Genomic DNA, 71,481 nt, shown 5'->3' on the forward strand with positions numbered 1-71,481 from the left:
TCTCCTTCTGCACCAAATAGTAAGATCCAGGCAATAGAGATGAGCTTGATGGAGTGCAGAAACTGAGCATGTAACAGTCAGATTGTAGTGCAAACAGTGGTCCTTGCTCAGGCCTGTAAGCAGCTTCACTGAAAAGCAGGTTTTCATAGGGGCATGTGTCTTGCCCAGTGATTGCTCTGCAGTCCCAGGGAAATGGTCTTTGGTTTGAGCATTATCCTTCAGGAGAAGTTCTTCAGAGCCACCCAACCTTCCTTTTCCTCCTATATGTTATGGTGCCTGGGTCATGAGTCTGTTCCCATGAGCTGAAAGACAATGGAACGTTCAGAGCTTTAAAACCTTTGGAACAACTCATCTATATTTTTAGCAGAGCTGCTTTTGAAGGCGGTTGAGCAGGCACAGGTATTGCATCCAGGGATGAAGTCACTGGGGTTTCATGGCTTCCTAGATATGAAGCAACACTTTGGTGAGTTCAACAGTGGGAGGTTCACTAATCCCGGGGGACGTTTCTGGGAGAGGGAGGAGGGAGGAGAGGGTGTAACTGGTAAAATCTGCAGGCAGCCAAAACCTGGTGTTGTAATGTCTGAGTCCGTCTGAGTTTGGAAAGAGCCCCGCTGATATCACCCTGTGGAACTGTTAAGAGGCAAAATGCAAGAAAGGAAATGAAGTCCTTTCCAAACACTGCAAATGAGAGAAATTAACACCCACTCCTCCCACTCTATAACCGAGCTTGAAAACTTCTTTCAAAGCAAGTCAAACATCCAATAGAGCAATCCTTCATCTTTTCCCCTATCCCTACAACTTCTCTCTATCTTTCCTTACTTATATTTGTGACAAAGGCCGTACCACCATATCTCAGCTCTTCCCGAGTAATTAAAAATAGACTTTTTAATTGCAAGACCTTTCACATTCATTGTGCATCAAACCAGGACAACACATGTTTCTGTTGCTTAATGAAGAGCCTTTATGGAAATGAAGTCAGGCTAAACATTGATTGTTACTCTTCAGTGTGCATTGTTTTGCTGATGTGGTCCATCTTCTGTCACAGGATCCTAGGGAAGAGACGAACATGTTCAAAATAGGAACCAGTTAATCTGGAATAAATGTTCAATACTTCATGGCACTAGCAGTGTAAACAGTGACATCACCAAGTGAACATTTGAACCAAGTGATTATTGCCTTGATTTTTCTCAGCTAGAATGTGGAGAACGTGAGCATAAAATATTTTCCCCTTGGGACTTTTTGCTGCAGTAACCAAGGGCTAGTGTGCCTTGCTGAGAACAAGTGAAAACAATGCACCTTAGTTTGCTTTGGAGAGGTGCACATTCTCTTTTAACAGGTTGCTGGCTCTGCCTAGAATTCCTGCTCAGCTCCCCAGACTGTACTTGGGAATGTTGGCTGATCCTTCCATCCTCCCCCCTACAACATCTATGATGGGGAGGGATATTATTCTGAGTTTGACATGGTTCCTGTAACAGGGTGGCCTGCCCCTTTAAGAGCCAAGAGGCCTTGGGCCAGTCAGCCCTGTTCAATCAGCTGTGCCCTGCTACACCTGTGCAGGGTTGGATTTAAGAGGACAGAACTTGGAAGGCCAGTAGTGGAGGGCTGGTTGGAGAGCAAAGCAAAAGGCTGTGAAGACCTAGAGGTGAGCACAAGGGACACAGAGGCCAGTGGAAGACTCCAGGCAGGAAGGCCTGGGGATGAGGCTGAGGGGAGATGTGGAAAGGAGCCCAGGAAGGACAAAAGATGAGTGCAAAGGGTAAGTAGAGGAGTGCTTGAGTCGGAGGAGTGAAGACCGACTGCTGAGGAAGGAGTAGTGTTACCATCTGGCTGGTCATTGACCAGCCTGGCTGGGTTTTTTTGTGGATCTGCCAGTTGCCAGAAAAATAATTTAATCTGCCATTTTTTTTATGTGGATCTAAAGGTTTGTATTATAATCACAATACACTGGGATATCTAATGTTAAACGTTTCCATGTCCATCTAAAGATGCTATGATGTTGCTGTTAAAAATAAGAAATTGCTGGAATTGGCAAAATCAAATAGTAAATACTAATTCAAGAAATAGACTCAACGGATTTTATTTATGTATAATGTTCCAAAACATTCACATTCAAGCATGTAGTTTAAATGATAGAATTAATGCTGTTTGGGAAAAAATAATCGCCGTGAAGATGGACACAAACAAATGTTTGGAGAAACATGACCAAGATAAGAAAATGATGTTATCAATCGTATCAGTATGTGTTCTCTCTCTAGATATGATAAGTGGCTGTAGAAGGGGGGGCAGACTACCTGGTGGTTGAGCGTTGGGGTTGCTGCGGGCTTGCCTTGTGTGAAGGACATTTTTTGCATTTCAAAGGTGGTAGCCCTAGGAAGGAGGAGCTGGGCCCAATTTGAGGCTTGGGCAAAGACTCTGTTTTGTGTTTGGTATTGGATTTGTATAACCTGGAAGGGGTGGGTTTTTGTTAATGACTTAGTAGGAGGGCCAAGTTGCTGAGGGGAAACTGCAGGCTCACCCCATACCACTATAGGGTGCTCGGGAGGCAGCAACCCTGCTAGCCCTGACCTGGTCTCCTATTCTCATCCTTGTTAAATGGGGAATGTTCCATAACCTCACTAAGGCAATCTGGGAACCAATGACTACCAGAGAACAATTTGTATAGTGGGGGTACTGAGAGCCATTGAACCAAACTATAAACTCTGTATATGATGGAAACCACTTCAAGCCAGGGGGTGTGGCAGCACCCCTAGTTCCAGCACCTATCATGACTACAAAAAGAACAGGAGTCCTCGTGGCATCTTAGAGACTAAAAAATATATTAGAGCATAAGCTTTTGTGGGCTACAGCTCAACGAGAAACTGCTGAACTTGACTTAATATGCAAACTAGATACCATCAATTTAGGTTTGAATAGAGACTAGGAATGGCTGAGCCATTACCCACATTGAATCTATTTCCCCATGTTAAGTATCCTCACACCTCCTTGTCAAATGGTCTGAAATGGGCTTTCTTGATTATCACTACAAAAGTTTTTTTCTCTTAATTAATTAGCCTCTTAGAGTTGGTAGGGCAACTCCCACCTTTTCATGTTCTCTGTATGTGTATATATATCTCCTTCCTATATGTTCCATTCTATGCATCCGATGAAGTGGGCTGTAGCCCATGAAAGCTTATGCTCAAATAAATTTGTTAGTCTCTAAGGTGCCACAAGTACTCCTGTTCTTTTTGCGGATACAGAGTCACACAGCTGCTACTCTGAAACTTATGAGGACTACAAGCCACTTTCTTGGATGTTCCATGGCATGTTGTCCTCCAGGCTTCACAGACATCAGCAAGACAGACCACAGACCTTCACAGATAGTCTTCAGCCCTCCATAGATCCTGGGCTCACCTTGTCTGATGTAGACACATGGATGTAGATACCATCTGGAGGTGGGGGAGGAGAGTGGATGTGATGTTTATACTCCAACCTACTAGCAGCGCTGTGCTAGTTAGTATAATACTGTCCCTGAGAAGATAAAAAAGTAGCCCATTGAAATTAACTTTCTAAAATCCCTCATTACTTTTTTTAAACATCTACGGATGGTGGACAGTAAACTAGACAGAAGTCTGCACTGTGTTATGGCTGCAGAAAAGGCCACTAGGATTTTGCAGAGTAGTTCAGAGAAGGGAAGTGACAATCCCTGTCTATACAACTCTGGTACAGTCTCACAGAGAATATTATGTTCTGTAATGGAGAGAGATTAGATCTGAGTCTTGGCTAAATGATAACCAAGGTGGAAACCTGCAAATAACTGCAAGAGGGGGCTCGGGGGTTATTTAGGGTGGAGCATGAGGTGTGAGTATGAGTAATAGGATGACAATAATAAAAGAGAGGATTTAAAGTGAAGAAGAACAAGCTTTCTGCAAATAAGAGGTATGGGATTGTAAGATTATCTCCTAGTGGACGGGGGCCCAGTATCTGTTAAGATGTTCATAGCAATAATTAATAATTATAATTAATAACCAATAACCTAAAACTAGACTTGACAAAGTGCCAGGGCTGTATAATAGAGAGAACAAGTACAAACTAGAGCAATGGACCAGATGGGAGCTAATGGGTTTTTCTGATTCTAACTGAGGACTGGACCTGGGGGTTGGACTGGAGAAGCTGCGACATGCAAGTGAGTTCTAATTACCTCCCTGCTGTTATGAAATCTAGGCTGAGTCAGTTAAGTCCCTTGGGCTGGGAGATGAATTTGCCTCCCAGGCCTCTTGGCTGAGGCTGCTCAGTTGCAGGAGGTGAGTGTCTTATGGTGTCAGTTTTGACTGTATTTGATGGGAGCGGATCTCCAAGACCCTTGAGCTGGTTCATTACACAATCATACCATAGTTGCCACCCTCTCTCTTCCTCCACCCTTTGGTACCACTGTGATAGGGGCTGTGTAAAAATGCATGAGAGAGCATTAAGAATAAATAGATTTCCCACTAAAGAATGGCTGCAGAGCGTGTGAGCGGCAGCTCCTCCATGTGCCCAGGAGAGGCCTCCCTCTGGGGCAGGGCTCGAGTCCACTGAAGCCCAGGACTGAATTAGCACTTCTTGTGGAATGGTCCCCAGCTAACCTGGACTTGAGAGTGAGCTCTGTGAGCAGGAATGTGTCAATGATATGCCAGACTGTGGCAAGTGAAACCTGGCTCTCCTTGCTCCCTGTCCCTACAGGCTCCAGTCCTGTGGTGGCATCACACCAGCTAGCGGGGATTGCTCAGAGTAAAACAGGAACTGTCTGCTTTATGTTTGAGTCCCAAGTCCATTTGAGATCTCAGCCTGCAGCGAGTTAAACTGCTAGGCCATGAGGCAGGCAGGGGAGGACGTAAAAGACACAGCAGTGAGTGTGTGGGAAACAATTGGAATCTGTGGCCCAGGGGAACAGCTTGGCACCTGCTTTCTCCAACCAACCTTCATGTCTCATACTGTTGCTATGACTCATCACTACCTCTTAGAATTATAGAATATTAGGGTTAGAAGAGATCTCAGGAGGCCATCCAGTCCAACCTCCTGCTCAAAGCAGGACCAACACCAACTAAATCATCCCAGCCAGGGCTTTGTCAAGCTGGGCCTTAAAAACCTGTAAGGATGGAGATTCCACCACCTCCCTTGGTAACTCATTCCAGTGCTTCACCACCCTCCTAATGAAATAGTGTTTCCTAATATCCAACTTAGACTTCCCCCACTGCAACTTGAGACCATTGCTCCTTCTGTTCTGTCATCTGCCACCATTGAGAACAGCCTAGTTCCATCCTCTTTGGAACCACCCTTCACGTAGTTGAAGGCTGCTGTCAAATCCCCCTCTCTTCTCTGTTCTGCAGACTAAATAAGCCCAGTTCCCTCAGTCTCTCCGCTGATCATTTTCGTTGCCCTCTGCTGGACTCTCTCCAATTTGTCCACATCTTTTCTGTAGTGGGTGTCCCAAAACTGGACGCAGTACTCTAGATGTAGCCTCAGCAGGGTTGAATAGAGGGGAATAATCACTTCCCTCGATCTGCTGGCAATGCTTCTACTAATGCAGCCCAATATGCCATGAGCCTTCTTGGCAACAAGGGCACACTGCTGACTCATATCCAGCTTCTCGTCCACTGTAACCCCCAGGTCCTTTTCTGCAGAACTGCTGCTTAGCCAGTTGGTCCCCAGCCTGTAGTAATGCATGGGATTCTTCCGTCCTACGTGCAGTGATCATGTATGTTTAATTCCTGTCCTGTCTCTGTGAGGTTCTTTAAAAGAAGCCAGAGAACTTCACAACAGTCCCCATCCCCAGCACCAGAGTTAGGTTCTGAGTGAGAATCTCTACCTGAGCACTGATTGACAGCTACCCCAGCATCAGACATCCTGGGTATGTCCTGGCCCAGCCCACTAGTTCAATTGATGATTATCTCATTCTAATGGGAAGTCATAAGATCAGAGGGAAAATATGAATGAGAGGGTGACGGAGGATTGAGTGTGCCCTGAATGCAACTTGTCTGATCAGGGAGAGAGGGAACTGGTGATTCAGGATCTGAGGAGACCAGCACAGATTGAACAACTGCAGCTGTTTTGCAGGTCCCCAACCCAGACCCACTGAACTCCACTCATCATGGGCGATTGGCCACGGCACAAGGGAAACCCTGTGGCGATTGTAAGGATGAGGATGGGATTTTCAACTGTCTGTGTGGATCCCCTGTTTGCTCTCTGCCCCACAGAACCTTCATTCTAAATTCTGTTTGACACAGAAGGACAAAGATAGGCAAACGTAGGGGGAAAGGAGAGGAAGGACTGGGGAGAATGAGAGAGGTCCCCTTGTGACCCAGCTCAAGACAGCATGTTAACTATTTTTGGCTTTTTGTTACCTTTCCTCCCTCTTCATGTTTCTTTGGTGTCATAGCAGGAGGAAGCTTCAGGAAGGGGTTTTAATAAGGTGAGGGAAGTCTCTTGATGAACATGTCTGAAGAATGTTGCAAGTATTAGGGGGAGCATGGAAGAAGGCATGGAGAAACCTGTGGGATAAGTATGGAGGCTGGCATCATTGGTGAAACAGAGAGTGCATGGGGAATACAAATGGAGCCTAGGTCTAAGATGTAGGAGTTGCATGATACTGAGCCTTGAAATCAATGGGGAAGTGATAATACAGCAAGATGAGATCTGTGATGTCAGCCAGAGCAAGTTAATGGAGGACCTAATCTGCTCCTGCAAGTGTCTGCTGCTCCACTTCACCACTCGCATTCTGCTGACTTTGGCTTCCTCTGGTTACAAGCCCTCCTTAGCCTTTTTCACCATGGGGCAGTAGAAGCCTATGCCCAGCAGCTTTCTCTAGATATGTATAGCTTCTACTGCTGCTGTGAAGGGATCAGTTCACGGGACATCTTTGTCAAGAATCTCTGGAACTGAATGAACAGATGACACTTCAAGTGCAATTTTACATAGTGTGCACCTTTTTAGCTCACCAAAATCCTGGTCTGCAACATTCAGAGGCTTATTAGGCACTTGAGAGCCAGCCTGAGCATCCCGCTGCAGGATATGGACTTCCTGTTAATGTGCCCACGCTGGAAAATGGGGTCGTCCTCCATGTTCCTCCCCCATTTCTTTACCATCATTGCAGTTTACTCAATACTAAAGCAGCTTCCACTCCTGGTGTCTTTATATAATAACAAAATGACTGTTGAATGAATGGGGAGTCCCATGAGGCCAGGGCTGCTCTAGAGCGCAGATTTTCCCTAGAGAAGACTTGCCCTGGGAAGAATGCTGGAGGAAGAGAATCTCATGCTGCAGCTGTGAAGATGTCTGTAATTTGGTGAGTTTAGGTTCTTTCCACAGAGGCTGCTATTTCTGCACTATCTGATCTGGGTGCGATGACTCCTTGCGCTGTGAATCATCATGCATTGCATCCCTTGTTTTTTGTGGACAGTCCATTGTGCTTTGTGATGACATTTTGCTGAGCAGAGAGTGACCAATTGTGATGACTCTGTGGTGGTTAATACACTTCCACTTACTCTTAATAAAAAGCCTGTAAAATATGTGACCTATGAAATGGTACTTGTCATGGTAAAACATTCTCGGGGTTGTAGCAGTGACTGTAATACAGGGAGCCCATATATAGGCCAGCCAAGGGCCACACTGGCAGTTTGCCAGGTTGACTACTTCCCCTAAAATAGAGCTAGTTGCAGTCACCTTCATCTCTAATCTGGCAGGGAAGGTTGCATGATGCATCAGCTAATGGGACGTGGTTGATCACATCAACACTAAACGTGGCTGGCTGGGAAATAAAGACTGTACAGGCTTCATGTCTGTAGTAACCATGAAGACAGATGCAGGCTGCTCAGTAGAACTCCTCTCAGGAATCTATATTTTATTGTCTTCTAAAAGGCTCTTGGAGGTCCACAAGGCTCATAGGAAGCCCCTCTTCTGCCAGCCAGAGGGAAAAATCTTTGTCTAAAAATAAATCAAAGGCTGGTCACCCATGACCATGCAGTTGCTGCCTTCCTCACTAGTGTGGGCAGCACCCTATGCAAAAGTCATGTGTGATCATTTTGCCTTGCCCCTAGCTCTGGGACTGATGTTCTTAACCCACGCAGCATCTGATCTGACGGCTAAAACCTGAGAAGCTGCAGATTCCTGAGCCGAAGACACTGGGCCCTGGTACCAGATTAGCTTTTTTTATTTCCTTTCATTTAGCAGGATCCTGCAGAGCTGGGCAACTCCCAGTCCATCTGTCAAGAAGGGAACTATTTTGGGAATTTTTATGATGGAACAATATTTTTTTGGTAAACAAACGGAAAGCTGTTAAACAGAGACCTTCACCTCTCAGCTCTTGGTTCACCTCCCTCACTGCTGAGATGCCACAGTGACTGCACTGTCCAACTCGAAGAGCTCCATCCGCAGCTCTGGCAGGGGCAAAACAAATAGCAGGGGTTTTTCCTTCCTTTCATTAACTGCTCAACAAAAAATGTGGGGAAGAAAAAGAGGTGCTTTGCTTCATGTGATGGGAGCATTTACTTGAGGATGTTTACACCTCAGGTGCCTGAGGGCACATGGGTATATATCCAAAGATCAGGAGCTCTGTGGACTTGCCCACATTGTGCATCAGTGAGCACATCTGACCCCTTAATTCTAAACACTAGAGTTGATGCAGTTTGGGACATAGTACAGCTGATTTGTGTATCAGCCTTGGAATTAGTAGAGTTCTGCTTCTCTGCTACACTGTTTAATAAGCTCATCCTCCACTACATCCCTGCCCATTTATCTATTTTGTCCTCCTGTCTGACATGTTCTCTGAGCCTTTAACAGACTCGGAGAACTAGTAGGTAAGGTCAGAAAATCTAAGGGGAAAAGGAGTTGAGAGCTGGCAGTTTCTCAAAGAGACAGTATTAAAGGCACAACTGCAAACTATCTGCTGCAAAGGAAAGATGAAAAGAATATTAAAGATGGCTGCGCCAGGAGCTCTTTAATGATGTGAAAATCAAAAAGGAATCCTACAAAAAATGAAAACATTCATGAATTGCTTAGGAGTTCAAAAGAAGGACACAAGCATGTAGAGACAATCAGAAAGACTAAAGGATAAAATAAGTTGCATCTAGCAAGAACTAATAACTGATGACATCAAGACAGCTGAGGTATTTAATGCCTATTTTGCTTCAATCTTTCACTATAAAGGTCAATGGTGATTAGGTACTTAACACAATTAATATCAACAAGAGGGAAGTAACATAAGCCAAAATAGAGAAAGAACAGGTTAAAGAATATCTAGATAAATTAGAAGTATTCAAGTTGGCAGGGCTTTATGAAATTCATCCTACGGTACTTAAGGAACTAGCTGACGAAATCTCAGGACTGTTAGAATCTTTGAGAACGCATGGAGGATGGGGGAGGTCCTAGATGACTGGAGGAAGGCAAACATAGTGCATCTTTAAAAAGGGGAACAAAGAGGACCCAGGGAATTATAGACCTGTGAGCCTCACTTTGATACCTGGAAAGATACTGGAAAAAATTATTAAACAATCAATGTGTAAGCACCTGGAGGTTAATAGGGATATAAGGACTAGCCAGCATGAATTTTAAAAGACAAATCAGGCCAAACCAACCCAATTTCCTTCTTTGACAGGGTCATTGCCTAGTGGATACAGGAGAAGCAGTAGATGTGATATATCTTGATTATAGTAAGGCTTTTGGTATTGTCCTACATGACAATCTCATAATTAAATTAGGGGACTGTGGTCTAGATTAATTTACTGTAAGGTGGATGCACAACTAGTTGAAAGACTGTACACAAAGATTAGTTTTCAATGGTTTGTCAAACTGGGAGGAGGTATCTAGTGGGGGTTCCACAGGGATCAGTCCTGAGTCCAGTACTACTCAATATTTTCATTAATAACTTGGATGATGGAGTGGAGAGTGTGCTTAAAAAATTTGCAGATGACACCAAGTTGGGAGGGGTTGCAAGCCCTTTGGAGGACAGAATTAAAATTCCAAATGACTCTGACAAATTGGAGAATTGGTCCAAAATAAAAAGATGAAACTCAGTAAATGTAACTGCAAAGTACTTCACTTAAAAAGGAAAAATCAAATCCACAACTACAAAATGGGGAAAAGCTGGCTAGCAGGTAGTACTGTGGAAAAGGATCTGGGAGCTATGGTGTATCACAAATTGAATATGGGTCAACAATGTGATACAGTTTCAAAAAAGGCTAATATCATTCTGGAGTGTCATATAAGACACGGGAGATAATTGTTCAACTCTACTCGGCACGCACGAGTGAGGCCTCAGCTGGAGTACTGTGTCGAGTTCTGGGTTCCACACTTGAAGAAAGATGTGGACAAATTGGAGGAGTCCAGAGGAGGGCAACAGAAATGATAAAAGGTTTTAGAAAACCTGACCTATGAGGAAAGATTAAAAAACTTGGCATGTTTAGTCTTGAGAAAATAAGACTGATGGGGGAGCTGATAACAGTCTGCAAATCTGTTAAGGGGTGCTATAAAGAGGACAGTGATCAATTGTTCTCCATTTCCACAGAATGTAGGACAAGAAGTAATAGTCTTAATCTGCAGCAAGGGAGATATAGGTTAGGCATTAGGGAAAACTTTCTAACTACAAGGGTAGTTATACTCTGGAATAGGCTTCCTGAGGAGATTGTGGAATCCCATCACTGGAGGTTTTAAAGAACAGGTTGGACCAACACCTGTCAGTGATGGTCTAGGTTTCCTTGGTCCTGCCTCAGCGCAGAGGGCTGGACTTGGGTGACATCTGGAGGTCCCTTCCAGCCCTACATTTCTATGATTCAATGATACTATGTAGATTGTGAACTGTCTGTGGCAGGGATTGTCATCTTTGTTACTTATCTGTACAGCATTTATCACAATAAGCCCCTGATCCTTGACTGGGCTTATTAGTCACTACTGTAATACAAATAAAAAATGAGACAGCTGACTTGCCACCTGAAAGAAAGCCTTGCACCTTTGAAGTGTCCATTAGTAGGAAATTTTGGTGTAGTCAGGAGCTGGCAGGGTCAGGACAGGCAGCATATGTGGGCAATTGAGGAGTTAGAGGGTGCATTGAGGAAGATATAGGATTGGGTGTTTGCCTAAAAGACTGAAGCTAGCAATGAGAAGGGCAGAGTCTTGCAGCATTTCATGGTGGTGGGACCATAAAATAATTTGTCTTTGAAGGAACCTTTAGTGCAGGGGTCGGCAACCTTTCAGAAGTTGTGTGCCGAGTCTTCATTTATTCACTCGAATTTGAGGTTTCATGTGCCAGTAATACATTTTAACGTTTTTAGAAGGTCTCTTTCTATAAGTCTATAATATATAACTAAACTATTGTTGTATGTAAAGTAAATAAGGTTTTTAAAATGTTTAAGAAGCTTCATTTAAAGTTAAATTAAAATGCAGAGCCCCCTAAACCGGTGGCCAGGACCAGGGCACTGTGAGTGCCACTGAAAATCAGCTCGCGTGCTGCCTTCAGCACGTGTGCCATAGTTGCCTACTCCTGCTTTAGTGGGTCAAGTAGTCCATCTTCCTGTACTGAGCTAGGTTTAATTTAGTGGAGCATCCAGTCTCACTTTGGATACGTGTGTACTGGAATCTTTTTAACTGGAATTGGTTGCCAATTAAATTGAGTGAGCCAACACATTTGTACATGCTAGTCTGGATACTCCACAAACATCTGTTCTGGGGCACATATGTTTGAACTGTCCAGACTAGCTTGTACAGACGTGTTGGCTAACTCAGTTTAACTGACAGTCAGTTTACTGGCATTAATACACTCTAGTGTAGACAGCCCTTTCAATTCTCTCCAGTGATGGTGGTTCTCTTCCTTACCTACCACCTTGTTTCATTGTCAAACTCTTCTGATAATGGTTAAGTCTTCCCTACCGTTTAACTTATGCTTGCTTTTCTGCAGGGTCATCCCCTGCTCTCCTCATTGACTAGCAAGAATTGCTAGTGTGAACACACATTATGGGATCTTTCACCTGTCCCCTCTTGCTTCTGCCTTGGGATCTCTCCCTGACCTCATTAACTATTCTTGCATTGAAACTTTTGTTACTAAAGGCTCTTTTTAATGAAGCATGAAGCAAAATAGTTTTCTCCTCTCCCTGGGCAATAGCAGCCCCCCACTTTCCTTTGTCATCCTGTGGCTTCTCCTGTTTCTTTTGTTCCCTTCTGCAGCAGGTCAGCAGGATGGTTGAAGCCTTTGCCTGTTAGTTTGCACAATCCTCCTGTATGGAGCCCCTGGCATGTCTCCTTTGCCTGTTTTTTAATTTGATCCCCATTTCACTTTCAGGTCTTTAAAAATCTCCTGGGGCCGCTTCTTTATCCCTTTGTTACTTCTACTTACCCTTTGCATTGGGATGGTTTTCTGCCTTGCTGTGGTATTCTGCTCTTTGGCATGGAGGCAGGGGTGGCTCCAGGCACCCGCCCAGCAAGCAGGTGCTTGGGGCAGCCAAGGGGAAGGGGTAGCAAGTCAGGCTCTTGGCGGCGGGTCCCTCAGTCCCTCTCCGAGTGAAGGAACAGCCACCAAAGTGCTGCCGAAGAAGAAAGCAGTGCGGTGGAGCTGCCACCGATTGTGATAATGGCTTTTTTTTTGCTGCTTGGGGCAGCAAAAAACCCTGGAGCCAGCCCTGCCTGGAGAGTAGTATCTAGGCACCTCACATATATTATTGTAGTGAGGGAAGATGAAGAGGAAGGATGGCCCAATGGTTTAAGACACTAAAGTAGGATGTGGGAGACCTGGCTGCAAGTCCCAGCTCTGCCACAGATTTCCTGTGTGATGCTGGGCAAGTCACTTAGCCTTCCTGTGCCTGAGGAGTAATTATGCGGCTAATAGTACTACCCTACTTCACTGGTGGGTTGGGAGGATAAACACATTAAAGACTATGAGGTGCTCAGCTGCTATAATAACAGGGACCATATAAGACAGACCTATGCTCACACTGCTCCTGGGAGGTCTGATTACCCTATTTTACACTTGGGGAACTGAGGCACAGAAAGAGACTTGCCCAAGCTCACACAGCAAATCTTGTGATCCTAGATCTTCTTGTTCCAGTGCTACGCCCTTAAACAGATACCTGGGAAGTAACAGTCCATGTGACTCCCATTTCCTGTGATTGCAACACTTACTAACTGTTTAGGAACCTCTCTTCTGTTTCCTCTTCCTGCTTTGGGGTCTATAGCATCCACTCTCCCCTGCTGCTGACTTCCCTCTCTTCTTTTCTCCCTTGGTTTTAACCCAGAGATATTCAGCATGCATATCTCTCATGCCCATCTGTCCCTCTGAGCATGTGTTATATCCCTGATAACTAACCCAGCTCCATTCCCCTTTATCTCCCGCTCCTGACCTGCTCATGCCCTTCTGGAGTTTATTATCTCACAAGGTCTCTGTGATGCACCCAAATCAGTGTTGTTCATGCATGAAACCCTCAGTTCCTCCTGTCAACTCCTATTCATGCCATAAAGATAGCAACAGTTTTGTTTTACATTATGTGCTTCTGCAATTTTGTTCTTTCTCCTTTGTCCACCTCCATATCCCTCACTTCAATCTGGAATTTGACCCTTATGTGCCAGTTTGGAGCCTTGTATTCCAGACGTGCAATCACATTAAAAAAAACAAACCAAAATCTGGAGTGGGAGCTGGAGTCCCACAGCTATACCAAAAAGGACATGGCTAAGATGCTAAATGGTTGTAGAGGACATGAACACCCCACACCCCACCATTCCCCCCTGCAGTGGCTGTGCCTATGCTGTGTCAATACTGCCATTAATAATGACTTCCCTGATACTCGGCTCATATCTTTCTGGTTTCTGTCCTTTAACTGTGTCCCAGCTCTGTCTTCCTAGTTTAAAGCCCTCCTAACCTGGTACCTACAAAATTGGTTCTAAAATTTTCACAGGCCTTTCTCCCCCACGCACCCCCAAATGAATGTTAAGGCTCTGTGAACTCAAACCCACTGTCTCACACTTCCTGAAGGATCTTTCTTTAGTAAGTCACCTTCAAACTGCAACGCCTCTGAATAAATCACAAACAAAGGAAGGCTAAGACCAGGAAAATAGGTGCCTTGGTAAGAAGTGTCTGAGTTGAGTTCTCTGGCTGGCTGCAGGGGTTTGCTATGCTGTGTTAGGTTTCTGGTAAGGCCAAGTCTTGCTGATCTTTATGTACAAAATGTTTGTTTACTGGATGATGGTCTCATCTGGTTCTTATCCTCCACTTATCTCATGTGGGAGGGATCTGTGTGGATGAAACCTCAGCTCCCTGGCTGGTCTCTTCTATCCTTTCACCTAGGTGCTGAGTGCCTCACGTGGCTTACACACATATAATGAATTATGAGGGGTAAGTTACATTTGCCTTTGTCCTTTTAAAAATTCAGTCAAAGCATTAGTTATCCCTGAATCTCAAGTGGAGTCACTGGTAGGTCTGGGTAGAGGGATAGTGAATGGCTGGTGATTGTTGTTTTCTTTGATATTCAAGATGATTAAATAGGGAGGTTTAAAAACAGAGACATGCTCATTTTCTAGCTCAAGACCTAGCCCTAGTAGCCCTAGTGCTGGCATTGTGAACCCATCCTGCTGAGCCTTCTCAGCATCACAGGTCCTCAGACTCCATAAAGATCCCACAGTTGGAAGTGAGCTGGCCCTTTTGTTGCTGATGTATGAAGCAGAGTGGAATCCAGGATGGGTTTTCTGCAGCTAGAAGGGCTCCACAGGATAGAAAAGCCTTGCTGGGTCAGAGTTGAGGGGGATGTAGGGAGCACGTGTAGGTGGTAGCAAGGGCCCATTTTTACAGTGTCCCTTTCCTCATCTAAAACCCCCTGTTGCTATGGCTGGCATACCTGACCCCTTCACCTTGAGCTGTATAAATACACCCATTGGGTTGAAATAGAGTCTGGTACCTACTGCTGCTTCCCTTCCGCCTGTTTCTATGGCTACCCACATAACTGGGAATGATATCACTGTGGTCAGCAGCATATCCAATGGCTGCAGTGTCCTCAGGAAGCAGCTTTCAAGGGGGCTCTCCCGTGGAGGGAGGCATGAGGGAAAGCCCTAGGATGGTGGCATAGGAAACCAGTCCCCTCCACCAGGAGTCTTTGGGATCCTCTTTGTTGTTACTGTAGCTGATTGTGGGCTTGACTTTCTTCTTCCCAGCCTCAGCCCATGGGCATCTCCTTGTCCTGTGTTTAACATTGTAATCTGTTGTCTTGGAAATAATGGGTGTTATATCCCAAGTGTAGCCTATGACTTCACTGCAGGATAAGGCAAGAGAAGCAGATGGTTCTATCCATCTATAATATTGCATTTCCCTTGTCCTACTATCTCATTGGAGAACAAGGATCCACGATTCAGCACCAATATCTCTGGATGGTATCTTTCTAACGATTTAAGATAGATGTCTGTTGGGTTAGGCTATGGCTGATGTCACTACTTTGGTAGCTTATACATTGAAATCGATCAAAACTAGAAGAATCACAGATTACCAAATTACATGGCCCCATGCCCTCTCCCCTACACCAGCACCATTTCTTGTTGTCCTCATTGGTGTATTTGAGTGCTAAGGGGATGGGAAGGCTTTACTCCTCAATCCCTGTTGCCTGTGTCTCCTCCTCCTTGTAGTATCTCTTCAAAAACCCTCAGGCTTCTGCTGGGTTATTTTATTGTTTCACACGTTGAACCTGTGGCAACATGTTTCTCCTGATCCATGCAGCCACCATGTGGTCCCTGGCCTACAAATCTCCTAGACTGGAACCCTGCTAGTTGGGGCCAGTTTGGCTGCAGTCATGCCATGTACAGCCTAGGCCGTCAGGGAACCAGATGGAATCTGCCGCTTCCTGCAGATGATCTTTCCCTAGAATTTGTGTTCAGAAGAACTGGTGGTGGAGCGGGTTTGGTAAGCACACAGGGACTAGTAGGCTCTTGGGTGAGTAAAGAGCTGAGGTGCTTGGTAGAACAAAGGATAGAGGGGGACCAGAAGTGGCTTGGGGGGATTGGACCTTCCAAATTTAAAGATGGATCTGATTTGCCTACAGATTTCAGTTTTAGGTTTCTACAGGCTGTTCTGCTCTATGCTAGTCTATTCTGTTCCGTTTAGGTTTGTATACTGTACCCATTGCTGGGACATCTGAATACCTTAACTAGCCAGAAAACTACATTTAAAAATGAGTTTTGAAATTTGCTTTTCTTGGGGGATTGCCACTTTGTAGCTCATTTAGGCTGAGCTCCCTGCATACAGCAGGGACGCCTTACCTCACATCCCTCCATTCCCCCCACAAGCTCCCTGTGGGCTACCCTCCTATGCCCTGCCAGAGTTTCTGTGTACCTTCTATTCGCCCCTTGTCCCATAGTAGGTTCCCCCAACCACGCTCTCCTCAGGGATCCCCCCATGGTAGGGACTCTGTCTTGACCCCCATTCTCACCTTTCCCCCATGCTAGAGGCTGTATGTGCCTCCCTTTTTCCCCTCCCCCCACACCAGGGTCCCACATTCTCCCCCGTGTCAGGGGCTGTGTGCACATTCACCTCCTACTAGTATTCCCTCTGAGCGATAAGTTATTCAGGGTGTCAACATGTTAAAGTATTGGGAGGATGAGTAGAGATGAGATGGGATTGGTTATGCTGGAAGGCATTAATGGGTGCCATCCATCAGTCTATAGACAATGGCTGTGGTTTTGCTTGAGAGCTGGCAGAGGCTTCATGTGGCCCCTGTTTCCCACCTTTTGGTTTCCCCATTTCCCTCCAAATCAATAGGGTTCTACCAACTGATGTCTAGAACATTCCCTGAAATTTTGGAATTGATTGTATGAAGCATTTGAAAGTCTTTTGCATTACATGCAGCCAGACAAACTGAGAAATGCCATTGAATAGAGCATGAGAGGCCTTCACAAGCATGGCCAGTAAACTGGACAATTCTCCTTTGTGATTAAAACCCAGAAATGGAAAAGTGGATTAAAAGCGGGTTCCCTTTAGTTCGTCTATGGGAATAGTTTGCTGCGAGTTCATAGAAAAATGGTAAAATTGGATTATGGAAAGGGGTAAAACTCCTGTAATTTGGGATTGATGTGAAAGGACAGAGCTGGGCGAGGGGAGTTTGGATTGAGGTACATGGGTGGATCTGTAGTTGGGGACAGAGGTGGGCTTGAGGTGCCTGAGCTGAGCTGTGGCAGGGAGGATGCACTGTGCTGCTCACACTATTGCCTAGTTCAGGGATTCTCAACCTTTGTCTTTCTGAGGCTCCCCCAACATTATATAAAAAATTCCACGTTCCACCTGTGCCATAACAACTGTTTTTCTGCATAGCCAGTAGATTAAAGCCAGGCCTGGCGTTAGGGGGTAGCCAGCAAGGCAATTGCCTTGGGGCCCCATGCCACAGGGGGCCCTGTGAAGCTGAGTTGTTCAGACTTCGGTGTCAGCCCTGGGCGGTGGGGCTCAGGCTTCGGCTTTTTACTCTGGGCCCAAGTGAGTCTAACGCTAGCCCTGTTCTCTGGTTTATTTTGGCGGATCCCCGAATCCTGCTCATGAACCCCCCCAGGGGCCTTAGGACCTATGGTTGAGAAACGCTGTTTACATCTAAAAGTTGGGTTGACCTACCTACATTGTTCAAGACTGTGAAAAATGTCATGCCTTGTGCGATGTCGTTAGGTTGATCTAACTCCCACTGTAGATGCAGCTAGGTCAACTGAGGAAATTCTTCCGTCAACCTAGCTACCATCTCTTGGAGAGGTGGATTAACTACCCTGATAGAAAACCCCCTTCTGCTGATGTAAGAACCATCTACACTACAGGAACATGGCTGCAGTCACAGTGCTGTAACTGTGCCACTGTACTGCAGACACACGTTATATCTAGCTCTGGTGTTGTACTCCCTCATTTTCAAGCATACTGAAGTTACCCTTTTTGTAATGGGTAACTTACTAAGTTGTCTCCTGCTGCCCTGTTAACCTGTAGTTTTACATTAACAGGGACCTACATACTGGCACTCCAGGAACCCCTATTCTGAGCACGAGGAGGGATTCCTGACACCAGGCACCATGGAGTTAAGTGGTCTGGCTGGAAAGTTTGCATACAAAACCTGTACTAACCACCCCCTTTGTGTCAATGGGAAGTGCAGGCTCCAGCTTCTTCCGATTTCTCACCTGTCCAGACTGGTTCCAAGAGAAAATTTCTACTTAGAGTTGAAAAGAAAACCACACCTATTTACAGTGGGATTCCCCAGTACCCATCCCTGGAGTATTAACCCTTCACCCTCAGGCAGGGAGATTCCTTTGTGTGCCCCTCTGGGCCACTGACCCTTCCTCCCCCTCTAATATAGCAATTGCCCTGTGTATTTCCCTGAGTTCTCAGCTTTTTCTCACCATCTATACAGAGATCCCCTCTCTTTACATCATCATATATTAGGGTGACCACATTTCCCAAAGGGAAAATGGGACATAGTGCTGGGCTCGCCCTTCCCCTCCCCTTCCCCCACTCCCACAGGGCTGGCCCACGCCACTTACCAAGCCCCCCTCCTTGCATGGGGGACAGGCAGGGCTCCGACGAGCAGGGATGCACATACTAGATAGGGTGAACATATTTCCCACAGGCTGGGGCTCACTCGAGTCCTCTCTGCCCCCTACCTGAGCCCTGCCTCCCCCCATGCACAGGGCTGGTATCACCCCCCCACCATACCTCACTTTTTTGACAAAATTGGGCACTTGTTCCATTTGCTCTTGCAAACTGATCAAGTTGGCAAGAGCAAACTGGACAAATGCCCACTTTTCCCTGAAAGGTCAGGATGGCCGGGACAGGGCTTAAAAAAGCAACTGTCCCTCCCAAAATGGGATGTATGGTCACTCTATCATGTATAAAAGTTTTGGGTCCTGTTAGGCTTACTGGTTGGAAAAGTCTTTTTCTAGGGGAGCAGAACTCTCACTGATATGTTTAGGTGGGAGCCTCCAGCACTTCTCTGTGTTTTGTCTCTGACCCTAGCAGGTTTCCCCGAGATATTAACTCATTTCCACCCTTGAAACACCCCTGCTTCCTTCCTGGCCTGCCTCCCTTTTTGATTTCTCTCTTTCCTCTGACTTCTGAGTTTTCTCGGAAGGAATCCCAAGCTCTGGCCTCCCTCAGGCTGGAGTGTTGTGGTGTTGTTTTTTCCTTTGGTCGCTATGGGCAGGGATTTCAAATACTGAGCCAGGGAGGAGGGGGAGTAAAGGGGAGGGGCAAAGAGTAAAAAGTGAGAAAACTAAGTGTTGGGGCAAGTGTGTGATGGTGAGATGGTGGGGGTGGAAAGAGCTTTATGGGGGAAGAGGTTCTGAACAAGAAATGAGAACTTTTTTTCTTACCCTTTCATTAATAGCATGCTACTGAAGAGCACAAAAGAAGACAAAAAAAACCAGTCTGAATAAATGCAAGTGCAAGAGGTTATTCAAACCAAAGAGGTATCATTCAGACAATGAAAATCCAACCCTAGCAAAGCTACTAGAAGAATAAACTACAGCGGGTAAAACATAGGAGGGGATGCAGGAAGCCTGAGAGGGAATTTTAAGAGCAAACAGACACAAATAACAAGACATTCTTTAGAGAGACAAGGTGGTGAGGTAATATCTTTTATTGGACCAGCTTGTGTTGGTGAGAGAGAAGAGGTTACACCAAGAAGAGCTCTGTGTAAGATCGAAAGCTTGTCTCTCTCACCAACAGAAGCTGGTCCAATAAAAGATATTACCTCACCCACCTTCTATCTCGAATATGCTGGGACCAACCCAGCTCCAACAACACTGCATACAAGACATTCTTTAAATATAGTGGAAGCAGGAACCCTGTAAGAGATTTAGTGGATCTGCTGGATTACCAGGGGCAAAGAGGAACAATTAAGGAGAATAAGACAGTCCAGAGATGCTAAATGATTTTGTCAGCAGAGGATGTTGGGGAGATACATGCCCCAGAATTACTCTTTTCAGGTAACAGAGATGAAGCACTGTCAGATAGTGAGATGTCACAAAAGGAGGCGCTGAATGAACTGATTTATTATAGGACCAGAAATCCCCAGGACCAGACAATATTCATGCTAGCATACTGCAAGAGATTAAGAAAGAAGTATTTGGGCTACTAATGAAAATACACAATCTCATTAAAATCAGTTATTATACTAGTGGAAGGCAGGTAGCAAATGTTATACTTTGGGGAAAAAAAAGTGCTAGGGGTGATCCAAGGAATCACAGGCCAGTGAGTCTTACTTCAGTCCCAGGTAGATTGTTTGAAAGTATAATTAAACCCAGGATTATAAAACATCTACGTGACCATACTATCATGGAAACATGGGGCTGAAAGGGACCTTGAGAGGTCATCTAGTCCAGCCCCTTGTGCTGAGGCAGAAGCAAGTATACTTTGACCATCCCTGACAGATGTAAAGGAAAATTTCACCTTTCTAATCTATTAGAATTATTTGAGTGTGTCAGTAGAATAGTGAATGAAGAGAGATGGAAACCAAATTGATTTGGAGTTTCAAAAAGCCTTGAGCAGAGTCCATCACAAGCGTCTATTAAGGAAACTAAGTAGCCATGAGGTGAGCAGTGAAGTACTGTCATCGATTAAATACTGGCTAAGAGACAGAAGACATAGGTCCCAAGCATTTGGAGCAATTTGTGTATGTGTTTGTGCATGTGAGGGTTCAAGCAAAGTTAGTTTGTGCTTCCTCTGTCCAGCCACTCTGTGCTGGATCACTGCCTCAATGCAAGGTGGAGCAGCCCAGGATGTGTTCTATGTGCAGAAGCAGCCAAAAAGCAAACGAAATGTTAGGATGCATAAGTAGTAGGATGGAAAATAATACAGAAAATATAATGTCACTGTATAAATCAGTGGTATGCCCTCACCTGGAGCACTGTGCTCAGTTCAGGTCACCCCTATCTGAAAAAAATAGGAGATACAGATACAATGAAAAGGATTAAAAGTATGAATGTAGTGGTGTTGTAGCCATGTCACTTCCAATATACTAGAGAGACAAGGTGGGTGAGGACCCATTATTGGACCAACTTCTGTTGGTATGAGAGAGCTCTGTGTTCCATAACTGGCTGTCCATTATAAGGTTTCTTGCACCTTCCTCTAAAGCATCTCATTCTGTGCGCTCTCAGACAGGTTACCAGACTAGGTGAACTAGTGGTCTGATCTATTATCTCATTATTTCTAGGTTCATAAATAAGTGGCCTGGGCTTCAGTCACTCCTTCTGTTGTGTGTAAAAGTCATTCAGCGCTGTGGGTATTCAGTACCTTGCAAAATCAATGTGAAAATTTTGCTCATGTTTGAAAATTTTGACCTAAATGACTTGACCAAGGTCACACAGCAAGTCAATGGCAGAGGAGGGAATAGACTTTGGAAGTCCTGAGTCCCATTCCTGTGTCTTAGCTCATGGAATAGGCTTGATGTTAAGAGGCTAGGATACTGAATAAAAAATTGGCTTAAGTGAGAAGCAAAGGGAAGTGACAGATAGAAACATTTCTGTTGGAGAAGGGTAACTACTGGCAACCCCCAGAGGTCAGTTTTAGTGACAGTGTTGCTCATAATAAACATAAGTTATTTGGATGAGGATTTTGCAAATAATATCTCCAGGTTTTCAAATGCTGGAGGCAGAGCAATTGAGGAGGAGCATTTGAACTGGATTCCAGAGGATTTGGGTGGTTTAGTGATTGGGCAACAGATGGCAAATACCGTTTAATGTAGAAAGATATTAGATAATTAGTCTGGAAGCTAGGAGCCAATCTGGGGAATCTGAGCTAAATGGAGCAATCACACAGCCTGCTGATCCCAAGAGGGCAGAGAGAAAATCATTAACCCCATCAGCTCTGTGCAGAGCAGCAATGAAAAGCCACATACAGGATGTGTGTGCATGCATGTCTGTCTAGGCATTTCTACATACATATCACTGTACTACCCAGCTGTAATTAAGAGGGGTGACATTGCAGTGCACAAGACCCTTGTTGTACTAGTAATAATTAACTACTCAGTATTGTGCTAGATGTTGCAAATAGATCTATGTCTAGTCTACACTTGATTTTTGCCAAATGTTTTCCACTGGTGCCCCTGCCAGTTCATCTCCATCAGTTCATCTCCCTAGGGTATGCAAAGTGCTGGCATAGGCAGCATTTTAAGTACTGTGGGCTGTAGATCTGCTCTGAGCAGGATTAGATAAGATGGTGCTTAAAATGCCAGTGGCCATTAGGAGCACTGTTTACATTGTTGTCCTGCCATTTGTGGAGTTGGAACAGCAGTAGCAATGCAGAGAATTTTTTGGCAAAAAAGGCTAGTGTAAACACCCCCGATAGAAGACCGCTGCCCCTGCCCCAGGGAGCTTACAATCTAAATGGGAGATGTGTAGCAAGTAAACGTGACAGTCAAATAATAAATGTACAGTGTTGAGGTATCATCTGTTTATTATATTTTGTGTTATAGTGTATTTGGTTGTTCCCAACCTCCTGTGCAGCTATCACACACTTTAGCAAATATTCAGTTTTCTTTGTCCTTATAAGTGTTTCCTTTGCAATCGCATAGAAAAATATGGTTGCGTGCATAGGAAGACATTACACCTTTTTTAGGGTCTCTGATTTAGAGACTGGTAGACTAAAGGACTGAGATGAGGATGAAGGTAGGGATGAAGGTAAGAGTGGCGTGGCTGGAGACCTCCCAAGGTTACAAAAGTCCAATTATATAGTCAAACCAAAATATCCCCAAACAAATACTGCTTCTGCTCCTCTTGGGTTAATCTGACCATTCCCCCCAGTTTCTTCACAGGGTTCCCTCACTGCATTCTCTGCACACAGACCCCAGAAACTACTCCTAGCCATCTCCTTGTTTTCTCCAAGCCCCATCCCAGGATATCCTCTAACAAGAATCTGCTTTACTTCCTCTCTACAGGAGACCTACCTTCATCATAGTTCATCCCTCTAGTGAGTGTACTCAGCCTACATATAAGGTCCAGGTGGCTAATGGATTTATCATTCTCCACTAACTCCATCCCCTCTGTCCAGAAGACAAACATTCCATTACCCACAGGTGTGGAGCTTGTCTCTAATTGGGTTTCCCTCCCACATTTTTTCTAATAGGTGATGGGAGGGGGGAACCCTATCATAGAGTCATATTCTCCCATCAGTTTCAATAGGATGTTTGCAGAGGCTGGAAGAATGGAGCCCATAATGAATACAAGAGTTCCTGTGGCAAACGTCCCAGCCACTGTCATCTCTCATGGAGCTCTAGATGAAGAAGAGGAGGATGGGAATGAAGATGCTTGTGAAGAAGAACAGTTTTAGACTTTCTCTTTTGCATCCCTTCTCTGGATGATGAAAAGAAGAAATGAATGATAAGGAATCAAAAGGAAAAGAAGATTGAGGATGATGGTATCTATCTAATTAGCATTTATTACCGTAGTGTCTGGTCTCTGGACATGGATTATTAGTTACAGTGAGCTCTGTCCATACGGGACTACTAATTCTCCATTCTACTCTTTGAGTTAGCCATTAGGTTCTTGAGTAGATATCAAGGTTTTATTGTGCTCTGAGTATCTGGCAAATAATTTGGTGAAGAGGTGAATTTAGCAGCACATTATGAGTGGGGCAAGGGTTGGACTCATGTCTGTCATCTTTGGGAAGGAGTCTAGAGACTTGTACCTGCTGTTCAGAAGGTTCTGCCTCTGGTTCCCTCCCCAGACTCAGTGAGTTATAGTGTGCCAAAGGATTGCAGCTGCTATGCTAGATTTAAGGAGTGTTGATTCTTGAGATAGCATGGGCCTTTCTCAGCAGTTCTGAAAATGTGATCCATGGACCACATGCTGGAAGTCTAAGGAGAATCTGCATAGTGCTAGCTCCTTATTACAGTTTCCTGCTGTGAAAACACATTAAAGTGAACTAAAAATACTTACCGTGACTTCTCCAAGGGAGCAATTGCTGTAGTTGTCCCAAGGCTGTTGTGATCAAGGACAGGAAATCATCTGTGTGATTGTGATTGTGAATGAGAAGGGATGTGGGCTGGATGATAGTTAATGTGGGAGTGTGTGCATGAGACAATCTTTCACTTGAGACATTGTACCCATTATGAAAAATTCTAAGAACCCTAATGTGTCTCAATAAAAGATCAGTACCAGAAAGAAGATATGAATGCTCATCCAGTCTAGTCTGTGGAGCACTGGTGTAATATGATCTCTGCAGTTTGTCCTGCTTAGAGGACGGGCATGATGTATTACCTGCACCTTCCTGATGATCTCATAAGAACTGCCATACTGGGTCAGACCAAAGGTCCATCCAGCCCAGTATCCTGTCTACCAACAGTGGCCAATGCCAGGTCCCCAGAGGGAGTGAACCTAACAGATAATGATCAAGTGATCTCTCTCCTGCCATCCATCTCTACCCTCTGACAGAGGCTAGGGACACCATTCCTTACCTATCCTGGCTAATAGCCATTAATGGACTTAACCTCCATGAATTTATCTAGTTCTCTTTTAAACCCTGTTATAGTCCTAGCCTTCACAACCTCCTCAGGCAAGGACTTCCATAGGTTGACTGTGTGCTGTTTGAAGAATTACTTCCTTTTATTTATTTTAAATCTACTACCCATTAATTTAATTTGGTGGCCCCTAGTTCTTATATTATGGGAACAAGTAAATAACTTTTCCTTTTTCACTTTCTCCACACCACTCATGATTTTATATACCTCTATCAGATCCTCCCTTAGTCTCCTTTTTTCCAAGCTGAAAAGTGCTAGCCTCTTTAATCTCTCCTCATATGGGACCCATTCCAAACCCCTAATCATTTTAGTTGCCCTTCTCTGAACCTTTTCTAGTGCCAGTATATCTTTTTTGAGATGAGGAGACCACATCTGTACACAGTATTCACGATGTGTGCTTCCCATGGATTTATATAAGGGCAATAAGCTATTCTCCATCTTATTCTCTATCCCTTTTTAACAATTCCTTACATCCTGTTTGCTTTTTTGACTGTCGCTGCACACTGTGTGGATGGACGTCTTCAGAGAACTATCCATGATGACTCCAAGATCTGTTTCCTGATTAGTTGTAGCTAAATATCTCAGGGGGAGGGAGAATTACATATTGCAGGCTGAAGGGATGAACTCATTAACCACTGGAGCCAGGAGGTCCTCATCAGAGGAAAAAGGTGTAGACTATTCTTACCACTCTAAGGTGGAAAATGGTACTTTTGGCAAATAGAGCTGTTTGAGTATCTAGAATCAGTGCAGGGGCGGCTCTAGGCATTTTGCCCTCGCAGCGACTGGCAGAACGCCCCCAGTGGCTTGCTGCCCCAAGCACACACTTGGCGTGCTGATGCCTGGAGCCACCCCTGAATCAGTGACCAGTCCACCATGATCCCGGAGGCAGGGCATTATGGTCTTGAAAACCCTGTATGATCTGGCAAATGTGGGTGAGATAGGTGACAAATATCTTAGGGAAGGAAGAAGGTGAGTCAAAGCATTGCATATAAATTATCCAGAAGGCCTCAGTCTTCTTTTCTGCCTGCTCCCTTGTCTGCTTTTGATATTGTGGTGTAAGAGGAGTAGAAGAAGTATGTGTGGCTATGTACGTATGGAGGATTTGAAGACAGCCTCGTCTCCCATTAGATTCAGATGATAGAGAAGGGGAGGTGACCTGTTGATGTCCCTTCCTGTCCTACATTTCTGTGATTCTATGATAACAGCAGCTGTATGGAGGTAGCCTTAAAAGTCCTGCTTTCTGCTTGCCTCTCTGCACCCTTCTCAGAGTTCTGGGTGAAGGAGAGAAGGACTCAAAAGGGAGAGCAAGAAGGTTGATGACCCTTTGTATGTGTATGGTGAAGAAGCCAGCCTGGGCTGCACCTCCCAGATGTGAGTGAAGACAGAGAGCAAGATGAAACTCATTGGGTGCCTAGATGTGTGTGAGGATTCATTGCAGCCTCCTTCCACCTTTCTCTGCTCATTGTCTGGCCCTCACACGTAGCTGGGATGCAGTCTGTTCAGCAGTTCCATGTGTTTCTCAACTCTTCCCCACCCCCGTTTCCAACCAGTAGGAATGAGAAGTGGGAGATCTGGAACAGCTACTCTCAAGGTCTCGTCTCCAAGCCCCGCCGCCCCCCCAAAACGGAGCGCTGATGTGGTGGAGAGGCTGGAACACGATGCAACTCCTTCCTGCCCTGGCGGAGATGTGGATAATGCAGAAGAGGGGGTGAGGCAGGTACTGAAGGCCGGAGCCTGGCAATTCCACTCTCTTCGCCTTCCGTTCTCCCAAAATGTGGGCGGTGAAGAGGGCGATGCACTGGGAGAGCCGTGCGCGCCTGTCTCACGTTGTGTAGCTGACTCCCCAGACTTTCTCTGATCTTCAGCGCAAGGCGGCGGCGTGTATGCAGCATGCAGCCTGCTCCTCCATTCCCCCTAGCCTGCTCGCTGGGATGCACGGAGTGAGGAAAAGGAGGAGGAGGTATGTGTCATGCCCCCCACCTCCCGGATGTAGGGCGCGAAGAAGAGGAGTTCGTGTGCAGCTGATCTGCCCTTCCCGGGTGTGCAGGGCGAAGGAGGGCCGCAGCGGGTGTGCAGCGCGCGCTCGCTCCCGGGGAAGTGCAGAGCGGCGGAGGGGGGTGGAGGTCACTGTCTCGGTAGAACTGGTCCCACCCCCGGCCTGCGCTCTCCTCCCCCGCGCTCCCCTCTTCTCCACCCTCCCTGACGTCTGGAGCTGGCAGCCCGGCCGGTTCCGCATTCCCTACCCCTCCCCGCAGCCCAGGGGCCGCTATATAACCGGGGCTGATGCAACCCACCCAGCCGCCCGCCACAGCTTGTGGGAGGGACGCACCGGGGCAGCGACGGGGGGCGGCGGCGGCGGCTGTGGTGGCGGTGGCTGCTGGCCAGGCGCCCCGGGGGCGGCAGCTGCTCCTGCTCCTCCCGGGACCAGACTCTGCAGGACGGGCCTGGGGACAAGGGCAGAGCACCAGAGCCAGGCGGCAGCAGAGGGGCTGAGCGTGCAGCCTGTCTCCGGTTCCTGCAGCCGGGCCCCGGGGGCACCTCGGCCGCCTTCTCCCTCTGCACGGTGGGTCTGGGCGGAGCGGGGAGAGTGGGGGGCAGCTCGGTGCGCGGCCGGGAGCGGGACCGGGCAGAACCGGGATCGAGACGTGGGGGATCGGGAAGCCCCGTTTCCCTCCCGGGGGTAGCAGCTGGGACTGGCCGGCCCAGGACCCGGGAGAGCTGCAGGCTAGCTGCAAAGCCCGGCCCGGAACCTGCACCGGCCGAGGTCAGGAGGAAGCGTCGGGGGCTCTGGGCCTCTCGCCACATCCTTGGAGCGATCGGCCAGAGGGGGACGATGCTGCCTGTTGCCCCAGGGTTGGGCTGTGCTCTGGGGTCTGCCGTGCTGCCCCCGTCCCCGCACGCCTGGGGGCGCTCAGGAGTCCAAGGTCTCCTTGCGGTTTCCCATGGGCTGGGGGCTGCCGCGTCCCTCCCCGTGGCCAGAGCAGGGCGGCTGCGTGTCCCCCTATTCACCCCAGGGACTGCCTGCCCCCTGCCCGTCATGCCCCCGGAACGTGTGCTGGCCCTGGGAGCTGCTGAGCCGGGTCCGGCCCCCTCTCCCCCCTCTGCTACCGCCAGTGAACGCGCCCAGGGGGCTGCTGGGCAGGGAGCGCTGACTTTGTCTTTTGGAAGGGAAGCTCAGCCTACAGTTTAGGCAAAGCCTGTCCCCTATCCCTGTCCCGTGCTGGTTGGTGTGAAAACTCCCCGGAGTGTGTAGGGCCTGGTGCCAGGTACCGACTGCTTTTATTTCTGTGAAGCCAGCCGGTGTGTTAGGGGCTTTACAAGGCCTTGCCCTCAGCAGCTTGCAGTCCAGCTAGACAAGGGAAGGGAAACAATAAAGGGGAGGTGAGGCCTGGGGCACCCATGGGTGCTGGAACAATTTGTATATTGGGGTGCTGTGAGCCATTGAACCAAACTGTAAACTCTGTATATGAAGGAAATCACTTCAAGCCAGGGTCTGGCAACACCCTTCATTCCAGCACCTATCACCTGGGGCTTTGGGTGCTAGAACTTTATACATGTCTGGGTGTCTGGGCTGCTTCTGGTAGGTAAAGGAGGGTGGACTGATAGGGTAGGGCAAAGGCTGACAGAGCTTCTTAAAATGCAAAGATAGAAGCTTCCTGTAGGGCTGGCTCCAGAGCCTGTCCTCTACTGTGTCTACAAGCAAAATTCTCAAGGTGCACCTGGACATCCTGTTCTCCTTCTGTGCAAGGAAGTCTCACTGATGTCCATGGCATCTAGATACTGCACAGATGGGCGCATCACAAAGGCAAAAGGGTGTGTCTGCACTAGACCCATGGCATTGCTGCAGCTTGGGCTCACGGGGCTAAAAATTGCAGTGGACGTTCAGGCTTGAGCTGGAGCTCAGGCTCTGAAACTGTGTGCCGGGATTGGGTTTCAGAGCCCAGGCCACAAGCTGAGCCTAAATGGCTCTATGCTGCAATTTTTAGTCCTATAGCCAGAGTCAGTGGACCCAAGCTCTGAGACTCAGTGCCGTAGAGTTCTTTACTGCAGTGTAGAGGTACCCGAATGAGACCTGCACCTACGTGGAGAGCAGAGTCAAGGTTCACAAATGCAGTATTTTGCCTTAACTCTAGCCATATGTTTTGGTTAATGCCTGGTTTTGACTAGTTCTGGTAATGCAAGTCATTTCAGTTTGGTGCCACAGTGGGGAGTGGGTTTTAGCATCTCTGTAGATTTTGTTTTCTAATTCACCTGTCCACACAGTGAATGTGTGGGTTAAGAATAAGAGAACCTGAATTCCAAGAGGCCACTTCAGATTTGTTACAAGGAGAGTTTCAATATGTTCTGCTATCCCATGAGTGTCCCTGCTTGCTCTCTATGCCTTGGAAAGGGAGGGAGCCCCTAGAGATTCCCTCTGCTCACTCAGTCCCAAGTCCACTTTAGTAGTTGGGCAGAGAACTGGAAGTCACATTCTTTTGTGCTTTCTGCTCCAGAAGGCATTCTTCTATTTCAGTGGTAGCGAAATAGCTTTGAGAGCAAACTGGGGGGAAAGGGAGAAATATCAAGAGAGAGACCCATACACATTATGTTTCCATTTTCCTTTAATGAAGGCCCTGTGGAGGTGTATTTGAAAACACAGGGTCTCCTATGCCTTCAAGGAGGGTGAGAACACTCTCTTGGCTGGTTCCAGGGCCATATGCAGTGTATGGTGGGCCAATGAAATGGGGCCTGGCTCATTCTTTTGCTTGTCTTGGCAGCCTGCTTCATGGCTTGTATTACCAGCTCTGGAACGCAACCACTGCCAAATTCTGTGTGTGTGTTTCTGTGCGCGCGCATGTGCACGATCACTGAGAGCACAGAAGAGACAAATGCTTCAGCAACTCAGACTCAGAATTTTTAGCATGTTTCTTGAAACTTGCATGAAAATTTCTATCTGGAGGCCTTTGCCAGAAGCCTGCCTTGGGAATTTGCTATTTAGTTCTTACATGGGGATGTCTTGGAATGTCACTTGTTTGAGAGCAAATTCTTAGTCTAACTCCCACTAATTAAAAGAGTAATACCCATTTATAGGGTGGGCAGGTGTGGTGCAGGGGCTGCAGTCCAAATCAGCCCTGTTCAAAGCAGCAATTGGCTGTCCCAGGTTTACTTGCAGTGTAGTTGTAACCGTATCGGTCCCAGGATGTTAGAGAGACAAGTTGGGTGAAGTAATATCTTTTATTGGGCCAACTTTCAAAAGATGTCACCTTACCCACCTTATCTCCCAGCGTTATTTGGCTGTTTGGGGATTTAACCGAATCCCAAGAAGTGAAGTGCAAACTGTTGTCTCTTTCTGCAGCTCGTCAGCCTTGTGCTCTTAAAGCACCTATGGATGTATCTGCGCCTTTCTCACAATCTAGTATTCCCCTCCTCACAGTGTTTTGAGGTCCTGTGTTATGGCCCCTGCTAAAGAGGAGTTTTGCTAACTAGCCAATATCAGAATGGGCAGCTTTGAGCACTGTACAATTGTTCCTCTCACCTCCTTTCTCGCCCACACTCTGGGCTGAGTTTGCTGCTCCTGCTGCTCTCCGGTGGCTGGATATCCAGAAGAGTTCAGTTTGGTGGTAAGCTCTTTTGAGATTCTGGCCATTAGTGTAACCATGGGAGCTGTGCAGGGTGTTGAGTACTTTTGGAAAATCTGGCCCCAAATCTGATATTCTGGAGAGTGAGACCTGTAGTGCACAGCACTAGCCACGGTGTTCGGCTGCACAGTTCCTCCTTTGGCACTAGAGCAACCCACAGAGGAAAAAGGGTGTGTGGAGTTCCATCTATCACTGACTGGTCTAATGGATTTCCCAGTTCAGAATATTGGTCCTAACATCGAAGGATAATTAACCTGCAGCCAGACAACCTAAGGGTACAAATGGGCTTGTCTGCTGAGCAGGTTTAGTATAAACTGTCTAGTCCTGGTCATTATTTGGATGGGAGACTTTTTTAAGGAACACCCCAGGGTTGCAGGAAGTGTTTTGAAGAATATGTACAGGGCATTCTCCCCTCTAGTCAGTGCTGATCCTAGGTCCCCAGTGCAATGCTAGATGGTGCTGGGCTGCTGGAAGTGCCAGCCTTTCTGGTGAAATGTCCTGTAAAAATAAACTCCAGTTCTGACCACTTATGGTCATTAAATGTTCCAGGGGATTTTTCACAAGAGTCAGGTTGTTAGCCTCAGTGTCCAGACCCAATTTCAGCTGAGATCATTACACTTTCCCTCCCTAAATTCCACCAGCTGTTTCAGTTGGAAATAAGATAGTTCTTATCTTCATGTCCTAAACTGCTTGTCGCCGTGCATTGTGGTGTTAAACATCTGTCCTGTTCCACTCCAGAGATGATGATGATTTGTATGTGGTGGAACCCTAGTCGCTGACCAGAACCCTGTAATGCTAAACGCTGTACAGACACAAAACAGAAAGACAGCCCCTGCCCCAAAGAACTCACAAGCTAACTAGACTACTGCATAGCAATGGTGGAAGAGTGCGATCTTGATGTATAACTTGTTTAAAGCTTGGGAATCATTGGGATGGAAGTTGCTAGAGAAATAGGAGGAACAAGAGCTGATTGTTTAGCTTATGGCAGTTAAGGTTTTACTTTCAGATTAGTACATGTGATGGACATGGCAGGGAAGGATCCTGGGGTGGGAGGGGTAGGCAAGGAGGAGCCATATGATACGATCCGTATCCAGAGCAAGGGATGCCACATGAAGGGGACTGATAACTATCAAGTTAGAAAGCAGTTGGGATGGTTGCTGTGGGAGGGATTGTGCTTTTGGAGAGCTCTAATGCAGCCACCATGAGCTGAAGTTGGGGGTTTAGTGTTGGACTGGGCATGTCTGACAGGTGGAAGGTTGATGGGTCACTCCCAGGGGATAGCTGCTCCAGTGGGCTCTGTGGATGGCTGAGCTTTACTTCTGTGGATTTGTAACAAATGTTCTCTTTTAAAAGGTCCTGTTTACAGCAGCATTGGAGATAACAATCCCAAGTGCAGCTCAGGAGCACTGGAACAATTTGTGTAGTGGGGGTGCTGAGAGCCATTGACCCAAACTGTAAACACTGTATATAATGGAAACCACTTCAAGTCAGGGGGTGCTGCAGCACCCCCTACACTCCTAGTTCCAGCTCCTACTGCAGCCCAAGAGGCTGGGCTGGGCAGCATGGCCGAGCGGTGGGGCTTTCTGCTGAGGGATGGGACTGGGGAATAGCACTTTCTCTGCTGGAGAGTCTGTCTCTAATAGGGAGGAAGGTGGTGGAGCTGTCTCTCTGATGGGGTTTGAGGGCAGCCAGTGGATCTCTCTCTCTTTCACACATTGGGGAGTGGAGGCAGACAGCAAAGCTGTTTGCTTGGTTTCGTGCTCTAGTAAAGCCTTAATAAAAAGCCCAAAGGCAGAGCTGTCTCTCTGTGAGACTCTTGTGGTATTTCTGCCATCTGTGTGAAAATAAACAGAAGTTCAAGGCAGAGCCAGACCCTTCCCACACCGGAAATGGGCTCTGGCTTCTATCTCCTGGGGAGCAATCCCCCTCAGCCACTTTGTCTCCCGGCCACAGTCAGCAGGGCCCTGGGGATCTATTCCTTGGGGCCCAAGAATTCTGGAACAAGGCATTGCAGGGATGGGTGTTTATAAAGTCTGCTGCATATGACTATTCACATCCTATCTTCTTGCAAGGGCATCTGTGTGGGTGTCTTTGGGAAGGGTATTGATATTGCTTCTTAAGCCAGCACAGATCCAGGGTCTGACTCTAGGAGTTGCTTTTCTGACTCCAGCTGGAAAGTCTATTGCTGTTATAAGTAACTCGAGCAACGTTAGGCATACAGAGGCTGCCATATTGCAGCAGGCTCCTGGTTCAGCTAACCTGGCAGCCTCACTCTGACAGTCACTTATAGTGCTTATACTATATTCTTGGTAGAGAGAGGCGGATTATTTCCTGAGCTGTCCCAGCTGGTGACTACCCTGAGAGCTCAGAGAGCCTTCGCAGTTTTGTCCTAGCTGATGTCACTACAGCTGATTTCTTTGGGCACTAAACATACTTGACTCCTTTTCATCAGGAAGATCCACTGATTTAATACAGAGCACACAAAAAAATGTCAGTGGCTTCCATTAAAGTTAGCATTTGCCAGTACCTAGCACACCATTATCTGAGAGGATAGGATACAACGGCAGGTCTTGGAGACTGCTGTGTTTTGGTTACTGGCAAATAATTTAACGATGATCACTGTCTGTCCTTTTACCAATTTAGACTGCATTTCTGTGGCACTCTTCGGAGCATTCATTACCCTGCAGTCCACAAGAGATCTAAAGGTTAAAGTTATTGCTTTTTAAAGTAACATGCCTTCTTGTGCTTGTATTGCAGTAATAGGTAAATAATACTGGGCCTTCTATACTTCTTTGAAATATATAATATACTGTATTCATGATGAACAAAGTGAGGAACAGATGCATGGGAATGTCAGATAATAGAAGGAAAACTCTGTAGCATGCTAAGGCACTCAGCATATTGAAAGCTTAGTTTTTGCTTAATTTCTACAAATTAATAACATTTAACATAGCAATTCCCTGGGGCCTATCCTTGATGGGGTGGGAAGGCTTGTGTGCTCCTGTGACCCTGAGAGCTATGCCATTGGGAGTTTTCACTCCCTGTCAGGATCACCCAAGCAGATTGGTCAAAGAGTAGGGACCAGATGAAAAGGAATCCACTGGTCCTCCAGATTGGGGGTTGAGTGATAGGCCAACAACCTATTGTTTTAAAAAAAAAAAGTTGATTTGTGGAAACACAACAAGGTAACTGTTCAGACAAACAACATACCAAAATAATGGACTCTGTCTTGGCAGAAATGGCAAGGGAAGCCATCAGGAACCCAAGATTCTGACAGGTTCTTTATTGAAGGTAAAATGAACTAGGAACATAGGTTTCTGCAACACTTGAACAATGTTCACTTCAATAACAACCAAAGTAACACAAACAACCAAACAGATAGATGAATATAAATCTCAAAATCAGTGGTTTAAGCAACTGTCAATGGTCTGGAGCTGACAAAAAAACACTTAAAAATTAAAATATAGCCATTATAAATTCAGGGAGGCAAGATGGGTGCCACTCAGAGGGTACAGCATTACTTATGACTTCCAAAGCAGAAAAATTGCTTATAAACTGGGTGCCCATTAGCAGCTGATTGCTCTAAGCAAGGCTTCAAACATGATATGTGAAAATATCAGCTACTCAGTGTTACCAACAGACAACTATGATGATGAGATCAAAGATCAGCTCTACAATTGCATACAAACTCCAGTTGACAACATTCCCAAGCATGACTTGTGCTTGTTAATGAGGACTTCAAGGCCAAGGTTGGGGATGACAGCAGCAGCGGTGAGAGGGATGGGAAGACATGGGTTACCAGAATCAGAATGGTAAAAGACTGGTAGAACTGTGCCTGGCATCAGGGATCATTATTGGTGGAACACTGTTCCTCTACAAATATATCCGCAAGGTAATTTGGAATTCCCCAGCTGGAGTTACCAGGAACAAGACTGACTTTCTGTGTTTTGGAATGAAATTTAGATCTAATCTCTAGGATGTCAGAGCATACAGAGGAGCTAGTATCTGAAGTGACTACAATTTGTGTGGCAACATTGAAGATCTAACTTTTCTATACTTTCCTTCATCTTTCTCTCACCCCTAATATATTTATAGAACCTCTTCTCACTGTCTTTTATGGCCCTTGCTAGGTATAACTCATTTTGTGCCTTAGCCTTTTTTATTTTGTTCCTACATGTGGGTGTAATAACCTTAGTCCCAGTTTTGGACCTTAGCGTCCAAAATATGGGGGTTAGCATGAAAACCTCCAAGCTTAGCCACCAGCCTGGACCTGGTACCTGCTGCCACCACCCAAAAAATTAGAGTGTTTTGGGGCACTCTGGTCCCTCTGAAAAACCTTCCCTGGGGACCCCAAGACCCAAATCCCTTGAGTCTCACAACAAAGGGAAATAATCCTTTTTCCCTTCCCCCCTCCAGATGCTCCTGGAGAGATACACAGACATAAGCTCTGTGAATCCAAACAGAGTGAATCTCCCTCTCTGTTCCCAATCCTGGAAACAAAAAGTACTTTCCTATTCCCCCAGAGGGAATGCAACTTCAGGCTAGCAATCCAACACACAGATCTCCCCTTGATTTCTTCCTCCCACCAATTCCCTGGTGAGTACAGACTCAATTTCCCTGAAGTAAAGAAAAACTCCAACAGGTCTTAAAAGAAAGCTTTATATAAAAAGAAAGAAAAATAAGTACAAATGTTCTCTCTGTATTAGATGATACAACACAGGGTCAATTGCTTAAAAGAATATTGAATAAACAGCCTTATTCAAAAAGAATACAAATCAAAGCACTCCAGCACTTATATTCATGCAAATACCAAAGAAAAGAAAACCATAGAACTTACTATCTGATCTCTTTGTCCTTACACTTAGAAACAGAAGACTAGAAAGTAGAGCTACTTCTCCAAAGCTCAGAGAAGGCAGGCAGCCAGAAAACAAAGACTAAAACACTCAATTCCCTCCACCCAAAGTTGAAAAAATCCGGTTTCCTGATTGGTCCTCTGGTCAGGTGCTTCAGGTGAAAGAGACATTAACCCTTAGCTATCTGTTTATGACACGCCCCCCAAATTGCAGACAGTGGGGAAGCTCACTGGCGGCGATTTCCTTCTAGAACTTGAAAATAAACAGATTAATACAACACATACACCTTTACATATACTCCTAAGTATATAACTAACAGACTTTTACATTTTAAGAACACTTTTTAACTACTGAATTCTGGGAAACTCTCACGGGAGAGTGCATCAGCAACTTTATTAGAAGCTCCTGTGATGTGTTGAATTTCAAAATCAAAATCTTGGAGAGCTAAACTCCAACGAAGAAGTTTCTTGTTGTTCCCCTTGGCAGTATGAAGCCACTGTAGTGCAGCATGGTCAGTTTGTAGTTGGAACCGCCGTCCCCAAACATATGGGCGTAGCTTTTCCAGGGCGTACACAATGGCATAGCATTCCTTTTCACTGACTGACCAGTGACTTTCCCTCTCAGACAGTTTCTTACTGAGAAACACGACAGGATGGAAGTTGTGATCTGTTGCTTCCTGCATGAGCACTGCTCCTATACCACGCTCAGATGCATCTGTGGTTACTAGGAATGGCTTGTCAAAGTCCGGGGCCCTGAGCACAGGGTCCGACATGAGCGTCGCCTTAAGTTGGGTAAAGGCCTTTTGACACTCATCAGTCCACTTAACTGCATTTGGCTGGGTCTTTTTGGTCAGGTCGGTCAGTGGGGCAGCGATTTGGCTGTAGTGGGGTACAAATCGCCTGTAGTATCCGGCCAAGCCTAAGAAGGATTGGACCTGCTTCTTGGACCGTGGGACAGGCCACTTTTGGATAGCATCCACCTTGGCCTGTAGGGGGTTTATGGTTCCTCGACCCACCTGGTGCCCCAGGTAAGTCACTCTGTTTTGGCCTATTTGACACTTTTTGGCCTTAACAGTTAGTCCTGCCTGCCTGATGCGCTCAAAGACCTTTTCCAGGTGTAGTAGGTGTTCGGGCCAGGAGTCTGAAAAAATGGCCACATCATCGAGGTAGGCAACTGCAAATTCTCCCAGTCCAGCTAGTAGACCATCTACCAGCCTCTGGAAGGTGGCGGTTGCATTTCGAAGGCCGAAAGGAAGGACATTGAATTCATACACCCCCGCATGGGTGACGAATGCTGACCTCTCCTTGGCAGGTTCATCTAGCGGTACTTGCCAGTACCCCTTGGTTAAGTCTATTGTAGAGATGAACTGGGCACGTCCCAACTTCTCCAATAGCTCATCGGTACGTGGCATTGGATAGTTGTCCGGACGAGTTACAGCATTTAGCTTACGGTAGTCCACGCAAAAGCGTATTTCCCCATCTGGTTTGGGTACCAGAACCACTGGAGATGCCCATGCACTGGTAGATGAGCGGATTATACCCATCTGTAGCATGTTCTGGATCTCCCGTTCTATAGCAGCTTGGGCATGAGGAGACACTCGGTAGGGTGGGCTTTTGATTGGGTGAGCATTACCTGTATCAATGGAGTGGTATGCCCGTTCAGTCCGTCCTGGGGTGGCTGAGAACAATGGGGCGAAGCTAGTGCACAGCTCCTTGATTTGTTGCCGCTGCAGACGTTCCAGGGTGGTTGAGAGGTTCACCTCTTCCACGCCACCGTCTTTTTTCCCGTCGTAGTAGACACCGTCAGGCCACTCAGCATCATCTCCCTGGACTGTAAACTGACAAACCTGTAAGTCTCTGGAATAGAAAGGCTTGAGAGAATTAACATGGTACACTTTAGGCTTTAGTGAGGAATTGGGAAATGCTATGAGGTAGTTTACAGCTCCCAGGTGCTCTTGGACCGTGAATGGCCCTTCCCATGATGCTTCCATCTTATGGGCCTGTTGTGCCTTCAAGACCATAACCTGGTCTCCTACCTTGAAGGAACGTTCTCTGGCATGTCTGTCATACCAGGCCTTTTGCTCTTCTTGAGCATCCTTTAGGTTTTCTCTAGCAAGGGCTAAAGAGTGTCGGAGGGTGCTTTGTAGGTTGCTTACAAAGTCCAGAATGTTAGTTCCTGGAGAAGGCGTAAACCCCTCCCATTGCTGCTTCACCAACTGTAATGGCCCCTTAACCTCGTGACCATACACAAGTTCAAATGGTGAAAACCCTAAACTGGGATGTGGTACAGCCCTGTAGGCAAACAGCAACTGCTGCAACACTAGGTCCCAATTATTGGAGAATTCGTTGATGAATTTTCGTATCATGGCCCCCAAAGTTCCATTGAACCTTTCCACCAGGCCATTGGTTTGATGGTGGTACGGGGTGGCAACCAAGTGATTTACCCCATGAGTTTCCCACAGTTTTTCCATGGTCCCTGCCAGGAAATTAGACCCTGAATCTGTAAGGATGTCAGAGGGCCAACCTACCCTGGCAAAGATGTCTGTTAGGGCCAGGCACACAGTGTTAGCCCTGGTGTTGCCTAGAGCGACTGCTTCTGGCCATCGGGTAGCAAAGTCCACTAAAGTCAGTACGTACTGCTTTCCTCTGGGCGTCTTTTTTGGGAAAGGGCCCAGAATATCCACAGCTACTCGCTGAAATGGGACCTCAATTATGGGGAGTGGCTGGAGAGGGGCCTTGACCTGGTCTTGAGGCTTTCCCACTCTTTGGCATACCTCACAAGACCGGACATACTTGGCAACGTCCTTGCCCATCCCCTCCCAGTGGAAGGACTTCCCCAACCGGTCCTTGGTTCTGTTCACCCCAGCATGGCCACTGGGATGATCATGGGCTAAGCTTAAGAGCTTCCCCCGGTACTTAGTTGGAACCACCAACTGTTTTTGCGGCTGCCATTCTTCCCGGTGTCCACCAGAAAGAATTTCCTTGTATAAAAGTCCTTGGTCTATAACAAACCGGGATCGATTAGAAGAGCTGAGAGGCGGTGGGGTGTTCCGTGCCGCCGCCCAAGCTTTCTGAAGGCTGTCATCTGCTTCCTGCTCAGTCTGGAACTGTTCCCTTGAGGCTGGGGTCACCAGTTCTTCCTCAGACTGTGGACTTGGGCTTGGTCCCTCTGGAAGCGATGTAGGTGATGGGGTTGTTTCCGTTGCTGGTGTACCGCTCTCCGCTGGTGCACCTGAGGGCATTTCAGGCTCTGGCTGAGCCTTTTGGGTATGGCTGTCTTTTGCTTCTGCCAGTTCTGGCTCGCTGGCGCCCTCTGGCGTTGAGTTTGAAGATGTAGTTGCACTTGCTGGTGCTGGTTGCTGTTCCAGTTCCGGGCCTGGGACTGGAGATGCTGTGGCTGTTTCAGTGGTAGGCATGGAATCCGGGTCCACTACCTCTGTCTGGGTCTCTGGTAACACAGACGGGGCCTCTGTGGACGGTTCAGGAACAGGAATGGGTTTGGAAGCTTGCCTGGTTTGGCTACGTGTAACCATTCCCACTCTCTTGGCCCGCCTTACCTGGTTGGCCAAGTCTTCCCCCAGTAGCATGGGGATAGGATAATTGTCATAGACTGCAAAAGTCCACATTCCTGACCAGCCTTTGTACTGGACAGGCAGTTGAGCTGTAGGCAAGTCTACAGCTTGTGACATGAAGGGGTAAATTGTAACTTTGGCCTTTGGGTTGATGAATTTGGGGTCAACGAAGGATTGGTGGATAGCTGACACTTGTGCCCCCGTGTCTCTCCACGCAGTAACCTTCTTTCCGCCCACTCTCAAATTTTCCCTTCGCTCCAAGGGTATTTGAGAGGCATCCGGGCCTGGGGATCTTTGGTGTGATGGTGGTGTAATGAATTGCACTCGCATGGTGTTCTTGGGACAGTTGGCCTTGATATGTCCCTGTTCATTACACTTAAAGCATCTTCCATCTGATGGGTCACTGGGCCGAGGTGAGTTACTGGAGACTGGTGAGGTTGAAGGGTAGGGTATCTGTGGCTTTACTTGGGTGGTATGTGGGGTCTTTGGCTGTCCTCGGTTGTAGGGTTTATGGTCTGTGTGCCCCCTGGGGTAATCGTTCCCCTTGACAGTAGCTTTCTTGCTTTCTGCCAGTTCCATCCATTTGGCTCCAATCTCCCCCGCCTCAGCGATATTCTTGGGGTTTCCATCTTGTATGTACCGTGTGATGTCTTCAGGAACACCATCCAAGAACTGCTCCATTTGTATGAGGAGGTTCAGTTCTTCCAAGGTTTGAATGTTGTTTCCTGTTAGCCAGGCCTCATAGTTTTTTGCAATGTAGTAGGCGTGTTTGGGAAATGACACCTCTGGTTTCCACTTTTGGGTTCTGAAGCGCCGACGGGCATGATCTGGGGTTATCCCCATCCTGTATCTGGCCTTGGTTAGAAAAAGTTTATAGTCATTCATTTGGTGCTTAGGCATTTCAGCTGCCACCTCTGCTAAAGGTCCACTGAGCTGTGACCTCAATTCTACCATGTACTGGTCTTCGGGAATGCTGTACCCAAGACAGGCTCTTTCAAAATTTTCCAAGAAGGCCTCGGTGTCATCACCTGCCTTGTAGGTGGGAAATTTCCTGGGCTGTGGAGCAATATTTGGCGCCGGGTTGTTAGGGTTGGCTGGCACAGGCAGCCCAGCTTTTGCCAACTCCAGTTCATGTTTTCTCTGTTTTTCCTTCTCTTCATTCTCTTTTTGTTGTTTTTCCATTTCTCGGTGGTGGGCCAACTCTTCTTCTTCTTGTTTCCTTCGGTGTGCTGCCTCTTGGGCTGCTTGTTCTCTTTGGTAGGCTGCCTCTTTGATCTGTTCTTCTCTTTCTTTCATCTCCATCTCTTTTTGTTTTATTTCCAGTTGCTGTTTGTGTTTTTCCATCTCTCGCCTGTGTTCAGCTTCTTTGATTTGTTCTTCGGCCTCAATTTTTGCCTTAGAAGTCATGGTTCCTGTTTTCTTGGGTTGGGGTGCCCTCCGGTGTTTATCTTCTGAACTGCAGGTTCTGTTGCCTCCTGAAGTCTGCCTAGCAACAGTGCTTTTTGTCCTTTTCTCTCTCTAGCTAATGTTCAATGAAGGGAAACCAGAAAAACCACTTTATTTGCATGCATATAAGTGCTGGTATGACTCTCAATGGGAGTGCTATTGTGTGACAAAAGACTGTTAATAGTCCTTAACGACTTCTGCTTAACATGCAAGCCACAAACTGCGAGAGAGAGCAGAAAAAAAAATTCTCTCTGGTTCCCTTTTAAAACCAACTGCTTCTCTCTGCTAAAAAGCCCTTAGCAGAGAAAAGAAAAATATAATATTTCTACTGGCTTCTGGGTTCTGTCTATCTCCCACCAGCTGCCACCATGTAATAACCTTAGTCCCAGCTTTGGACCTTAGCGTCCAAAATATGGGGGTTAGCATGAAAACCTCCAAGCTTAGCCACCAGCCTGGACCTGGTACCTGCTGCCACCACCCAAAAAATTAGAGTGTTTTGGGGCACTCTGGTCCCTCTGAAAAACCTTCCCTGGGGACCCCAAGACCCAAATCCCTTGAGTCTCACAACAAAGGGAAATAATCCTTTTTCCCTTCCCCCCTCCAGATGCTCCTGGAGAGATACACAGACATAAGCTCTGTGAATCCAAACAGAGTGAATCTCCCTCTCTGTTCCCAATCCTGGAAACAAAAAGTACTTTCCTATTCCCCCAGAAGGAATGCAACTTCAGGCTAGCAATCCAACACACAGATCTCCCCTTGATTTCTTCCTCCCACCAATTCCCTGGTGAGTACAGACTCAATTTCCCTGAAGTAAAGAAAAACTCCAACAGGTCTTAAAAGAAAGCTTTATATAAAAAGAAAGAAAAATAAGTACAAATGTTCTCTCTGTATTAGATGATACAACACAGGGTCAATTGCTTAAAAGAATATTGAATAAACAGCCTTATTCAAAAAGAATACAAATCAAAGCACTCCAGCACTTATATTCATGCAAATACCAAAGAAAAGAAAACCATAGAACTTACTATCTGATCTCTTTGTCCTTACACTTAGAAACAGAAGACTAGAAAGTAGAGCTACTTCTCCAAAGCTCAGAGAAGGCAGGCAGCCAGAAAACAAAGACTAAAACACACAATTCCCTCCACCCAAAGTTGAAAAAATCCGGTTTCCTGATTGGTCCTCTGGTCAGGTGCTTCAGGTGAAAGAGACATTAACCCTTAGCTATCTGTTTATGACAGTGGGGTTTTTTTTTATTCATCCATAGCAATTTGTTCATGTTTCCACTTTTTGTAGGATTCCTTTTTGATATTCACATCCTTAAAGAGCTCCTAATGGAACCATTTTGACCTCTTACTAACTTTTTATCTTTCCTTTGCATCAGGATAGTTTGCTGTTTTGTCTTTAATATTGTCTCTGTAACTGCTTCTGCACTCTCATGAACATCTTCTTCCCTTAGATTTTCTTACCGGGAGAGGTTGCCTACTAGTTGTCTTTAGAAACCGTGTCTAGGAAATGTCTAACTTGTAGGTACATATAGAAATCCCAAAAAGGGTCATGTGGCCTGGAAAAAGTCTCCAAAGGTCAACTGTCCTTTGGCAGCCCACGTTTTTGAAATTAGTAGGAGCCAAATGGATGGAAGTGGCAGAAAGCTAGAAAGCTACTGTCAAGGGGAACGATTACCCCAGGGGGCACACCGACCATAAAGCCTACAACCGAGGACAGCCAAAGACCCCACATACCACCCAAGTAAAGCCACAGACACCCTACTCTTCCACCTCACCAGTCTCCAGTAACTCACCTCGGCCCAGTGACCCATCAGATGGAAGATGCTTTAAGTGTAATGAACTGGGACATATCAAGGCCAACTGTCCCAAGAACACCATGCGAGTGCAATTCATTACACCACCATCACACCAAAGATCCCCAGGCCCGGATGCCTCTCAAATACCCTTGGAGCGAAGGGAAAATTTGAGAGTGGGCGGAAAGAAGGTTACTGCGTGGAGAGACACGGGGGCACAAGTGTCAGCTATCCACCAATCCTTCGTTGACCCCAAATTCATCAACCCAAAGGCCAAAGTTACAATTTACCCCTTCATGTCACAAGCTGTAGACTTGCCTACAGCTCAACTGCCTGTCCAGTACAAAGGCTGGTCAGGAATGTGGACTTTTGCAGTCTATGACAATTATCCTATCCCCATGCTACTGGGGAAAGACTTGGCCAACCAGGTGAGGCGGGCCAAGAAGGTGGGAATGGTTACACGTAGCCAAACCAGGCAAGCTTCCAGACCTATTCCTGTTCCTGAGCCGTCCACAGAGGCCCCGTCTGTGTTACCAGAGACCCAGACAGAGGTAGTGGATCCAGATTCCATGCCAACCACTGAAACAGCCACAGCACCTCCAGTCCCAGACCCGGAACTGGAACAGCAACCAGCACCAGCAATTGCAACCCCATCTTCAAACTCAACGCCAGAGGGCGCCAGTGAGCCACAACTGGCAGAAGCAACAGACAGCCATACCCAAAAGGCTCAGCCAGAGCCTGAAATACCCTCAGGTGCACCAGCGGAGAGCGGTTCACCAGCAACGGAAACAACCCCATCACCTACATCGCTTCCAGAGGGACCAAGCCCAAGTCCACAGTCTGAGGAAGAACTGGTGACTCCAGCCTCAAGGGAACAGTTCCAGACTGAGCAGGAAGCAGATGACAGCCTTCAGAAAGCGTGGGCGGCGGCACGGAGCACCCCACGGCCTCTCAGCTCTTCTAATCGATCCCGGTTTGTTATAGACCAAGGACTTTTATACAAGGAAATTCTTTCTGGTGGACACCGGGAAGAATGGCAGCCGCAAAAACAGTTGGTGGTTCCAACTAAGTACCGGGGGAAGCTCTTAAGCTTAGCCCATGATCATCCCAGTGGCCATGCTGGGGTGAACAGAACCAAGGACCGGTTGGGGAAGTCCTTCCACTGGGAGGGAATGGGCAAGGACGTTGCCAAGTATGTCCGGTCTTGTGAGGTATGCCAAAGAGTGGGAAAGCCTCAAGACCAGGTCAAGGCCCCTCTCCAGCCACTCCCCATAATTGAGGTCCCATTTCAGCGAGTAGCTGTGGATATTCTGGGTCCTTTCCCAAAAAAGACACCCAGAGGAAAGCAGTACGTACTGACTTTAGTGGACTTTGCTACCCGATGGCCGGAAGCAGTAGCTCTAGGCAACACCAGGGCTAACACTGTGTGCCTGGCCCTAACAGACATCTTTGCCAGGGTAGGTTGGCCCTCCGACATCCTTACAGATTCAGGGTCTAATTTCTTGGCAGGGACCATGGAAAAACTGTGGGAAACTCATGGGGTGAATCACTTGGTTGCCACCCCATACCACCATCAAACCAATGGCCTGGTGGAAAGGTTCAATGGAACTTTGGGGGCCATGATACGAAAATTCATCAACGAATTCTCCAATAATTGGGACCTAGTGTTGCAGCAGTTGCTGTTTGCCTACAGGGCTGTACCACATCCCAGTTTAGGGTTTTCACCATTTGAACTTGTGTATGGTCACGAGGTTAAGGGACCATTACAGTTGGTGAAGCAGCAATGGGAGGGGTTTACGCCTTCTCCAGGAACTAACATTCTGGACTTTGTAAGCAACCTTCAAAGCATCCTCCGACACCCTTTAGCCCTTGCAAGAGAGAACCTAAAGGATGCTCAAGAAGAGCAAAAGGCCTGGTATGACAGACATGCCAGAGAACATTCCTTCAAGGTAGGAGACCAGGTTATGGTCTTGAAGGCGCAACAGGCCCATAAGATGGAAGCATCATGGGAAGGGCCATTCACGATCCAAGAGCGCCTGGGAACTGTAAACTACCTCATAGCATTTCCCAATTCCTCACTAAAGCCTAAAGTGTACCATGTTAATTCTCTCAAGCCTTTCTATTCCAGAGACTTACAGGTTTGCCAGTTTACAGTCCAGGGAGATGAGGCTGAGTGGCCTGACGGTGTCTACTACGACAGGAAAAAAGACGGTGGCGTGAAAGAGGTGAACCTCTCAACCACCCTGGAACGTCTGCAGCGGCGACAAATCAAGGAGCTGTGCACTAGCTTCGCCCCATTGTTCTCAGCCACCCCAGGACGGACTGAACGGGCATACCACTCCATTGACACAGGTAATGCTCACCCAATCAGAACCCCACCCTACCGGGTGTCTCCTCATGCCCAAACTGCTATAGAACGGGAGATCCAGAACATGCTACAGATGGGTATAATCCGCTCATCTACCAGTGCATGGGCATCTCCAGTGGTTCTGGTACCCAAACCAGATGGGGAAATACGCTTTTGCGTGGACTACCGTAAGCTAAATGCGGTAACTCGTCCGGACAACTATCCAATGCCACGCACCGATGAGCTATTGGAGAAGTTGGGACGTGCCCAGTTCATCTCTACAATAGACTTAACCAAGGGGTACTGGCAAGTACCGCTAGATGAACCTGCCAAGGAGAGGTCAGCATTCGTCACCCATGCGGGGGTGTATGAATTCAATGTCCTTCCTTTCGGCCTTCGAAATGCACCCGCCACCTTCCAGAGGCTGGTAGATGGTCTACTAGCTGGACTGGGAGAATTTGCAGTTGCCTACCTCGATGATGTGGCCATTTTTTCAGACTCCTGGCCCGAACACCTACTACACCTGGAAAAGGTCTTTGAGCGCATCAGGCAGGCCGGACTAACTGTTAAGGCCAAAAAGTGTCAAATAGGCCAAAACAGAGTGACTTACCTGGGGCACCAGGTGGGTCGAGGAACCATAAACCCCCTACAGGCCAAGGTGGATGCTATCCAAAAGTGGCCTGTCCCAAAGTCAAAGAAGCAGGTCCAATCCTTCTTAGGCTTGGCCGGATACTACAGGCGATTTGTACCACACTACAGCCAAATCGCTGCCCCATTGACCGACCTGACCAAAAAGACCCAGCCAAATGCCGTTAAGTGGACTGATGAGTGTCAAAAGGCCTTTACCCAACTTAAGGCAACGCTCATGTCTGACCCTGTGCTCAGGGCCCCGGACTTTGACAAGCCATTCCTAGTAACAACAGATGCATCTGAGCGTGGTATAGGAGCAGTGCTCATGCAGGAAGCAACAGATCACAACTTCCATCCTGTCGTGTTTCTCAGCAAGAAACTGTCTGAGAGGGAAAGTCACTGGTCAGTCAATGAAAAGGAATGCTATGCCATTGTGTACGCCCTGAAAAAGCTACGCCCATATGTTTGGGGACGGCGGTTCCAACTACAAACTGACCATGCTGCACTACAGTGGCTTCATACTGCCAAGGGGAACAACAAGAAACTTCTTCGTTGGAGTTTAGCTCTCCAAGATTTTGATTTTGAAATTCAACACATCACAGGAGCTTCTAACAAAGTTGCTGATGCTCTCTCCCGTGAGAGTTTCCCAGAATTCAGTAGTTAAAAAGTGTTCTTAAAATGTAGAAGTCTGTTAGTTATATACTTAGTAGTATATGTAAAGGTGCATGTGTTGTAGTAATCTGTTTATTTTAAAGTTCTAGAAGGAAATCGCCGCCAGTGAGCTTCCCCACTGTCTGCAATTTGGGGGGCGTGTCATAAACAGATAGCTAAGGGTTAATGTCTCTTTCACCTGAAGCACCTGACCAGAGGACCAATCAGGAAACCGGATTTTTTTCAACTCTGGGTGGAGGGAAGTTTGTGCCTGAGTCTTTTTTTTCTGTCTGCCTGCTTTCTCTGAGCTTTGGAGAAGTAGTTCTGCTTTCTAATCTTCTGTTTCTAAGTGTAAGGACAAAGAGATCAGATAGTAAGTTATATGGTTTCTTTTCTTTGGTATTTGCATGAATATAAGTGCTGGAGTGCTTTGATTTGTATTCTTTTTGAATAAGGCTGTTTATTCAATATTCTTTTAAGCAATTGACCCTGTATTTTGTCACCTTAATACAGAGAGACCATTTGTATGTATTTTTTCTTTCTTTTTTATATAAAGCTGTCTTTTAAGACCTGTTGGAGTTTTCTTTTCTGGGAAATTTCAGGGAAATTGAGTCTGTACTCACCAGGAAATTGGTGGGAGGAAGAAATCAGGGGAGATCTGTGTGTGTTGGATTTGCTAGCCTGATTTTGCATTCCCTCTGGGTGAAGAGGAAAGTGCTTTTGTTTCCAGGACTGGGAACGGAGAGGGGGAGTCACTCTGTTTGGATTCACAGAGCTTGTGTCTGTGTATCTCTCCAGGAGCACCTGGAGGGGGGAAGGGAAAAAGGATTATTTCCCTTTGTTGTGAGACTCAAGGGATTTGGGTCTTGGGGTCCCCAGGGAAGGTTTTTCAGGGGGACCAGAGTGCCCCAAAACACTCCAATTTTTTGGGTGGTGGCAGCAAGTACCAGGTCCAAGCTGGTAACTAAGCTTGGAGGTTTTCATGCTAACCCCCATATTTTGGACGCTAAGGTCCAAATCTGGGACTAAGGTTTGACAGTATCTTTCTAACCTAGAGGGACAGTTTATTCAGGAAGTCATTGAGAATTTTGGATGGTACCAGGGCACCTGACTGCACTGTTCAAAGTGGTGCCTTGGACAGGACATTGTCTGATCTCTTCAGGCAGCAAAGTGTTGTAGCCATAAATCAGGCTAGAAAGAATAAAAGGAGAGGGATATGCTGCTTCACTGGTCTGCTGTGTGTGGGGTATTGTTTTGAATTTCTGTAAAATGTAGCCAGTTCCAAATGTTGAATTTAGAGCTGACCAGTGATAGAATTTCCAGGTGGGGAGGGTTACTATCTTATTTTGTTTTCTGTCTTTGCAGCCTCAGCCGGGCCAACTGATAATCTGTCTCTTCTCAGGCCATGTAAAATTACTACATATTTTCTCTCTAGTTCTCTTTTATACCAAGTAGGTAGGAGTACTGGGGAAGCATCCATTTTTATCAAGTAGCATCAGCCCAACAGGACTATTCATTAGTTGAGATTCTGTATCTTTTATTTATTTCTTTATTTTCTCCTTTCCAAACTAAAATGTCCTAGTCTCTAAGGTCATTTTGTATTGAACACCTCCTTCCCCAGTGCTTTACGTTTTTCTTTCTGCTCTCTGCTCCTGTGCGGTTGATGAGCAAAGCTGAGTGCTGGATTCCTGGTGAGGACACACCCTGATTTACAATAATGCCCTTATCAGGTTTCCTGTACTACTTTCTGTTCCTAGACATTGTTGCTTTTGTTACTGTTGCTGTGTGGTGAGCAGATGCCCTTCTGTGAACTGCTCACTGTGACCTCTCGCATTAAAGGTTGCCACCAGTTCAGAGCCCATTAGAGAGCATAAAGATTTAAAATTGTTCTTTACAATGTGAGCCACGTTATCACCTGCCACCATGCTGTCCATTTCCCTAGTGGTGGTGGTATTGTACTCTGGCAGCTGCCTAGGCTGGCTTCATATAACTAGCTTTAAAACTATTGCTAGGCTGTGCAGAATGGGACCCTCTAACTTCCCTTGTTTAGCTGGTCCTCCTTCCTCCCAGCTCTCTGGATAACAGGACAACCCAAAGTGCATTGCCCCACATTCTCCTGCACTGTGTACGTGGTTCTGAGTACACTCTCCCTTGCTGAGGCAGTGTGGGATAGAAACCCTGACTTTCCCAGAGTCCATTGATGAAAATCGAGTTAGGCAGAGTCATGAGTGCATGTATTAACATGGTGACATGGTTGTGTTGTGAAAAAAGCTGTTGCATGGACCCACTGAACCATGTATGTTGTAACTGGGTCATTTGCGAGTGTCAGCCTCGTTACACAAACACAGATGTAAGTTACAGTGTAGATGGTACCCAGCTGTTCTCTGTGCACTCAGTTGGTCTCACAGCCCCATTCACTCTTCCATGGACTTCCTGCTTCTCATCTAATTAAAGAACTTCTTATTCTTTTTCATAGCTTGGCTTCTTCTTCGTATTTCCTCTTAGCTCCCCTCATTCTCCAGCTTGTAACTGACCTGCCAGAGTTTGCCCCAGTCTATTTGCCTCACTTGGCCTGGATTTCTTCCCTCCCCTCTCTTTTTCTATTTGTTTTTGGCCAAAATAAACTCTTGTACCTGTGGATTTTTCCTTCCCTTTTTCCTTCCTTTTATTTGTTCTGGAGGATGGATCCCATCTGTGATTCTAAGTTAGTCTTATGCAGCCTCCATGCTGATTCTGTGGTCTTAAAGGAAAATGCTAGGAACTTAATCTTCACTCATGCAAAGTTCCCCTGCTTGAATTTCAGTGTCAGACCTGGCTGTCAGTCTGATCCTCTGGAGAGGATGTCGGAGCCAGTGCACGTTGTGGTCATTGTTGATGGCTCCACCGTACTTCCTGCACCAACACCTGAAAATTATTCAGAACTATGTTTAGAGTAGTCTCTGATCATGTCAGATCCAGAACAAGATGTTCCAAGAAACAGTCACCCATAGTATCAAGAAATTGTTTCTTCAGACCACATCCTGAAGGGACCATTGATCAGTTGACATCTAAGTAGCTGAAGTTGCCCCTTATCACTCTTGTAGTACTTTGTTGCCCCTGTCTGATTTCTTTCCCTATCCTGATCTGCAGGAATGTCCTTCCCACTAGAGTTAATTTCTTTTGACCTAGGGATTTTGTTCACATGGGTTCTGCCTGATGCTCCCCCTCGTATAGGCATTCTCTCTCTCTCTCTCTCTCTCGATTGTGGAATTCTGTGTGGCGACACTGGTTTCTTCCCAGCCTCTGTAACCAAACCTAACTTTCCTCTGTCATTCATAGTCAGGATTAGCAATATCCCAACTGAGTCTAACTGGTGTGTTTCATGCAGTGGTACGTATAGTTGTTCTTATGCCTCTTTTCCTACACTGCCTCCTTCCCCTGCAGCCTTCCCTGGGAGCAACTAGAGACTGACTGATATTGGTGTCTCCAAAGCCCCTTATCTGCAGCTCTTTCCTTTCTACTCTAGGCTTCCTGGAATATGCAGAATTACTGTTCAGTCAGTGTGTTTAATTGGCTTGATGCGGCCACAGAACTGCGGAGTGGGAGCTCCCATGGCATAGCTGGGCCTGCTCCCCTACTTGATAGTGTAATCCTCTGTAGACCTCTGTCAGATGTGGTCACAACTCTCAGCTCTTATGGGAAGACTCTCAAACGTGGGGAGATATCATGTCCTTGCTGCTCTCCTGCTGGGACTTGAGTGTCCATCACCAATTACAATATGCAAGGAGTGTTAAAGCTGGGGAATGGTTCCTCTTCCTCAAATAACTTTGCCCGTTGTAGGGAACAGGGGAGTACAATGGCCTTGTTGGTGTTTCTGTGTGCTGGGAAGGGTGGGATGAGATGCAGTGCTTCTGCCACAGGCTCAGATTGCAGTGTCAGAGCAAAGACCTGGGGGAATTGGCTCCTCATTGCTCTGAGACTGTATGTATCTCTTCACCCTCTCAGTGGCACCAGAAGGATGTGGGTAGGGATCCTCATAACAGATTAGGTGAGTGACCCTGGTACCTGTTCCAGAGGTTTGGGAGTGAGGGCAGAAAGGGAGAGAGCAGCTGCTTCCCTTGGTTCATACCCTGAGGGGTTTTGGAGTAAGCTGTGCTTGCTCCCACTTGTGGGGCTCTGTGGCTAAATCCCTGTAACAACCTGTGTCTCGATCTCTCCCTAGAGCCAGGAGCTGCTTGCCCTGCTATGATGCCAGGGCAGATTCCGGATCCATCCCTGACAGCTGGCGCTCTACCTGGGCTTGGCCCCTTGACAGGACTCCCGGGCACCACCCTGACGGTGGAAGAGCTGAAGTACGCTGACATCCGCAACATTGGGGCTATGATCTCGCCACTGCATTTCTTGGAGGTGAAACTTGGGAAAAGACCCCAGCCTGTGAAAAGTGAGGTGAGTTCTGAGGGGAACTCCCCAAGCCCTGCCTGCCTCCGGGGGGCTGCTCTAAAGGCACTGTAGACTGATGTCCTCTCTATCCATGGGTAGTAGCCGGACAAGCTTTCCCCTCTCATGCTACCTCTGCCTCTTCCCTCCCCCGCCCCATGCCCACCCCCAGACAATTCCATTTTGATAGGCTGTTCAGTCACTGATCTGTCTGCCAGGATGGTCCCAAAAGTTTTTAATGAGCTAAGCATGCTGAAAACTGGACTGAGATGACCCCCCCCACCTTCATCTCCTGTAAATCTGGCCTGGGGTGGGTGTGAACCACTGACCCAGCAGTGAAAGGCTCCATATCCTAGTCCAGCCCTCATGATACGTGAGTAAATTCAGACTCTGGCTCAGAGGAGAGACACCTTGGTCACCTACCCACTTTACAACTTGAAGAGCCAGTCAGGAACTGAAGCCATGTGGCCTTTTGCCTACCGAACTGTTACGGTAAATCTTTTCATCTGCTGTGAGAATGAGCCTTTGGTCACATGAGGGTTGGCATTAAGGCTCCATGCTCCCTGGATGGCTCCCTTCATGGTCTTAGGCACCTCTCTTAACCTCTTTGTGCCTCTCCTTTCTCATCTGTACAATGGCCATCGTGCTGTACTCCTCTCCTTGGGCCAGCGGGGTTCTGTGCGACTACTCCATTAATGCGCCTGACTCAGTCAACAGCAGAGAGTCCTCTAGCCAGCTTTTGGATGCTCTTTGCATGTCTTGTTTACCATCTCTGTGGTGGGAGTGGGGAGAGGAGATGCATTCTGCCCTGCTCCGCTCTAACATAGAGCGAGTACTGAAAGAGTTTCCTTAGAACTGTAAGTCAGCAAACATCATGCAACGAAAAAGGGGAAATCCAAATGGCAGATGCCAGAACCCAGTGCATTGCCGTAACATGTTCCTCAGCCGCACTAGTCCTAAAGGCAGCAAGTTGAGGATAGTAAATGAAGCTGTTCAAAGCAGAGGTTTTGCAGCTGCAGCCGGGTAAGCCAAAACTGCGTATCCCAGGAGTGGCCAAAGAGCAGCCTACACACTTGTTACAAGGCAGTCCACAGCTGCCTTCATCTCTAGGGGAGGTGCAGCTCAGACCCTACAGATATCAGCATGCCTGGCTCCCCGGCACTAGGATGGATAGACTGCTTCCTAAACCTTACTGAAAGGAGCAGCCCTACCTGGGGTGTGTGTCTGTATTTCCTAGGAGTCTGGAAAGCTCCACATGGAGGTGGGAAGGCACTTGGATTGGTGCACAGGGGTGTTAGAAACAGTCACAGATGGGCTCTGGAAATCTTCCCCTCCAAACCAGAGCAGGGATCTCTCCAGACTGAAGCCCTTCTCCTGAGGCCGCTATCTGTGGGGAAATTCATGTTAGTTGTAGTCTGCACTATGAAGAAGGCAACTCCAGCCTCCTCCTGAATTGGGGAGAGTGGGAGGACCTTAAGCATGAAATAAAACCTTTCAGCCTCTCTCCCCACAGGGAATCTCTTCTCCTCCCCCCGCCCCCACTATGTCTGGTTTAACCCTTTAGCTACTTAAATTCTTTCCTGTATGATAACCTAGTGCCCACTCTAGAGCCTCCTAGGTATAGATTTCACTGAGCTTTAGAAACATGAATTAAGTCTCAACCCCTGGCAGAGAAGGCCAGTGCCGGTATCCCCATTTTATTAATGGGAAGACACAAGGCGCCCTCCTTTGTCAAACTGTGGCACAGGAAGTAGCCTTTGAATCCACCTGTGCAAAGGAATAGTGTCTCTGCAGCACACTGAAATCCTTTTAGTTATGTGAAATGCCACCGTCTCCAGATCCTTTATAGTAAAAACAGCTCCTCAAACTCCTCAAGGGTTACTCACAGCACCTCTTCAGTACCATGCCCAGATCACTCATCCTGACACTACTCTGTCCCAGCTCCTGTGGCCCTTGTTTGAGGTCCCCACTTTCCAGGCCTCCTACCTTAGCATCCCAAGACCCACATTTCTCCCACAGGCCTTCTCCTGGAGCCCCAAGACAGAATGCCGGTGGCATTCCATGTAGCTACTCCTGCTCGGGATCAACCTCCCCCTTGCTTTGGGCTCAGCTTCTCCTAAGCAGGATAGTTCTTCCCCTTCTTCAGGAGCCTCCGCACGAGCTCTTCTCTAACTCAGCTGGGGTTCCCCAGCTCTGGCCAGTCCTCACAATCAACCTCTTGCTCTTGCCAATGGCTCTCTGTACTAACTCTGCTCTCCTCTCCTATTGGTGCTCTCTGGATCTCCCTTTCCTCTTCAGGAGTCCCACCTGCCCTTCTCTCAGTGCACTCAGGCCTCTTACCCTTCTGGGGCCCCGGTGCCACCTTTTAAGCCCAATTTGAGTCAGCTGACCAGTCATAGGTGCACTTTTTTCCCCTCTTAAAAGGGCTAGTGTCACCCTATGACAGGCAGAAAGAGGGAAAATGACTTGCCTGAGGCCACTGTATCTTTGAAGAAATCACGACGAGACCCCAGGAGTCCCAACTCCCACTTTCTGTTATCATGGATAACATGGATATTTCCATTACATGCATCTGAGGAAGTGGGTATTCACCCACGAAAGCTCATGCTCCAAAACGTCTGTTAGTCTATAAGGTGCCACAGGATTCTTTGCCACTTTCTGTTGTCCCTGCTAAGCCACATGCCCAGAGCTTCTGTAACCTTCCTAGGAGATGTGACCGTTTTCTGTACTATGGTCTCTGAACTCTTAGGATGGATGGGGTAGTTTCTGTTTGACTGATCAGTGAGATGAGGACAGGGGAAGGATCAATCACTCCCTTTTCTGTGCCTGAACTGGCCAGAGCAGACCACAAAAATGTGTCAATCAGCTGAGAATCATGGACAGCAAAGTAATGTCCCACCGATGGTATTGCTCCCTATTGCTGCCACAACTAGCCATCTGCTCTGCAGCAAACATGGGGGAATGTTTTTGCATGTTAAAAAGCAAGTGAGCTGTGATGAGTGGGGAGTTGAGAGCACGTCCTCTCTTCTCTGGGCTCGTTCTTGCACTCAGCAGGCTGCTTTTAATAGCTCCTCTCAGCTCAAAGACTAACTCGGAGACAAATCAGTAGCTGGTAGAAGCTATGCTAATGAGAGTGGAATGGTGATTACGCTGACTTCTAAAACCCTGCTTAATTGTGCACAGATTTGTTAGAGTTGCTTGTGCCCTTAACTCTGAAATTCTTACTCTTTCAAGAATCCAAAAGGAAGAATCTGGGGGCTACTTGAACTATTGGCAAAGCGTGGGGTCAGAAGCCTCTTTCCATTCACCTCCCTGCAAATGTTAGAAACGCAGGAGTTTAACTGTGTATAGAAAGACCTGGCAACCTTATTTACCTTAACGTATACTGTGAGATCTAAATCTATTTCTGGGCTGTTCTCCTTGCCTGACACCTTACACTGTCACTTGCACTTCTGTGCACTTACACAAGCGAGTGTAAAACATTGTCTGATTTGATGCCCCCTTTGCACAAGGGTGAATGAAATGCAGAGCAGGGGAGAGTTGGCCTTTCTGTGGATATTTTAATGGAAAATGCTGCTATTGAAACTGGCTTTGTTTAATATTTTATTCCCAGACAAAATACTTCCCTAAACTGGAACTAGGAGTGTTAGTGTATTAGTTATTTAAGGGGGGAAAAAACCTTGAAGAGAACTCTGTAACTGTCTGAAATGTTGGGAAGTCAATGTCTTGGTTACCCTTAAAACCCAGACATTAGATATGCCCAAAAAATTTCATCCAGTCACCTTAACTCTGACCTATCCCTGTGACCATCCTGTCTCATGTGTGTGTCACATGGAGACATTTTGATTAAAGGGGTGTGGACTTTATAAAGTTGGCAACTTGTATAGTTTCCCTAGGTAGGAGACCAGGAGCCCTGGAACATGTGGGTTTGGTTTCATAGACATGTCTGTGGTACTCAGTTGTTAACGCAACATTGCACTGGTGGATAAACTATCAAACATTCCCTCTAGTTCATAAGAGGTTCCTAATCGTAGGCACAATAGCTACATGTCACTGCTGAGCTTCATAGAACAACAATGTTTAGAACACCCTGTACTTGGAAGGAATTGTCCTTAGTGTGGTCCATTTTGGCTTAGAGATGTACAAATCTGTCTTCTCAATGACTGCCGTTGGCTATAGAGAAGGCAGGAGTAGTTTGCTGAAGTGATGACAAGACGTGCCACTGCAGCATTTAAACAGAAACTGTGTGACTTGACCAAGTGAGTGGCAGTTTAGTTTCTCAGAGTCCCTGATGTGATGGAGATGGGGAGTATATGTGGCTAAGGGCATGTCTACTCTCTAGTCATGGGGGTGACTGCAGCATGCGTAGACCTACTTGAGCTAGGTTTAATCTACCTAGCTCAGGTACCACTACCATTAAAGCCATGGCAGCTTGGGCTGTATAAGGCTGCCAAGGAGCATGGGTACTACTTGGGCAGCTAGTCCCTGGTGTTGCGACTTCACTGCTATTGGTACCCACGCTAGGTAGATTAAAGCATAACTTGTGTATGTTTACATATGCTGCAGTCACACCTCCAGCTGGAGTGTAGACAAATCTTAAGACTGGTTCCTGGTTTTCGTTGTGCTGCAGGCATTGACACAGAGGCAGAGTTAAGGCTGTTTGAGTGACTCCGTCTTGCAGTTCCTTATTCCCTGATTTTAAAGTGTAACCTGAATGTTGAATTTCCAAGTGTTGTAAGACTTGTAATTTTCTCAAAAGATACAATGTTTGCTTAAAGGTAAAAGGCCCACTTCTTCAAAAGGTATTTAGGCACCTGCTTCCATTTATTTCAATGGCAGTTAGGCAGCTAAATACCTTTGAGAATTTGGGTCAGCATCCTTAAGTAATAGATGAATATTTATGAACTGAACTGTACCATGACAAAGGGCTTGGGGTGGGTTTTTTGATGGGTTACTGCCCTAGGTTTTTTTAATAATGCCCCTGATACTTTGATACTGGCTTTCTGGCTGTGTGATGTAGGGTTAACACAGCAAGTTTGAGTCAGTTAGCATAGAACAATGGAGTCATGAAGTTAAATGCAGAAATTTATGTCTTTGCTCAATGCTACAATGGGATCTGGTATCTTGCTGCACCCTCCCTATACATCACACTCTGCACTAGGGCCTTTCATTACGCACTACACTCCAAGCAGGGCCGGCTCTAGGTTTTTTGCTGCCCTAAGCACACAAAAAAGCCGGAGTGCCGCCCCAAGCACGTGCTTGGTTTGTTGGTGCCTAGAGCCACTCCTGTCTCCAAGGAAACAGGTCTGAGCACTATGAGCCCAGAATACTGAATATGGTGCATGAGCAGAAAATGAATGGAACCAATCAAGGAATGGCTCATTCAGGTCTTCAAGGCTCTCTTGGGCCTGGCTAGTGGGTTGATGCTCCTGGAATGAGAGCACTCCCTTCAGCTGCCCCCAGCCCTTACCAGCTGTCAGTGTAGACTTCACACATCCACAGCTGTACACTGAACTGTCTCTTGTACTGAGATCCCTGCTTAGAAGCACTCTGATCTGATCAAGCCACCCATGTGCTTTGAACAGGCACTAAAGAAAATACTTTTCTTGCAATACTGTATCTGCCTGTTATAGTATCAGGCCAGGGTTAGTTAACCTGAGATAGGGAAGAGAGTAGAAGTCTCTCTCATTTTCCCCCTTCCCCTCCCCACACACGTCCACAACATTGCACCAGGGCTGCACTGGACTAATGCACAGACCTCAGCTCTGTGGTATGGCTGGGCTGAGTGTAGCAGGGGAACTTGGCAGCATGAGGAGAGGCCCCTCTCTGGGGGCTGTTCTTGCTCTCAGCCATGGGAAGGTCAGTGTTGCTCCTGGCACATGAGACCACTGCTATACTCCCACACATCCGTGTTAGGGGCAGGGGAATCTCTGCTGTTGCACAAGACCCTTCTCCCCTGCACAACAATTTCTTACATGGATTACACAGTTCTGTGGTGAAATTAGTTTGCCTCACTCTAGAGTCCACATTACAGAAACAGAGTAATTTGTCACAAGTGGCAGTGATCAGCAGTCTGTGCTCCAGAGAGCCCAGAACTGGACCTAGCAGGTGGAGTTGCAGGGCAGGACTGAGGTGTACTGATAGCAGCGTGCGAGAAGGGGAAGGGGAGGACAGACCAAAATAGCCAGGGATACTGCAGATCAGGACTGAGGAGAATCAGCTGAGGTGTGGGGGGAGGCTTGCACAGCCACTGCTGCCAGTGAGACCTGGCGAGGGGGCTGTTGCCAGCTGCATCACTCCCCAGTTACTTGTCCGGCTGTTCTAACATGAGGCCTGTGTCCTGTTCCAGCTGGATGAGGAAGAGGAGAGGAGGAAAAGGCGCCGTGAGAAAAACAAAGTAGCAGCAGCTCGATGTCGCAACAAGAAGAAGGAGAGGACAGAGTTCCTGCAGCGGGTGAGTGCCCCGTGCCCTTTCCCCAGCAGGCTTGGTACAGCCTCCCTCTCCAGCTATGCTTCACTGCAGTAGGCACCCCTCTCTCCTCCCCACTTGGAGAGGAAAAGGTGGCATGTACACCCACTCCCAAGGCTGTTAAAGGCTCTTCAGCAATTGACCAGCAGGGGCTGTTCATTCTGCTGAATCTCACTTCTCACCCAACTGCAAGGTTCAGAGAGTTCCCTCCTCCAGTCGCCTTCTCTCCCTGCATCTGGGAGCCCTGAAGCTGCCCATAGATCCTGAGGCCTGGTGTCTGGCAGATGCAGTCTCTCATTTGGCAGTTGCATGGGAGGACATAGGGCCACTCTCCCATTTTTTCCCGGCTGGTCCTGCAGGGTAAATGGACCGTGGCCTCATGTATCTGTTACCAGCTAGAGCAGGTAGCTAGCTGAACCTGCTCTTGCAGCATGGGGTGTGCTGGGGCAGAAAGGCATCTGACACACTTACCTTGGGGGTGTGAGCTGAGTGCTAGGACACAGAATTGTGTGCAGCCCTGCACAGGGTGCACATCTCACCCAAATAACCACAAGGGGCCACAAGCCCAGTCAGTGCAACACAAACAGGTGCCCAGAGGATACACAGTAAGTACCAAGATGGACTCTAGAGACTTGTTAGCCCATGACATGCAGTAGTACAGGGGTAGGCAACCTATGGCACGTGTGCCGAAGGCAGCACGCGAGCTGATTTTCAGTGGCACTCACACTGCCCGGGTCCTGGCCACCTGTCCGGGGGCTCTGCATTTTCATTTAATTTTAAATGAAACTTCTTAAACATTTTAAAAACCTTATTTACTTTAAATACAACAATAGTTTAGTTATATATTATAGATTTGTAGAAAGAGACATTTTACTGTTTTTAGAAGATATTAAATGAAGACTCGACATACCACTTCTGAAAGGTTACCAACTCCTGCAGTAGTAGAATGCCCATGGTCTGGTCACTTCTCCCAAAGCCTGGAGATTCCTAGTCTGTGCACTAAAGGCACATGAAACCCTCTCCCAGAGTGATTCCTATACAGTACACAAGTGTACTCTTCCTCCTACAGTGCATGGTGCCACCCCAAAGATCACATACACACCATTGCACTCCCACCCCCTCAGCAGGGATGCACCCCACATTCTCTCACAGTCATGTGCAGCAAGGGACACCTCTTGGATGTGGTGCTCTTGGACACATGGTTCTTTTTAAAGCAAATTCTCTCAGTAAGACAAGCCAGTAAAATCTGAACCATAGAAAGATCAGAAATCCTTGTTGCTTCTCTTCTCGCTGAGAAGCTGGGTCTCCCTTAGTTACTGATTCCTCTTTACTTCAGGTATGAAAAAATACTTCAAGTGCAAAACATCTTTTCTGTAGTGTTCAGTTCAGTTTTATTAGATTGCATATGACATGTCTTTTGTGAACATGAGAAAAACATACACAATCTAAAACAGCAACATCCTTATAATACATTCAAATGTCGTTCAGAACTCTCTTCTTTGGCATAGTGTTAAAAGGGCAAAAATTGCCACTGATTTAATTTACTACTGGGGATTGAGAAAATACTAAAAACCATTGTCCTGTGAGGTGATGGTAAAGAATTTTTTATTTTTTTTTTAATACAAAAGAGGTATAATGCAGAGTGTTCTCAGAAGCTGGGATATTCTACAGGCCAAAAGATAATGAGGTAGATTTTCCAACACTCTAGATTTACACGGGCAAATCTGAAGATGTGAAGGAACTTTTCCATATCTACCTTTAAGGACAGCAGTTTCTATGGTTTGGAATCTTTGCCGAATACATAAATGCAGATTTGATAACTTTTTCAAATATGGTTCAAAACCATGGGCCATCTTCAGAGTAGAAAAATCAAAGGGCCAACACAGAATCATGAATTATAGCCAGATCTTCTTGTTGAGGAATATCTATTACTCTGTTTGAGTAGTTGATTCAAAGATACTGACAATAAGCTAGTAGTAGAAAAACTCAACTTAGCTATATTTAACCAAGACCAGACATGATTTACACCTGTTAATGATCACAAAAGCATTGTTAGTTGTAGATTTAAGCCATTCCCCCAAGATGGGGGTGTGTACCCAATAAAGGTGCCGATTAATCTTCTGGAATATCAGTCCACTTAGCTTGGATCATTGAGCACCAACCCGGACAAAACGTTTAGTAAATGTGCGGTAGGGAACAGTCTTGCTTTGGGTCCCAGGAAATGGCCAGGAGGGAAAGTCCCATTTGCTCCCAGCACTAGATTCTACTCCCCAATAGGAATAAAGTCTAGCCAGAAGAGTTGGCTGTCACTGAAAGTTTTCTTGCGGTTCCCTGAGCTGCATCGCTATCAGTTTCACACTGGGCTGCTGAGCAATATCAAGCAGGGGTGGTTTTCAAACAGACCTTCGTTTGGTCAAGGGCCAGGTGTGAAAGTAATTTAAAGGACTTACCAGTACGCTGGAGTCCTGAGCAGGGGGCAAGGCTTCAACTGGAAGAGGCATGGCCTTTAAATACTCAGGCCCTTTAAATCACCCCCAGAGCTACCAGTTGCAGAGGTGGCTGGGAGCTCAGGGGCGATTTAAAGGGCCCAGGGCTCTGGCCACTGCTACCACAGCAGAGCCCCTGGCCCTTTAAATCACCACTGGAACTCTGCCACTACTACCCCAGGGCTCCGGCAGCTGGGCTCTGGTGGAGATTTAAAGGGCCCGGGGCTCTGGCCGCTGCAGGGAGCCCCGGGCCCTTTAAATCACTAGCCTGGGGAAACCGGTCCAGTCCAGCACGGTGTACTGGCTCTTGCCGGTACGCCCTGCTGGACTGTACCAGCTTACTTTCACCTCTGCTGAGGGCAGTTTCTCTTTGTGTATTGTGTGTGCAGGAGAGGGAGATTCAATGCTGGGCACTGGGTACCATAGAGCAGGTTGTTCTTTCCACACAACTATGAGCTGACAGATTTAAAGCTATATTTGTGTCTCTGGCCCTGCTAGGAGTCCGAGCGTCTGGAGCTTATGAATGCTGAGCTGAAAGCCCAGATAGAGGAGCTGAAGCAGGAGAGGCAGCAGCTGATTCTAATGCTGAACAGACACCGTCCCACTTGCATTGTGCGGACAGACAGCATCAAGACACCGGAGAGTGAAGCCAACCCACTGCTTGAACAACTAGAGAAAAAGTAAAGGTGGCACCGGCCAGGACAAGGAGGAGACAACAAATTGAGGTCTCCAAAAAGTTGCCTATGTACTGTATGAAGAACTGTGCACCGAGGCCTTGTCCAGCCAGAACCCAGTGGGCTTTCTTGGGGATTACAGGCCAACCAAATAATGGGAAGGAGAAGATCAGGAAACTGCCATTCATCCCACTCTGAGGCTGAAGCTGGGATAGCTCTAGCAGCTGTGGTGAGGGCAACCCCTTGCAATACCTCTTCATGGCCCTTCAGCCTGCTCACCAACCCCAGGGATCAAGCAAGCAGCCCGCTGCAGGGCGTCGTGAAGCTGGATCACATTGAGATACAGGGAGGGGAAGTTGCATCTTCCTCTCTTCCCACACCTATTGGTATGCACCTAGCTGGGAGTGGAGGCTTGACCCAGGAGAAATGAACATGTGTGGGAGATGGATGGCAGGCAAAGACATGCTGGCTGTATCTCCCAGGTCTGTCCTATCTCCATCCCTCTGGATCCTGCCACTGCTCCTTGCACACACTCCGGAATGGAATCCGAAACAAAGAATTACAAACACTTGACACAAGCCCTGCCTTGCGGCTGGGCCTGTCCATGGCACTGTGGCGCAGGCGCCCCACAAGCACACTCAGTATAATGTTTACAGCCCAGCTGTCCCTGTCAGCCGTGCTTTTGAATGCACATTTTTACACTTTTTTATATTTTTTACAAAGTTTTTATACAGCTGTCTCTATATGGATTTATATAATCACTAGACGTGATCCCATAGAAATGTATGTTATAATGGTCCGTTTGTTACAAATGCATATGCCACAGTTATCTCATTGTGTTACTTGTTAGGTGGTGTCTGGCTCCTTTCCCCTCGGCATGCTGGGAAAGGGGCCCATGCAGCCCTGCACACTGGCTCCGCTACCATCTCCATCCATGTACGTTCTTCGTAATACGCAGTCCTGTATCTCTCAGTAAATGTTACTTTGACTTATTCCCTCGCCTCCTTTGCTTTGTCTGGATTCTGTCCTGGTGCTCACTGGGCTGGGCACAGACTCTGGTCAGCCCTTTGCACCAGAGCAGCAAATGTCAGCTTTTCCTCCCATGCAGACACTGGCTGAGTGGGCTAGTTCCTGACCCATGATGATGGGTGTATGCATTAGTAATGGTAGCATAGACCTAAAGGTGGTTCACTCCTTGGCTGAGCGGGAGGCAAATGCCTAGATGTACGTGGGCCTGAGTTACACCACCTTACACGTGGAGTGTAACTTACCCCAGAGCCAGCAGGTATGAGTTACAGAAACCATCCCATTCTGAGCCCTCCTCTGAGTTGTCCCCGTCCTGTGAGGTACACAGAAGCATTGGTGACCACCTTTGGGGAGGCGAAGTGGGCAAGTGTCATGTGCACATGGAAGAAGGTGATGTAAGACTTCTCTGTTCCTATTCCCAGGTCCCTAACATGCCTCTTCCTGCCAGCCATAGGATGAGCCCAAGCCCCTCTCCAGCCTCTGTACATGCCGCTGTGGAGGGTGAAGGGATAAAGGTCAAACCATGACTCCTCTATTTTCAGTGGGCAGGTGGGTGCCCCAGCTCAGGTCTTACTAGTATAAATCCTTGTTGTTACAGAGATTTGTGTGTCTGTAACAACAATCTGCCCTTAGTCTACACCAGTGCTCCAGCACGTCATGAATGTGAGTGGAGCTGCCTTTATGCCAGATTCGTGAGGGGAGAATTGCTAGGAGTTCTGTGCACATGCACTATTAGGGGCTTCCCTGGCTCCTAGCATCCATTCACCCTCCATTCTGGAGAGCTGAAGTGGGCAGAAGGGAAACAAGGCTCATTTAAACTCAATCATCATTGAAGGGGGAAAGCCTTGTCTGAATGTGACTGTGCAAAAAGTCAGTCCTGCCAGGGAGCACCCTCCGGCAGCAGGCCACAGCATGATAGGCACACCTGCCTCAGTTTCCCTCTTAGGTAACCCTAGGGCTCTAGGCCAGGCTCTCTTGCTTCAACAACACCCTTCCTAGGAGCCAGTTTGTTACAAAATATAGTGCAAGTGAACCCATAACAAAAGTCCCAAAACTGCATATTACCCCCACACTAACTTCTCTGCTGGGCTTGCATCCTTACCAGAATCCAGTGTTTCCTGCCACATCTAGGCTCCTTGCTAGTCCTCTTCCATCTCTCTGCCAAGACAGTCACTCCAGCCCTTGCAGCTGGAGTGCAATACTGTTCTTCTCAGCAGGAACCTGCACAGACTCTCTGCTAGGAGGTAATCTTTACAAGGGAGCATCCCTCACTCCCCCTGGTCCGCTCACTGTCCCCTTGGATCTAGCTTTCCTGAGTGGAGACATCAGTGGGTAAGCCCATCCGCTGCTTCCTTGCCTTCAGCCCTCACCGGGGCCTTTGGCTCCAGCTCTGTGGCTTAGACCTAGCCAGTATCTCTCCTCCTGCTCCTCCTGTCTTCAGCCCCCGACCCTGGCTTGGAAAGTCAGACAGTAAAGCTCTCTTGCTACTCTCCTGCCACCAGTCTCCCCCCAGAGAACCACCTTCTGCTTCCTTACAGGATTTCTCCAGTCCCCAGTAGCTCTTCTCAACTGTCCTTCTTCTCACTGAACCAGTCTGCTCTGACTCACTGGGACTCTCTCACTCACTGGGTCTCTCCTCCATGAGATCTCTCCCAGCAGGTTCTCTCTCCCCCCTCGCCGCCTGGCTTCTGCCAGTCACTCCAGGGAACTTCCTGCTTAGGGTTGCCAGGCATCTGGTTTTCGACTGGAATGCTCAGTTGAAAAGGGACACTGGCAGCTCCAGTCGGCACTGCCGACCAGGCTGTTAAAAGTCCAGTCGGCAGCGCAGCGGGGCCCCAGGGCTAAGGCAGGCTCCCTGGCTCCGTGCTGCTCCCGGAAGCAGCTGCCAGGTCCCTGTGGCCCCTATGTTCTAGGGCAGCTGGGGACTGGGAGGCTCCGTGCCCTGCCCCTGCCCTTGCCCCAAGTACCGGCTCCATAGCTCCCATTGACTGGGGACCATGACCAATGGGAGCTGCAGGAGGCAGTGTTTGCATGAATGAAGGCAGCACGCACTGTGCAGAGCCACCTGGCCTGTAGGTGGAGGCACGGCCACAGGGACCTGGTGGCGGCTTCCTCAGAGCTGTGGTAAGTGCTAGTGGGAAGCCACACACAGCCTGCACCCCAACCCCCTGCCACAGCCCAGAGCCCCCTCCTACACCCTAATCCCCTCATTCATGGCCCCACCCCAGAGCCCGCACCCCAACGCCCTGGCCCAGCCCATACCCCCTCCTGTACCCCACCCCCCCGCCTCAGCCCAGTGAAAGTGAGTGAAGGTGGGGAATAGTGAGCGAGGGATTGAGGGGGGATGGAGCGAGTGGGGGGGGTGGGACCTCAAAGCAGGGGTGGGGCATGGGCAGGGCCTCAGTAGGGGCGGGGCAGGGATGTTCAGTTTTGTGTGATTAGAAAGTTGGTGACCCTATTCCTGCTTCTGGCCTATCTCCCCATATCTGCACTCTCTGCCCCTTAGGCCCAATTCACCCAGGCTTCTTCTCCCTGGGTCTCTGTCCTCTCTGCTCTAGGCCCAGCTGCCCTCTTTAAAGCCCTTTTAATTGGTCAAATCAGAGTGTGCTCATAAAGGCACAGATACACTGGCCCTGCTCCCTCTGAAAGAGCCAGTGTCACCCTGGGACTGGCTGCATCTCTAGTTCATGCATGTAATTTCTCTGTATCACCCTGCATCCCCCTTGGTGTTTGGTGTTGGCCATAGCCCACTACCTCCCCCACAGACTTTCTCCCGGGCTTGCCCTTCTCTCTCTTCAATCTTTCTGTTAGGGGCCTCCCAGAAATATTGCTCCTAGATCCATCACTTATCTAGCACCAAAGTGTGCCTAGTATTTTATAGGCAAGCTCCTTGCCCTGAGAGGCTCACAAAGTGAAAAGCTCCAAATGCATGTGGGAGAGGATACCATATAAAATTAAAGTGACTGAGCAGTGTCATTCTTTCCACCATCCCCTTGCCAGCTCCCTCCCACTCCCAACACATAACCGCCAGTGCATTGCCTTCTGCACAAGATCTGCCATAGCAGAGCAGACCTGCTCCATCTTGTCCATTAACTTGCCTCTGGCAGTAGCCAACACTTAATGCTTCAGAGGAATGCAACCCCTTCTCTTCCCATAAGACTTGTCCATTGTGCTGCATTAAGGGGGTTGAGAACACTTTTTCCTGACTCCTAGGGGATCGTGTTCTGGCCTATGAAACTGAGTCCCTCAGCTGAGCTTACATGCCTGCCTAGGTTATTGTAGTGAATCTGCAGGGTCTCTGTTGGCATCCCGTCCCCTCTTGAAGGGCCTGAAGTTGACGTGTTATCAGGTGGGGAATGGAGAGGCTGGCAGGCCTGCCCTAACAACCATAGCTTTGCCATCAGCTGAGGGCATCACCTGCAAGCATTAAGGTGGTTCAGTCTCAGGTTCCTCTGAACTTCCTCATAGTGCTTAGACACCCTGGCCTCAATAACCAGAAATGCCTTCTACTTGCACCACCTCCACCTGGCAGGAAGCTGCCCCTCTCCCAGTCTGATGCAGACCTGGGCCCAGTGATCTATCAACTCTCACTTCCAGGTTTAGATATTGCAACACACAATACCTTGGACTGAAGGGGCAGACAATGAAGAGGCTCTAGATGTTACAATGTGCAGCAGCCTGGTGTTCCATCCAGCAAGGGACACTGACAACACATATCCCCAGTGCTCTGCAAGCTGCACTGAATCCCTAGCCAGTACAAGACCCCAGTTATCTGAGAGGTCACGTCCCTTGATGTGACCCTCTCCTACTCTGCCCGTTGTGTTTTCAAGAGCTAACAATGCTAAAGGTGACACAGCTGCAGGGACTGGGCCTTCTTTGGCAAATTGCCATTGTGATGGGGCATCCACCCCACACAAGGCCTGAAGGGGTTAAAGTGCCTAGGCTGCACCTGGAGGAGTCAGGGAACAAGGACTAATTAGAGAGGAGGCTCAGCTGGCCAGGAACAGGAGGGGCCTGTATAAAGGCCAGTAGCTAAGGGTAGAAGAGGGTTGCAGTTATTCTCGGTGAGAAAAGGCAAGGTAGGAAGATGCCCAGGGATATAGCAATAAGGTTCAGGACTGTGTGGACCCTGATTTCTTGTTGTAGGCTCCTTGGGCTGGAACCAGTATGGAGAGCAGGCCTGGGTCCCCCGTACCAGTCACTGGGGAAGTGGCATTGCTAAGGGGCAGTGAAAGAGAAGACTGCCTCTGACAGCAGGCCTGGAGAGACTGAGATGTATGCAGTTTTCCTGGAAGGGGAAACCCACAGTGACCAAGTCATAAAGCAGGAGCAGCTGAGTCCTGGAAGAGAGAGAGGCTGAGAGTGAGAGAGTTCAACTGCAGGAGAGGGTGTTGGTCTTGTAGAGCTAATCCTCAGATGTGGCCGGAAGGAGGCTCTTTAGCAGTGAGCAGAGCACCCTGTGACAGCCATACAGCCATGAAGCTTCCCTGTCACACAAGGCTATAAGGGCAACAGAGCTTAATACCTTTAAGTAGAAATATAAGACCCAGCCATTCTCATCTTAAAAAACCAATCACACCACATGCAGCTGCCACTAGGTGAGAGGGGAGGACACAAACTTTGGACTGTTCATATGTTGCAATGCTCAGCCACCATGGTGTGGGGTGCCAATAAAAACCCCTGTCTGTGTAGGCAATTCAGGACTGAGTGAAGTGGCTGTACAGGGGATTCTGGGTAAAGCCCATTCCTTCTAATTCACCTCAGAACATGGTCCCTTTGCTGCTCTTCAGTCAATGCCCAGTTGGCTGCAATTCAGCTTAGGTCATTTTGTCAGTCATACTTGGCTAGGTCTCAGCTATGAGCAAATGAGACTAATGAAGAGAGTTTGGGCTGTGTAGAAAAGTGAGTACAGGCAGATCTGATCTGTAGAAAGCAGCACACACAGCCAATCAGAGCACACAAGGGAGGCAGGGGCAGCCCCAGAACAGGCCCAAGGCTTGTGTAACCTTCAGAAAAGGCCAGAGGTGACCACAAAGTGAGAGGCTCATGTGGCCTGCCTCGATACACAGGTAGTATAGTGCATTTATTTCTGTAGCAGTGGAGTATGTGGTGTGGCTGGAAGATGGAGACTTGTTAGCCATCCATGGAGACTTGGTGTATGTAACAAGTGGAAAACATAATGAATAGATGTAATCTAGGTAGAGGGGAGGTAAGTCAGTCTACTTAGCAATTCTGTGCTATGGAATTCCTCTCTGACTCAAGGTATTTGCACAGACCATGCAAGAGACTACAGATGGATTTCTATAGGAACCTTTTCAATACTAAAAATGGAAATTATAATAGGATTCACTTTCTTTCTCTTAGGAACCAAGGACGAGTCTTTGCCACAAGACAGTTACATGCACACACAATAATTTCACATTCTTTTTTCATGAATAACACTCCAAAGATACACCATAACAGTGCAACAGTTACAGTGCACCCACATCACTAACTAGAGATTTGTTACTTTTCTTTAAATGAAGATTATAAGACAGGACCTAAACCCCAATAAATATATATAATACCTTACAAAGCAAATACAGGGATTGGGACTTCTGACGATGGAAGATCTGCGGCTTTCATGTAGGCTCACTGTGGGTATTATACTGACAAGTAGATAAAACATTTAGTTGTACCACATAACTAGTCATTTCAGCATCCACACTATTGAGCATGTACACGACTTCAAGAAAGAAAGAAAGAAAACTTGACAATTAATGCAGTTGTTAGGTTCAGATGTTGTCTCTGTTCAGTGATGTAGTAGTTCACCTTCTGAAGACATTTGGCCTCCAGTCTGCAATTCCTCCTTCAGGGTGTTTCCCAATCTAAATCTCACTGACTTCTGTAAAATTATAGATAACTGCATTGACATCCAACCCCCCAGATTTCAGTCTGAGTTATCCTGGACAGCTCTATCTTTTCCCTGCAGGGCTGGGCTGGGCTGGGCTGAATAGATGCTGTACCAGTCAAGGCAGGGCCATGTCTTGTGTCTCAACAATATATATATTCACACAAATAAAACTGCTCTACTTACTTAATTCTAAGTTTGTGTCTTAGAATAACAAGAGGAAGACACCAGCCTTTTAGGCAAGTAGCAAACTTCCCTAGTCCTTTAACTATAACCCACTGCTATGTAAAAAAATACTTATTTCCTCCCTTGGGACTACGGACTGTACTGTTATCTTAACATATAACTGTTGCAGATCAATACTATCCAATTAACTTGTACAATTATAGGAAACTTCACTGAGATCCAACCAACCCACAGATCAGTCTGGGTTACTCCTGGCAGCTCGATCTTCCCTTGCAGGACTGAGCTGGATCTGACTGGTGCTCAAAAGGGCTGACAGTTTTGTAGCCCTGATAGAACTCAGTACTGATTGGCAAGGGGCTTCCAGCTTCTAACTAAGGGGGTATGTGTGTACATGCAGGAATGTCTGCTCTCAATGAAATTTTCCACAGGAGCTTCAGAACAGCTACTGAGCGTGGTTAACATCTTCCTGCACTCCCTCTAGTGTGTTGAAATAGCAACTACTACTTTGCAGTTACTCAAGGCTCTGCCACCTTGTCTGGGAATCTTTCCATATCAACTCAGAGCAAGTAGAAACAGCAGCTGTAATTACAGTACTAAGTGTCTTTGGCTGAACACCCTGAAATAAGAAAAAGAAATAGGGATTACATAGGGAACTAGACACTATAAGATGGTGAATTTAAGAACATAACATAAGAACGACCATCCTGGGTCAGACCAAAGGTCCATCTAGCCCAGTATCCTGTCTTCTGACAGTGGCCAATGCCAAGTGCCCCAGAGCAAATGAACAGAACAGATAATCATCCAGTGATCCATCCCCTGTCGCCCAGTCCCAGGTTCTAGCAAACAGAGGCTAGGGACACCATCCCTGCCATCCTGGCTAATAGCTATTGATGGACCTTCTTCCAGGAATTTATCTAGTTATTTTTTGCACCCTGTTATAGTCTTGGCCTTCACAGCATCCTCTGGCAAAGAGTTCCACAGATTGATTGTGCATTGTGTGAAGAAATACTTCCTTTTGTTTGTTTTAAATTTGCTGACTATTAATTTCATTTGATGACCCCTAGTTCTTGTGGTATGAGAAGGAGTAAATAACACTTCCTTATTTACTTTCTCCACACCAGTCATGATTTTATAGATCTCAATCATATCCCTCCTTAGTCGTCACTTTTCCAAGCTGAAAAGTCCCAGTCTTATTAATCTCTCCTCATATGAAGCTGTTCCATACCCCTAATCATTTTTGTTTCCCTTTTCTGAATCTTTTCCAATTCTAATATATCTTAATTGAGATGGAGCAACCACATCTGCACGCAGTATTCAAGATGTCGGCATACCATGGGTTTACATAGAGACAATATGATATTTTCTGTCTTATTATCTATCCCTTTCACAATGATTCCTAATATTCTGTTAGCTTTTTTGACTGCTGTTGCACATTGGTAGGGAAGAGCTGGCACTGGGAGGACAGCAGCTCAGCATGGCCTGACTCTGGTCGGGGGGCTGGCAGCTCAGCCCAGCCCAGCATTGGGGGAGGCCGGTAGCTCGGCCCAACTCTGGTGGGGGTGTGTGTGTCAGGGGCGGAGGTCCGGGGACTTGGCCTGGTGCTCAGGGAGGCGGGGCTGGCAGCAGCAGCTTGGCCCATTTGGCTGGGGACTGCGGGCTGCGGCTCCTCTGGTCACGGGGACCCCTCAGAGTCAGGGCTTCTCCTAGCCTCCTCAAAGCAGCGGTTCACCTGCAACCCATAGATATAGTGTACTTAGATTTTCAGAAAGCCTTTGACAAGGTCCCTCACCAAAGGCTCTTAAGCAAAGTAAGATGTCATGGGATAAGAGGGAAGGTCCTGTCATGGATTGGTAACTGGTTAAAAGATCAGAAACAAAGGGTAGGAATAAATGGTCAGTTTTCAGAATGGAGCAAGGTAAATAGTGGTGTCCCCCAGGGGTCTGTACTGGGACCAGTACTATTCAATATATTCATAAATGATCTAGAAAAAAGGGGTAAACATCTAGAGAGAGAACAAAGCCCTCTGAGCTGGTGAGACAGCAAAACCTAGAGCAACTTAACAAATTTGAAAAATATCCCCTCTTAATTGTTTCTTTCCAAACTGAAAAGTCTTTTTAATCTCTCCTCATACAAGCTGTTCCATACCCCTAATCATTTTTGTTGCCCTTTTCTGTACCTTTTCCAGTTCTAATATATCTGTTTTGCGATGGGTTGACCAGAATTGCATGCAATATTCAAGGTGTGGGCATACCATGGATTTATATAGAGGCAATATGATATTTTCTGTCTTATCTATCCCTTTCCTAATGGTTCCTAACATTGTTAGCTTTTTGACTGCTGCTGCACATAGAATGGATGGTTTCAGAGAACTATCCACAATGTCTCCAAGATCTCTTTTTTGAGTTATAAAAGCTAATTTAGACCTCATCATTTTATATGTATAATTGGGATTAAGTTTTCCAATTTGCATTACTTTACATTTATCAACATTGAATTTCATCTACCATTTTGTTGCTCAGTCACCCAGTTTTGTGAGATCTCTTTGCAGTCTGCTTTGGACTTAACTATCTTAAGTAGTTGTGTATTAACAGCAGATTTTGCCACCTCACTGTTTACCCCTTTTTTTCAGATCATTTATGAGTATGTTGAACAGTACTGGTCCCAATACAAACCCCTGGGGGCATTTTTGCTCACTTCAGTATTCCAGAACAACTAATGATGGATAACAGGCCACAGTTCACTACAGCAGAATTCAAGTCATTCCGAACAAAATTTTTTTTGATAATATTACTAGCAGCCCACATTACCCACAAGCGAATGGAGAAGCTGAGAGCTATACAGACAGCCAAGAAAATCCTACAGCAGTAAGATCCATTCCTCACTCTTCTGAGTTAGAACAACACCATTACGAGCTCCTGGATATAGTCCAGCATAACTCCTGGTGGGACTACAACCCAGAAATACTGTTCCAACTTAGAGATTCTTTTCCATTCACCAAAGTGGCCAGACATGAAGAGAGTAGCCAAATAGGATAAAAAGGCTAAAATAGCTTGCGAACACTTTTACAACAGACATCACTCAGTTGGAGAACAGCATCTAGAACCTGGTGACTGTGTTCATGTCAAATTGGATGGAGAAAAGGGATGGACAGCTCCAGCTGCCAGATAAAAAAAGAAGAATTCAGCACCCAGATCCTATGTGATCAAGACTGATAGTGGAGAGTTCGACAGAAATCGTTGGCATCTACAGTTTTTTCCTCAGAAAGAACAATCAACAGAGCACACTCTGCAGATGGCGGATGCAGAACGAGAAGACGATGACTCGAGTTTCAGACTGACCACAGCCAGTCATTGCAACTAATGGACAGCCAGATGACCTAGCTGTTATGCATTCAGGTTGTGTAATTAGAAAAGCAGTGCAATTCAGAGACACATCTCAGACTGATCCATACCAAACTTCAAAGATAGAGTGATTGTATTTTGTAAATGGTAGAAATGTAGTCCTCGATATATGTTCCATTCCATGCATCCGAAGAAGAGGGCTGTAGCCCACAAAAGCTTATGCTCAAATAAATTTGTTAGTCTCTAAGGTGCCACAAGTACTCCTGTTCTTTTTGCGGATACAGACTAACACGGCTGCTACTCTGAAACCTGTATTATATAGTTTAGCCACTAGGTGGCGCTGTATGTAAAACACCATATTTAAAGCTATCCTTAGCCATACCTGGCAGAGCATTAAAGGATCTGATGAAGAACACATCTGGTGTATATAAGCAAGCTGTGTAGCCAGTCCACATCTGGTACAGAGGAATATGACAATAGCTTTATCATTCCTGTTCTTGGCCATCACCCTGCTTTCCTTTTCCCTTCATACATCTACTCAGAAAGGTGTTGCTCTTGGATTTTGCATACATGGTTACCACAAGGTCCCCCAACTCTCCCAAATAACTGGGGCTCCATTCTCCCCTGCCCTCACCTGCTGGCAGCATTTCCCTTGTGTAAATGGGTCAAATGCTTCCTACCCAAGAACTTTAGCCCTCACTTTGCTAAGGTGTAAATGATGACACAAAACAAGAGGCAGGTGGAGGAGAGCCAGGCCCACAGACAGACCCCCTCCAAAAATGCAATATTTGAGTAAATGCATCACCATCTGCTGGCAACCTGAACTACTGCATGATATCCCCATGCAAATCACTTCGCAGGTAAGGAATGTGTAGGTTTGGGATTTCTTTTTTCAGTTCTTCGTGGGAAAGAGGCTAGTCTCCAGCCTCTGGTGCTAGGGCAGCTCAGGGATTATTGGTTTATGGAGATTATTTCTCACTGTCATTAGGAGGAGTTTCTAGGCTGACTAGCAAGGTTGGCACCAGAGGTTGTGATGAGTGGGATTTTTTTGCTGTTAGTTCTCTGTAGTACTTCTGCCTCTGGCTGTTCTAATGGCTCTGGTTTGGGGTGGGCAGAGAGAGCTTTGCCCTGGGGGCCCTGTAGGGGCTGTGTTTTACAGCAGGAAAAGTGGAAGGTGTCTGCGGCTGATCCCATCTCTCAGTGATATGGGATCAGGACACTCTGATTTTCTTTGGTGCATTTTTCTCCCTTTGGCTTTTTATGCTTCTAATTTTGGGACTATTTTGATCAAGTTTGTTTGCCTCCCAGCTCTAGAGTTTGTGTTCTCTTTAGACCGTGTCCATACTAGATAATTTGGGCACTGCCAGCATGGTTGCAACTAGCTAAAATATCTGCAACATACCACATATCTGCACACAGAACTACTCAACTATCTGTCCAGGTTCTAACACCGGCAGTAACAGAGCTGCGTCTGCATTTGCTGTGAGCATGGCAGAGCACCATGTCAGCCACCGCCCCAACACTCTGCAGCAGTGCAGTGCTAGCAGAGCAGCAGCAGTGCTGTCCTCCCAGCTCAATCCCACAGTGCTCCCACCCACAAAGAGTTAAGCACTGTCCACCCAGTTCAGTG

General features: G+C 47.1%; 1 protein-coding gene across 2 annotated transcripts; it reads left to right on the forward strand.

The window, feature by feature from the left end:
* Nucleotides 1-26,334: 26,334 nt before the first annotated feature.
* JDP2 (Jun dimerization protein 2) lies at nucleotides 26,335-60,401 on the forward strand. 2 transcript variants are annotated; one of them, XM_050955765.1, is made up of 4 exons: nucleotides 26,335-26,409; nucleotides 49,565-49,788; nucleotides 56,129-56,233; nucleotides 59,233-60,401. In XM_050955765.1, the coding sequence occupies exons 2-4, from the start codon at nucleotides 49,588-49,590 to the stop codon at nucleotides 59,416-59,418; spliced, it is 492 nt and encodes a 163-aa protein (XP_050811722.1). In that variant the 5' UTR covers nucleotides 26,335-26,409; nucleotides 49,565-49,587; the 3' UTR covers nucleotides 59,419-60,401. The 2 variants fall into 2 exon arrangements, with proteins under 2 accessions (XP_050811722.1, XP_050811721.1); XM_050955764.1 differs by lacking the exon at nucleotides 26,335-26,409 and adding an exon at nucleotides 26,714-27,012.
* The last annotated feature ends 11,080 nt before the right edge of the window (nucleotides 60,402-71,481 follow it).

The sequence above is a fragment of the Gopherus flavomarginatus genome, chromosome 5, assembly GCF_025201925.1.
Source record: "Gopherus flavomarginatus isolate rGopFla2 chromosome 5, rGopFla2.mat.asm, whole genome shotgun sequence".
Classification (NCBI taxonomy): Eukaryota; Metazoa; Chordata; order Testudines; family Testudinidae; genus Gopherus; species Gopherus flavomarginatus.

Bases quoted from the DNA above. Each gene is read 5' to 3' on its own strand.
- JDP2 (XM_050955765.1), top strand. From the start codon at position 49,588: ATGATGCCAGGGCAGATTCCGGATCCATCCCTGACAGCTGGCGCTCTA. The intron at 49,789-56,128 runs GTGAGTTCTGAG...GTCCTGTTCCAG, and splicing joins CCCAGCCTGTGAAAAGTGAG to CTGGATGAGGAAGAGGAGAG. The intron at 56,234-59,232 runs GTGAGTGCCCCG...TGGCCCTGCTAG, and splicing joins GGACAGAGTTCCTGCAGCGG to GAGTCCGAGCGTCTGGAGCT.